Raw genomic sequence first — 72,089 nt, forward strand, 5'->3', positions numbered from 1 at the left:
GTGTTTGGTTGTTTGGTCGTGCCTAGTGATGGGATATCACAACTATACGGCAAGCTTCAAACTGCCTGTCAGTGCCTTATCATGGCGCGGAGCGGCGAAGCCAGCGAGAATAACTGCGTGCACACAAGTTTGCCCATAGACGACAATCGTTGTGTCGGAAAACTTGTGCGCACGTGGCTATTCTTGCTGGCTTCTCAGCTCCGCGCTGTGATAAGGCGCCAACAAGCAGTTTAGTCAATGCTCATGCGGTACTGTTAAAGAAATGTGTGGTGTGATATTTGATTTATTGATTCGCGATTGCTTTCCCAGATGAAGTTGCGAAAGCAAACTTACGGAATCCGGAACTACCGAACAATAGGCTGGGCCGCAAGCGATGACGCTGTTTTAGCGTCTTATTCATCTTCGTGCATGCACTTTCATGCCATCCTGCAGGGGGGGGGGGTGCGCGGCCTTTCATTTAGAGTGAACTTTTTTTCGGGGCCTGGCTAGCGTAGGGTGCGGGTCCGGGTGCTGATGTATACGGAGCAACATACACTATACACTATACCTATATTGCACGTTATGACCTTTGCGGAGTTTTTTAAGTCGCGCTCGCGAAATCCCCGCGTAATTTGCGCACTCCCTTCTTAGAGCCCTAATTTCTGAATAAAAAGTGCTCAAATTATGCATGTAAATACGGTAATATTGGAGAACTTGCAGCAGTGCCATGCAATTGAGAACCTGGAGTTCAAGAAGCAGTAAAAGCTTTTATTCTTGTGCAGCACACGTTTGCACTGGCGACAAATTTACATGGTTCCAGAAATTTGAAACATAAAAAGCTGGCTTCAGTATCTTCACACAGTAAATATTTTTAGCCAATATCGCCTCCACAGCCATTCTGAATTCCTCTCCTTTGTGCTTTGTACTTTAGAAATCTGACCAAGTTTGTTTTGGTTGTGGCGATCACTGGATAATGGTACGCCAATGTCTTCTTTGCTTGATTCACCTAGAAAGTAAAACAGGCAGTCATTGGCTTTCATGCACAGTAACAATATGAGTGCAAAATAACTTGTATCACACCAGCAAAAGCTAATTATTTACTGTTTCACCAATGTGATGTCAGATGCACATGATTTGTGACACAGCAGCTTTTACAAGCCAAGACATTACTGGAACTGGCTGTTGAAATATGCCTGCTCACATCAGCTAAGCAAATACCTTGCTAGTGGTAGTACTTGTCCCTGCATTGTTGGCTGCCTTGGCATTAGCAAGTAAGTTTTGGAAAATCCTATCCAGGCAAACACTGCAATTGACTACTTGTGTTACTTCAATTACTTGTTCCCAAATGTTCACCTTTGTTTTCGACATGACCATATTAAAGGGACACCAAGGTCAAACTTACGTTAGCCTGTGTTGATAGATTAGATAGGAGACCGCATTCTAATGACAAAGAGGCTACTTTCACTGGAAATGAAGCTAGGAAAGGTAAAAAAACAATAAAATACATATATTGCCACAACCAGCCATTTCAGAAAAATTGAACTGTGGCGACGTCAAGGCAGTGCTTCGAGGCTAGGCTATATTCCTATTAACATCCAAAAGGAGATCACGGTGTCCTTTTCAGTCTTGACATTAGAAGTTTGAATAAGTGACATGAAAAAATAAATGTTGCGTTTTTCAACCCAATCTTCTCAGAAATAAATGTGTTTTTGTTTTTTGTTACCAAAAAACATCAGCATAGCCAGAAAGACTCACGATTTTTACTACAAACAAAAATTGGGTGGAATTGTGCTCGACGTCCCTTTACAATATGGTTATTACAGCCAACCACATACGCAATGCATTTACCAAATGAGTAAATGGTGGTGGCATGTGAGGGTTAATGTGCACCCACATCACACAGCATACTACAGGCATTTTTTTCACATTCTGGCTCCACTGAAATGCAGCCACAAAGGCTGAGATTCGATCCCACAACCTTGGGCCCTGCAGGCAAGCGCCATAGCCACCAAGCCATCGCAGCAGTAGATGAGCCCATGATTCATTTCCCAGAGCAATACAGTAAAACCTCGTTATTCGGACTTCAAGGGAGTGCACGTCTGAATTATCTTATTGAATAGCTCCCCAAAACTGCCAAAACCGTTCATGTGAAAGCGAAATTTATTTGGTGGGAACCTGGACAATTGTTACCTACTTTTAAGATGAAAACTATGTGACAACAGCGACTTCTCAGAGCTCCGTGAAATGTTTTATTTGTGCACACTACTGGCAGTCAGAAACAGAACTGCTCCACTATAGTAAGAGTATCCGCGGTTTCTTTTAATGTGTGACAAGGTAGCGCAAGAGCTTCTTCACATGTCAGGATGCTTCAGCACACAGTGAACAGGATGTGACGAGCGTGGAGTTTCAGCATGCTAGAAGAACGAAAATACCACTAGGATGGAAGCGAGGGAAGCGCGCATTGGCACAAGAGCGCATTGAAAATATAGCCAGCCAACCAATATTTTGAAATTTGTTCGAATTGACTGAAAGTTCGAATTATCAGAATTTGAAATATCGTGAGTCTGGTGTACTGAAATTTTCGAAGACAGGATATTGTCAGAAGAGCCTGCAGCATAACAGAACAATAATTTCATTCATCTTCCCACTAACCTTGCTTTTAAAGGCAGGTAGCATTTGGCGCAACTTTGTCACCAACTCAATTTCTGCAGCAATGGTATCAGTTGTGTCTTCTCCAAAGACGTCGAACAAGGCATCCAGTGCTTCCGTTACCACTACAATGTCGGGGTCCTTGAGGGATATCTCCAAAAGGCACTGGCCTACCTTCTGCATACAAGCATACAAGGCACATTAGTATTTTGAACCAAGCAATTAGAAGCATAATGATTAAAGATGAGCCCAAACTATGTAGTTCAGTTGTGTAGTAGAAGAGTGAAATGCACAAAAACATTAGATAAAAACTTCTATTCCTCAGTACTTTCAGCAAGCAGCACGGAGAACAATGATAGAATTTAAATGAGAGTTACATACCTTGAGCACATTTGTTTGGTGTGGACCCAGTAGACAACCCAAAGTAGCCATAATACGGGTCACATTAGTCCTAACAGCTGGCTCGGAACACTGCAACCCCACTTGAGCAAGGACTTTGAGTTCCTCGTCAGAGATGCTGGGCAGGGGTGGTGTGTCACTTGTTCCACCATGGGCGGCAGCAGAAGCCAGAGCCTGCAGCACCGAACGACATGCGCTGGTGCTTGCCTCCAGTAGCTCAAGATCTTTGTAATCTAGAACAAAATTTTCCCCACCCACTTGATTACACTTCTTTTTGTGAGAAAAAAAAAATGGTGGTGCAAAAATAAACTACATAACTGGCAAAAAAGCCTAAAAATCATTCCTTTACAGATAATGCTGCATGACAAAGCTGTTTTGTAGCTCAATGGTTCAATTCAGCACTTTTTCTATGTAAACCTAATGGGACCAAATAATCTGTTAAATGCCTATACACACTGAATTTTGGCAGTGTTTTCTTCCTTATAATAGTGCACAAGACATAGATCACCATGTAATAATTCACCTATGCCTGCTAAACAATCTATAATGAAATTTATTTTATCATATTGTTTAGGTTTTCACTGCTGAATTGGTGGTTATGATGATGATAGTGATTTTTTATGGCGCAAGGGCATCTATGGAATTGGCGGTTATGATGCCAAAGTTGACTGTAGGTCATGCGGGGCACAAAAAACCTATGATGTAATTGCTGCTTTTGTCATTTTACTGTTACACCAGCTTGACCCAAGAGCCGGAGTGACAAATGAACAAGCAGCTATAATATAGGTGTTATTTTTTTTTTTTTAGGCCTCGGGTGACCTTAAATATATTTTGAAGTCACAGCCACCACTCAGCTGTTGAAATCTAAACAAAACAATAGAAGAAAAGTGCCATAGAACGGCCCATAGCATTCCATAGATTCCCTGGCAGCGCTACAGCACGCTGTCGCGTTCCACCAGGCGAAGCTTAAGTGTCCTCCAATTTTTATTTTACACAGAATCAAACTGGTGTTATAATCGTAGCCGCACTGCATTTGTGCAAATGCAGTACTTCCACAAGATGTAAACAAAATTGGAAACGTGATAACGCAAAATGTGATAACTGAAAACAAATAACTATCATATAAATGGTCGATAAGAGCAGGATGAAAAATATTTCTGAGCGTTTCTTCTATAGACCAACACTTTGTATTTAGTAAGTAGCCAAAGAGCATCCTCAGAACCATGCCATCACCAACAACTGATATAGTAAAGACCCTGATATAGTAAAGATTTTTGTTGGTCCAAGTGACTTTACTATAGAGAAGTTCTGCTTATCTGCCAGTGGCTCAACACTACACCCGCGGAGGTGAAAGCTGGACTTGCCATCTTTAATGTCTGGTAGTGACAGCACATGATCGTTGCCGCACATAGCACCTATACGCCTGGATCACTTTTCGCATGTCCTGAAAACGTTCCTCCTCGGCAGTACAGCAGTGTACCATTACACAATAGCCTCACCTGTACACTTCACAAATGTATTATCGGCAGAAAAAGTAAACAGACCATGGAAGCAAATTTTCTTGAAACCTGGCATAGCAGCAACTGTTAAATCTGCTGGTAGATACTAAGCACGGTAGACTATGCTCATCACACTCGTTTTTGAACTGCAGTGTTCAGCTGTACAAATCTAAAAGTCGTTTCCATAGTACATTTACTTTTTCTTGTGATAGTACCTATCTGAACTTGTCCATATGCAATAATCTCATCTGTACACTTTCCACTAGCAACCACTTTTTGGAATATTAATAAAAAAAAAAGATCTCAAGGCAGAGCAACAGTGACAAGTAGGCAGAAGGACAGTTGCAAATATTACCAAATGAGGTTCAAAGGTAGAGAATGGGGAGCTAGTACTGCATACTGCAGATATTTTAGGGTCTTCAGCTTGATAAAGTGGACAGATATTTTGTATATACGTGTGCAACGGCCGCATTCATGTGAGGCCCATGTATGAGGCCACAAGTCATCATCACCATCAGTCAACTTTTTTGTCCTCTGCGAACTCCTGCTATCCATATCGGCATCAGTATCACCAGCTCCAACTTTTTGTGGCTGTCAACTACACACGAGTTATGGCTTTCGTGTGCTGCTTGCATTTTTCTTTTCATGAACTGCCACCGAGCATTGTAATTTCAGCTTGATGGGCAAGCATCTTAATATAGCTACATAGCTAGCTTTAAATTGAAAGCCGTAGAGTTTGTTCTCAAATATGACAAGCATGCTGCGGGCAGGAAATTCGACATGGACAAGAAGTGCGTTCGACGATGCTGCAACCAAAAGGATGCACTAGGGACCACAAGCTGAAAAAAGCACACTTTCCGAGGCAAGCCGTGCTAGTTTCCCGCAATGGAAGAAGAGCTGCTGGAAGATGACTTTTTGTGGGATGAGCATGCATCAGAGCACAGCACCAGCTCAAAATCAGAATTTTGACTCAGCGAGCAATGACTGAGCATAGAATAAATATGCTCTACCCTAATGGGTGCATTTTTTCTACTTAAAAAAAAAAAAACGCACATTGCGTAAATGGACTGTACTCTGCAAATTGGCACTTGAGTCTGGAAAAAAAAGTGCGGCCCTTACACGTGTTTATACGGTACTTCACAGATAAGTATACTAACGAAAGCCAGACTTCACTGAAACAAAACTGTATGTTTATATATTTAGTTTCAATGCACTAATAATTTTCTGAAAGAATTCTAGAAATCAGACATCAAATGTTAAACTTTCTCCACGCTATCACTATTAAGCACAGATCTGCTACATGTTACTTGTAACACGCATGTTGACATGCACGCAAAACAATGCTGCAACCAGCTACACGCTCAGAGATACCAAGTAAATTCCAGTGTGGCTGCATGTTGTAGAATAAGCTATATGCTGTTAAACCTCTATGCTCTCCAGTAGTCTTACCTGTTTATAAAATGAGCAATCAGGAAAATGCCTGGCAATGCCAACAGCTATCATACAAAGTACTCGCATGACATAATCGGCTGCTGACCCGAAAGACGCGGGTTCGATCCCGGCCGCGGCGATCGAATTTCGATGGAGGCGAAATTCTAGAGATCCATGTACTGTGCGATGTCAGTGCGTGTTAAAGAACCCCAGGTGGTCGAAATTTCTCGAGCTCTTCACTACGGCGTCCCTCATAGCCTGAGTCGCTTTGGGACATTAAACCCCCATAAACCATAATATAACAGATTACAAGACATTTCTGTCATACAGGCTAGGTTAGCAGCCCATGCCAGCTAAGCCAATCAGGCCAGGTTGATGTGAGACGATGCCTTCTGTCACAACAAAAACCAATCAGGATCTGCCAATCAAGTTGCACACATGGAAAATCAAATCTTCATTGAACTTATTTCTCAAGAGCATGCATAAAATGCTGCAACTGCAATCTAACGAGTTCACTTTCTAGAAGCACTAAACAAATGCACAAAATTGTCATTACCATACTTTTTAACATAACCTGGTGAGTTCTGCTAAATTCAAGAGTAAACATGTTAAAGGAAGGGGAAGAAAGAGCTTGTGCAAAAGATGCATTTTTGCGTTAACAAATGCCTGCTTCCTGACCAGTCTGTCGACAAGGCAACCTTCAATGTGAGCTCACAACTGCCCCGTTGAGACCATTCTAACAAATGAGTAACGCTTACCCATGTGCACAAACGCCAACTGTGCCAAGCAGGTCCATGTGCTAACTAAACCAGAGATGCCTCCAAGATCATCAGGATCCAGTGCTGCAGCCAGATTACCAATGCAAAGCAGGGCACGACACCTCACAGCATGAACTCTGAAAAGATGACATTTCAACTTCTTCACGCATTTTGCTGACTAGGTCAGCTTGCTTAGTTGAGCACCATCAGAGCTCTATAGCAGTTCAACATGAAACAATTTGAATTCTTCCAAATATCTAAAGATTGCACAAATTTTTTAAAATGTCATATACAAAGTCTAATATTTTACTGCTTGAATGACACTAAAGACGGGGCTTGAGACAATTCCTTTCCAAGTACAGTAGTCGACAGGTAATTCGGACTCCAATAATTTGACTTGTAGGATATTTCGGACCTCGATGAGGCGCCATCAGTCACCCCATAGAAGCACATACAATTTGTGACGAATATTTCGGACATCAAAAGTCCGAAAGTTCGATTTTTCGGACTAATTTCAGTCGCCTGCGGGCCAAAATCGGCCAGCTTATCGGCTTTTCGCCAGTGCAAAAGGTGCCATCTTGGATTGAGGTGGATTTACGCGGCAGTTAGATTGGCGTGACATACTTTCGGTTCCTCATTGTTGCCAGTAGAGGTCCCTGCGATCTCTGACACTTCGAAGTGGCAGCCGGATTGTCATCGCCGTCAACTTGTTTTTGTCGCCGACGTTGTCACGGGCAGTTATTGCTCGTCCCATACGTTGAAAATTGGTTGTTGGGGGAAGGAAATTGTGCAGGAGCTATCTCGCATCTCAGCCGGAAGGAATAAAGGAGGGACTAAGAGAAGGAAGGAAGAAAGAGGTGCCGTAATGGAGGGCTCCGGAATAATTTCGACCACCTGGGGATCTTTTAACATCGCACAGCACACGGGCACCTTAGCGTTTTGCCTCCATCGAAACGCGGCCACCGCAGTCGGGATCCAACCCGGGTACTCCGGATCAGTAGCCGAGCGCCCTAACCACTGAGCCATCGCGGCGGGTCTCATACGTTTGCCATTCGTCATTTCGTCACTTGGGTTCCTCTGACCGCATCGACCGAGTGGCGCTCAGTCTTCACGAAGTTACATCCGTTCGCCGTTTTGTGATTGCGTCCGGCGGTTCCACCGCTTTGAACAAAAAGTGCCTTATCTTTGCGTGTGTTTGACAAGCGGTGTGGTACACACTCGGGTTGTGGACAACATGGCCCCGCCGGGTCTGTCAAAGAAGCGTGGGAAGTATTCCAACTAAATGTGGTGACCTTGCTGTCAGGCGTGTACAGTGAAAGCACAGCTTTGGCGCAAATACAGGCGCAAATCGTCGCCAGCAAGAGCAATTTGTCGCGAGGTAAAATCAGTGACATTTTTAAGCCGATTTTATCTCAATAAAGTGGTTTTTTGTACGTCACGGATTTTTCGGGCTGTTCGATAATTCGGACCATTTTCCGGGTCCATTCGAGTCCGAAAAATCAGTCAGTGACTGTATTAGGCCAGCACTAGACTGCTCATACTATGGTAGGATACAACTTAAAAAAAACAGCAGCTGTTAACACTGGGCCACGGTCCGCGGCAAAATGTACTGCTCCGCTCCCCAGTCACAAAAGTAAACGAAATCAGGTTTTTAATGTTCGACTTTATTAAACAAGCCAGGTGTCAAAATTTTAGAGCTTATAACTTTTTTCTTGTGATTAGCTTCTTGTTTAGGTGACAAGAGAAGTTTGAACAACGGACTACTTTTTTGTCGTGGAGGAATCCTGTTCGCTGGTCCTGAATGTGGGCGGAACTTCATTGCAGACTTAAGTTGTATCCAACTATAGACCCCAGTGATGATAAATACAACCTTAAAACTTCTCAAAACTATGTGCTTTGTACAAAGTGACACACCTAAATACTTTTCACCTGTGAACACTTGTAGAGCAGTGCTGCTTGAACAATACTGCTGCATAGTGACTCTGAACAATAACCTGAAGAAGTTTTTGTTTCCTAATTCATGTCTTTACTTGTACTCTCTCCTTGAGTCCCTAGTACAGAATAAATAAAATTGAAACTTTCAAATTGACCGCAAGCTCTAGGCTCTAACAAGTTAGAGAAATTGTTGCCTGAATATCTAATTTACATGCACTCCATGCCCTTGTGAGCGATTGATGAAAAGTGACGCTGGTTTCTACAGAGGCATTTCAAAACACAATTGAAAAAAAAAGGGGGCCTCGTGAAGAATGCAGACAATGTACAACGTGTAATAATGTGTGGCACAGAGTTTGAAAGATGTAACGAAATGTCTGACTGCCATCTCAACAGAGAGAGTAGTGAGCAGTTAACAGATAATCAGGGCCAGAAGGAGTCAACGCTTGTACCTATTGGCAATGTGAACACTCCTGTATTAATAAAAAAACAGAACTAGAGAGACACCTTTATAAGGAAAGCTGCACAGCTCAGAAAGCAGCATGTTTTTCACGCCTTTCTGCTTGGACATGTTCAATCATATAATGTGCAGTACAAACATTTGTTGTAATACTGTTTAGCTGCTTGCAATTCATCAACTGTAAACGAATACAGTGCCTATACTAGACTCACCGATGGCAGTGTGCTCCAATTAACTGAGGCAGCGTAAGTGGTAATTGTTGGAGCACCCACTAATGTAATGTAATGGCCCCTTGAGGGCCTTTGTGGTACAAATAAATAAATAACTCTTTCCTTCCCACGCCATTCAAATCATTCAATTTGAAAAATGGCACCAAAATGGCCCATTATGCGTGACCAGGACCATTCCTGGATGAGTAACAATATGCAGTAGTTTTCATAAGGACTGTACTTCAGTTTCGGATTCAGTTTTTTCATCAGCCTCATGAGGGAGAATTTTTCAACTTCCCGTAGAACCTGTCAACATAAAGCAATCAAGGAGCGCGTGGTGTCCAAGGTTGTGTACTCATCTCACACCGACCCTGCTCAGAAACGGCAGTGGTCTTGCGATTCCGCAGCATCGACACTTTGTATATATAAGCGACAGCTTTGTGTGAAAAGATGGCGCCCGTTCGCCTGATTTTAGTTTTGACAGAGATGACTGCTTCATCCAACTCGGACTGTCAACACACCACTGCCGAGGAGATACAGTGCTCTTTCCAAGCCTCTCTGAACGTACCAGGGACAGTTTTCTCCAAGATGCCCCTAGGTTGGCCTTGGTGCTACACAGCAAAGTAGCCCAAAGCACTTTTCATCAGTAATTGATTTCTTTTTTTACTGATTGGGGAGTTTAGCATGAAGACCTGTAACTTTGAATATTTGTTTCTGACAGTGACGTATAAAACATATATTGCAGTTTGTTACTCTCACGTTTTTTGATTGAATAATTAAGATTTTGTGAATTTTTGTGAGTCTAAAAATTATGTCAAAGATTTTTTTTTTGTAAGCAATATGTAGGTATCCCATTTTTTTGTCATTAAAAAGCCACAGTGTCATTAAAAAGCCACAGTAAGGAACAGAGGTGAGCATGGTACTATCTGAGAGTACTACAGACCACAGAAGACTTGGCTGAAATATTCACCACGACATATCCTACTACTCACAGAATAGGTTAACTTACCACGCTCAAGGAGCAGTTCAGGACCCTTTAACAACAATGACAGATTTCAACACGATGAAAATGCTGAGGAGTCTCTCATAAATTGGCAAAGAGTAATTAATTCTCCTATACCTTTCAATACACTAGTTACTGCTACTGTCTTCATAAGATCCATCAGTGATAGTTTTATGACCGATGTAAAATATCCATCAACATTATCTATTTCGTGAAACAAGGTGCAGTACCTTCTTAGCACTACTGATGAAGGCTTGTGTTCAAGAAGAATGCTGGCAATTGCTTCATCCATTTGGCTCACGTGATCCAAGACTTTGGGGACAATGTTTTGCCCCACCAGAGCTTCATGAAACTCGCACGATATATTCAAGGGAAACTGGAAAACAAACAAACAAATAATAAAAATAATAAGAAAAAGAAATCTCTTCCCTCATGATTTCACGGTAAAATATGCGAACAGGCTTAAGTTGGTTCTTACTATGGCAGAGGTTTCCTCGGTCTCCATATCACCATCGGAAACATCAGAGCTATCATCTGAAACATCTTCGGAATCATCGTCTCCATTGCCACCATCTGAATTCAAATTGTATGAACAAATGTGGCCATTAGGTCATTATGAAGCACAAACTTTCTTCAGTGCAGCGGACATCATGCACATTGTCCCGGGCCAATTAAAAAAAATAAAAGAGCGAAAGCACCATGATGCACCACACCAGCAAACTTTTGCAGCCTCCAACAAGATCACAAAACTCTTTATGCTGTCACACAGCAAATATTGGCAGACTGCACATGAAATGCACCAAACCAAAAGCAGCTTTAAAGACCTTTCTTTACATCTCGCACTGTGTCAAAAAATTGAAATAATTACCATCATCACTAGCCCAATTCATTTTACTGTAGCATAAAAGCCTCTTCCAATGATCTCCAATTATCCCTGTCCTACACCCGCTGCAACTGCCCTAACCCAGCAAACTTCCTGATCGCATCCACCGACCTGAAACTACATCACACACTGCTGCAGCAGTATAAAGGCTGCTCCAGTTTTCATACCAAAACAAAAAAAGAAAGCGCCCGACAGCACTCCACCAAATAAGTTAGTTGCTAGTATTTTGATTACTCACTAAGGGTTCCAAAATAAAAAGCACTGATAATTTGCCAGTTTTCTTAGTACTATAACAATATTTCCAGAGGTTCTTAGTTATCCATACAGGGCAATAAATGGCATCAGGCTTCCCTAAAACACATATTCCAGTGTGGAGCAATGGAAGCAAAAGCTGATAGCAGGTGAAGCTCAGGGCTACTGACAATGTTGTTAATTCGATTCCCAGATGATGCAGCTCAACTCCAATGCAAACAAAACAAAGCTATGTTTTACAACTCACCTTATGGTGCATGGTCAATAAACTAAGCCCGCTGACAAAACAGTACACAGCCAAACCACCTCCTAACTCACAGACTACATGTACATGTGCACTCTATTGTTGGGTGGGACGAAACTACATCTGCTTTCTCTGCCAGCACGCGCTGCCATAAGCAAAAACACGCATTCTGCTCACGTCAAAGTACCTTCTCCACAGCAGAGATTGGAAAGAATCTCCAGGGCTGTCTGCTTGGCCATCAAACCGTCCAAGATCGATGCAAGAATTTTCTCATGGTCCTTCTCCTGTTCCAAAGTAGAGGCTATAAGAATATGCTCTAGATAGCATTCAGCCGGAGTTTCCACAAGTCTAAAAAATTTACCTTCTCTTCAACCACGTGCGTGTCCATGTTTTTCTTCTCAGCAGGTTCCTGTGCACAAGACAACAATTTCATGCTAAGCATTTTTTACTCATTGGCATTAACCATCTGATGCAGTTTTTTCAATAAAATACTTCTGCTTCATCGTTTCAGACTGCACAAAGTAGGCAACATTCGACAGGATCACCTTGCCACCATTCCAATGGCACAGAGAAATGCATGCTAAGTTGCACTCATTTTAACGTTGAAAATGCTGATAAGTTCCACTAAGCAGAACTATAGGGTTACTCATCTACAACAAACTATTTTCTATGGCAACCGTACCTTGTATTGTTCAGCTATATTGTCAGTGTATGAAACCTGACATTATAAATATACAATAGTCCCCAGCTGTCTACAAAAATATTACATACAACATGGTAGCCAGCCAACCTTGTAGCGGCTCACTGCCATTTAGTAGCAGCCTTGATGTATACAGCATGCAAATGAAAGATTTACAGTGTCGACCACATACACAACCACAAAATGCTTCATTCAATTCTAGCCCAAGTACCCGGGACTGGGTAAAAATAGCTTTTTTTTATGTGACTTCAGTGTTCTTTTTCAGGGCTGACTTTCAGCTACCTTATGAATAATACTTGATGACAGTCAGTACTTAAAAGACAGCACACTTCCTCCCCTTTTCTTGCCGCCTTGCATATGCCCAAGCTATGTGTAGAATGAAAAACACAAAATGTTGAAACAGAGTGCATCACTACGCTGCTGATTCACACACCTAATACAACAGCCTCATACAAGTGCAACTTTCATACACTTTGTGACTGTAGCATGAAGCAGAATCAAGAACGGAAACTTTGCAGCGGTATGAAGTCTACTAGAGCACAGTCATCAACTGTTGCAGCCCCTTAAGCATCTAGAAATTTTAGAGAGCAACAGAGAAAATTTATGGATCTGTGACAATTTTTGTTTGATTTGTAAAGAGATTAAGCAACAATACATTTGAAAAATAACTTACTTCAAGCTCAGCCACCTTTGCTGCCAACATTTTGATGTTGTCAAGCACTGGCAGAGAGAGTGCATTTGCTAGAACAGAGATAATTGACAACAAAGCAGGTGCCAAGGGTACTTTCTGAGCTTCTGTGATGTTTATCAGGATCCCTGCAATGCATAAAGCCAGAAATGAAGGACGTCTACACCAAAGGCAGCTTGAAGCTGTCACAACTACGGTAATTGTTCATCACCTTTAAAGGCCCCATGAAATGGTTTAGAAGATGGCTACAAAATGCATAAATTTATGGTAAATGCTATTGTGTGTTCATACCATGTACGAGTTCAATAAGTGAGCCATTAAATTACAATTTTTATTCCCATGGCTCGCCAGCAACGTCTGCTGCCAGTGTCTCGCATGAATCCTGCCTTAAACATATGGCTCGATCGAGTGACCTCAGGAGTGAGGGAGCTGGCATTTGTTCTCTATGAACCGTCACACCCTGCAATAGTGACTATATTCATAGAAAAAGTAGGCAAAGCAGGGACGTGGGGGCCCAGCCAGACTGGAGGTGGCAATCTAGTCCAGCTCTAGCCAAGGAGTCAGCATGACAGTCAGAACTAAACAACCAAGCCGGGTGACAGATTTGTGTGTGGAGCACAGTTCTAGCCTGTAATCTATTATTTTTTTTTCTGGCTCTCTCCAATGTCTGAGTTGCCAATGAAAAGGGATTTAACTGTTGATGTCTATGGTGTTACATAACCTACACTGATTTTTATTTTTTTTATTTTATTTTTTTTTTTTTGCAGGAGGATGATGGATAATTCAGTATCTATCAGTCTCGCTTTTCTTACCCTCGATGCAATGGTGCAAAGCGTTTCAGGGGCCCTCTAAACTGCTTTTTGAAGTGGGTGGCTTATTATAACACCTTCTCAGTCGCAACAAAACGTACATTTCAAGAGAACACAAAATGTTTTGGTGGCCTCCTTATTGCACTATGCAGAACACAGCAGCAACAGCCAACAAACCTGGAAACATCAGTACAAGTAGCAGCCTGGGCTTAATTGTCGCGTCTTCTGGCAAGGCAAATGAACAGTAGTAACTGTCTCTTGTGGCTTTCTAGCCGAGTGACTTGCACAGGCACCACCACAAGCTGCTATAGTAGGATGCAACTTAAAGGGGCTCTGAAAGGGGGCTCTAATAAATTTGCATTGCACTATGCCCGTGATGTTGGGGGGGGGGGCAGTGGTCTTTGAGAGCAAAAAATGACCAAGAAATTGATGTTTTAAAAATGACATTTGTGGAATCTACAGCTATAATTCCCCAACTCTACCCATTTTTTCCTTCAGGAAATGATTATTTTGACCAATTCAGAACAATGTGTGGGCTAAATTTGTGCAGGAGCAGATAATTTCGCGGCATGAAAATTTCGGACACCTGGTTGTCTTAGTATGTCGATAAATCAACATCTAGGACAGACAGAGATGTCATATTGTTTGCTAAGGGAAGCTGATGGCACAGTGTGTGCAATAATCGAAGCCAAGATGTTCAATCATGATTAAAAAATTTATAATTTTGCAAAGTTTATCGATGCAAGATATTCACACCTTAAATGTTGTTATTCCAAGTGCTGTAGACTTACTAATGAGGGTAAAATGAAAAATTTTACCTTGAAAAATGACTTTGATTATTAGCCATTCTTTTTGCACTGAGGTACCAACGAATGACTAACATCACAAGAATTATCTAAAAGTTGTGAATAAGTTAATTTCAGAGTTGAAATCAGTATAAAAACTTAACAAAGTGATACAGTTTCATTATTGGACTAAAAATAAGGAAAATAGGAAACCCCTTAAAGGACACCGCTTCATGAATATCCTCCAGCAGGAATTTTTTTGATGTGCTTTGTTGAAGCTGAGTTACCTGTAGTCAAAATTTTCATTTCAACATCTTCACGCCTTTCCCAGTCCTCTTGCCACTTTTTCCTGCACGCTGAAAAGTCGGCACTCCCCCGCCAGGGGTGGAGCTGCCTGACCGGCAGGAGCTACACCACTTATTGGCCTCGACCATGGTAGGTGCCTGACATCTAAAAGAATCTAACCAATAGCCATCTCTGAACTGATATATGCTAGAGCGGAGGGATTGAGGAGGGTACGAGCATGAAAAAGTCATTGGAAAGGGCTCGCCACCTTTCGCATGCGATTGTGGGTTCGATGCTCCGTGTAGAAGTGTATTATTTGGCTCAGGTGTTCATGGCAAAACAACGCAGTGATTGAGCGAGTAGGTAAGCTCTCCTCAGAAGGTGTTTCAGAGCCCTTTTAATGAAATAGCAGTTGGAACAATAGCTCACTGCCCACAGCGTTTCATTACTCCGCTAATCAATTACAGCAGTCAGAGAAATCAACATTTTAATGCTTCACTCCATTAAGCAAGTTAGAGGCAAAAAAATCCTCACCTCTGTAATTTCATCTTTCGATAAACTTTTGTTTAGGTAGCAATAAAAGTTTTAACAACAGACTACCTCCTAGTCACAGGGGAACATTGTATGGCAGTAATAAATGTCACTGGAATTCAATTGCAGACTTAAATTGTATCTAGCCATAGTGTTAGCAGTGGTACCATCAGGATAAGCCTGAATTTGCGACTCTCACACAGAAACTCATGCTTCTGTGGCTATTCAAAGCTCTGTCCCACTCCCACTCATTTAAAATCATGTTTCTTGCCTTATTAAATGTATTGCTCTTGTTGTGGTAGTGTGTAGGCGAGATTAGCATTGCAGGATGGTGCCAGTTTACTCTGCCCAGAGTAGATCCTAATAGAGGCTTACAATACTTATACTCCTTTTCATACTCAGTTTCAGCAGTCAACACTGCGGAGGTTTCGGGAGTAGTGCGCCCGCAAAACCGCACTACTCCACCACATATCATTCGTTCTTCTTGAAGCCTTGGTGAGTGTTTGGACGAAAACAAAGAGCAGTATAAAACGAAGTACTAGCACTGGCAATTACGGTTGGAGCTGTGAGGCGATCAGTGTTCAGGCCCTCTGGCTATAATTTTCCCTGAGTGTGAACTACTTTCAGGCATGGATGGAGTCTGAGCGATTTTCCCAGCAGCCGCCATTCTTATTTCTTGATGTCTCAATGAGCCGCAGGATGATATTGTGGCAAGAGGAAAAATGAGGTACAGTCAGGGCACTTGGTATTTGTTGCTACGAAATTTACCTGTGTCCGCTTAGGTTGTATGGTGAACTACGTTTTGGGCACGGACTTAGCCTGAGCAAACAGGCGTGCTAGCTTTGGCAGCGTTGCCTTCTCTGTATGAAACAGAATATAATTGCTAAGAAGAAAAAAAATTTAAAAAAAAACAGAGTGCAGGCCAATTTCAAAAGAATGAGCACTGGAAGTTACCTGCTGAAAGCACCTGAAATAGTGCTATGCCTGGCTCCTGAGACAGAGTTTGGAAAATGCCAGATGATGCCTTGAAGCCACTCATGCTTTCAGCCAACTCTGCATTGTCCTCAGACACGGTGTGCAAGCAGTGACCTGTAAATGAGACCGCAGAAGCAACCTTTCAAATGATCACACGAAAAAGAGACTTCACAGCACAACAAACACAAAATGAGCATTATTCAGCTGCAAACACTTCGTTCTGTGATTAATGCATTTAATGCAAATAAGTTCAAAACCAGAATGTGCAGCTGAAAATTGTTTTTAAGTCTCGGACCTTTCTTGTGGTCTTGCTGTAACATTAGGTACACACTAGACATCAAATCGGGCCAAATACCAAGCACCTTCATGCTTGGTTGGTTATGTATGCCTACCAACTTCTGACAAACTTTCTACACTCTTTTTGCTCTGTACGGCAGTGCATGATGTTGAGAATGCCTGCAGTTCATCAACTGTGGTTCAACTGTGTATGGTCTCGGACATTAGCGACCTTGGGAATAACAGTTCAAGCACTCACCGACAGCAGTTGCTATCTTTGTCCCATACTTTTCCACATTCAGACAGGGAAGTAACACAGTCCATAACCTCTCGTGGTTGAATATAGACACAGAAGTTTCATTGCTTTCACTGCAAGTAAAATTAAAATAAAATCGAAAAAGGAAAACTTTGCACTAGACATAAGATCATGAATAGATACCAGTGCACTCAACTCACCATAGGTTCCATAACAAATTAACGGCCTCGAAAAAAACTTCGGTCTTTGAGTCTATTTTCTCTTGTGATTCAGCAGGCTGCCAAGGAGAGTTGTACTGAAATGTGATGGAAAAGATTACGTGTCACATGGATATAAGTGTTTATCATAATATTACAAGTCCAAATCCTCTGGTATACAAATGTCCCAAGCAGAAACGAATAAAATAGTGTTTCTTGCAGTCTTGCATCTTTGGACTACTCAAGAGACAGCAACAGAATTTTGGAGTAAAACAACAAGGGACACTGATGCGCAATCAGTGTCCTGTGTTTTTTAACCCCAAAATCCTGTCGTCTCTTGAATAGCACAAAGATGCAAGCCCATCTTTGGGTTTGAGTTTCCGACATCAAATACAGGGCATGTACAAGGTGTGGTGAGGGAGACTTAGCTTCGTCTCCCCGTACAATATGGCAGCAAAAACAACAGTTAGCAGGCATGGTGCATATATATAAAGGAATGAATATTCAAGAGCAATAATATGGGAAACAATGAACAATACATTCATGGGATTGCAGTCAGGCCATACAGTATCCGTCAAGAATTTCCAATATTTTTTTGGTTCGTAAGAACACGCAGCTGTTCTTGGGTTAGCTGGCATTTGTTTAGAGTACTTGGCAGGCTATTTTTCAGCATTTGAAAACCGTAGTCGGTATGCGCTCGTGGAATGTGCTAATTTTCATGATGGCGGGTAGAACGAGATGACATGTTGATCTGTAAGTTGGCAGCAGCCCGTTATGTTGTTCTATTTTTCTGGATTTCTGATTTCAGGGATGCCATAATATGATGCTCATAGAGGGTGGAGAATTTTCAAACCTTGAAATTGAAGAATAGATCAGAAGTGTGAGCATTGTAAAGGGAGCTCGCAACAGCTCGTATTGTGGTTTTTTTTTGTAGCGTAACCAACCTGCTGACTGGCATTTTGGTACCATTACTCCAAACCATATGACAGTAATGCAAATGAGATGAGATGCAAAAAGTGTGTTGTAGAGTATAAGTTTTTGTGGGACAGGCAAAAAGTGCTGTAGTTTTCTCGATACACCTAGTGCTTTGCATAGTTTGTATGAAATCCGTGTGAAAATCCCATAGCATATTTTCATGAAAAATGACAGCCAGAGTTTTAGCTGTAGAAGAAAATTCTGTTAAGGTATTATTGCATTTCAGGGGATTGGTGCAAACATTTGTTTGCTTAGTCTGAAAGAGAACCGCCTTTGATTTCGAGCAGTTTGTAGACTATTTACGCTTGACCATTTTTCCAATTTGTCCAAAAGTATGTTGGCAGTTTCGATAAGGTCATTTGCATTTCTTCCTGTAAAGAATGTGCTCGTCTCGTAGGCATAAATAATATAATTTAAGGTGCTGTCTTGAGATACAGGGTCACTGATGTAAACATTGAAAAAGAGTGGGCCCAGAATACTCTCCCGAGGCATGCCATGCTTAATGTTTTGTAGCGAGTACATTTCATTGTTAATACATGTGGTTTGATGTCGATTTGTCACGTAGCTTTCAACCAGATTAAAAGCAACTACACGAACACTAGCAAGACAATTTTTCTAGTAAGATATCATGAGTGAGTCTGTCAAACGCCTTGAAAAAATCACCAAAGACGCCTAACGTTTGTTTTCTCGCTTTCATATTATCTAAAATTAACTCTTTTTGATGAAGTAGAGCTGTTTCAGTAGATTGACCTGTCTGGAAGCCATATTGCTATTTTACAATAATATAATTTGCATCAAAGGAAGAAGTAAGTCTTTAGGAGATTTTTTCTACAGGTTTTGAAAGTATTGGTAATATTGAGATAGGCCTATAATTTCTTACGTTATCTGTCTCTCCGCCTTTGTACACAATTGTCACTTTAGCATTCTTTAATTGCTCAGGAAATACGACTATAGGCAAGATCAGATTGTATATGTATGTGAAATAGGGCACGACAAGATCAATAATGAAGCTAACCGGCTGCATTTTTATTCCGTCTATATCCTCCCATTTGCTTCTCTTCAAAAAATAGATGGAGGACTTCGCACTCATATGTAGGATGCAAAAATACTGAGTGTTCTTTGGGGGCAGGCAGATACTGCAAAGCTTCGGTGTTATAAGCACTGCTGACTAACGATAAAAATAATCATTGAATTTTTCTGCGAGTTCTTTTCCCTTATACTGCTGACCATCTATTTTTATTTCTAGAGTGCTTGCCTGAGCCTTCGAGGGCAGAAGTGATCTAAGCAAGTTTCTTCCAAGTTTGTTCAGAATCTGTAATTCTGTCAAATATATGAGCATAATAATCACGCTTTGCCTGTTTCAAACACTTATTTAGCATGTTTCTATATTTTCTAAAGACATTTAGAACTTCAGGGTCTCGACTGTCAAAGAAATTTTGATACAACCTGGCTTTTGTCTTAATCATTTTAAGTAATTTTGTCATCATATAGGGCTTCCGTGCAAGTTTCGATTTTTTTAATACTTTAAATGGAAAATTCTTTCTGTATATTGATCAAAACCGAGAAATAAAATGGTCATATGCCTCACTGAGTGAAGAGCAATATAACACGTCATCCCAGTGTGTGACGGCTACTTCATTCTGAAAGAACTCAAGTGTTTTTTGCGTAATATCCTGGATAATAAGACTTATATAGAGCTCAGACAAACATTAACCTAAACAACAGGACACTTAAGTACAGAATTGGTAGCTTAGAAAACACATGACTCTTGAAACTGTAGTGACAAAACAGTAGTTTTGGGCTTGATGCTCTTGTTGCACAGTATCACTTGGCCAAATTATGTAATAGCACCAGAGATGAAGGAAAAAAAGCAATTGTGTTAGCAGTCTTGTACTGCTATACTCAAAAGCACTTCCTTGAATTTTTTGAGAAGCCATTTGTTTTACTGAGTGCATATTTATTACCACCAGCTCCTTTATTTGAATTTCAATTTAATGAAGCTGGTTGCATAAAAGAGCAGAACAGGTTCTCAATGGGAGTTTAACGTCCCAAAGCGACCCAGGCTATGAGGGACGCCGTAAATTTCCGGAAATTTCGACCACCTGGGGTACTTTAACGTGCACTAACACCGCACAGTACATGGGCCTCTAGAATTTCACCTTCATCAAAATTTGACCGCCGCAGCCCGGATCGAACATGCGTCTTTCGGGTCAGCAGCCGAGCGCCATAACCACTGAGCCACCGCGGCGGCCGTACCTTTTGTTGCATGGGTGTCTTACAGTCACATAATGCAAACAAAAAGTTGAACAACATAAATACATCCAATCTTGTATGCCTGCTTGGCAACACCATGCAAGAAACACCATCAAAATTGTTCAGTTATGTAGAACAAAAGCTGCGTTTTTACAGAAATCGTGAAATTAATCAACTAGAGATTAATTTCAGTCCTTCAGTCCACTGCCTCCAGGCCTCTATAAGGCTTGGCAAATGAGCAAATGTCATGCCAGTATTTTCTCAACCTCAAAGTGAATATATTGCAGGAAGTTGTCCTTCAGGGACACGAAATAAATGCAGACTACTACAATGGAATGCCAAAGCATAAGTGGAACAGTGTCAGAAAAAGGTACCCAGATTTGCAGGCTTCTAAATGAAGAGCCAATTTTTGGTCAAAAATGGCACAGTTGTTATTCCTCCCCCTTGCATTTCCATGACCGAACTAGTTGCAAGACTGAAACATTTTGTGAATTTTGTGAAACATTCCAACAGGTCTGACTTGGTGAACAATGAAATAAACCACTATGAGGCATTTATTTTTATAACGATGAATATGAGTAAATAATCATGCTATTGTGTAACTTTTTACAGAGGAAGTTTAAAAACTTAGTGCACCAGCTCATATCTAACCATTCGTATATTTATAATTGTGTTTGTTTTGCCACAGCGCATGGGTATACCGCATTCCATGCGATTGATGACTTACTCCCATTCAAAATACAGTGCTGGCCATGCATACACCTGCTTAAACAGAGCACATGACATTCTGTGCGCTGTAGTCACACGGCCTAATGCCACACGCTTACTGGGATGCTTTAACCAAGTTATGGTTAAACAGATTATAGGTAGTGGAAGTGAAGTTTCCAAGATGAATACAATAAAGAACAAATAACCAGCAAAAACCTTGATGCTGCATGGAGGAGCTGGAACAACAATCCTTGGCTTTTTATTTTTGACACTAAAAAAGGCCAAAGTGCTGCAGAAGTCATGCTGTCAAACTATGCCAGTTACTTTAACCATTTCTACCTTATCACATGGTACTAAAAGGGGAAAAAGGGAACATAAAAGTGGGAAGAAAACCATTCCAATCAATCAAATGCCACCAGCTCATGGGTGTCACCAAGACTTCATCAGCTGAAACTAGGACGCACTGGTAAAACCCCAGGAATAAAGAAGAGGTTGAGGGGAATTACCAAATGGCAAATGAAAATTACGGGGAATTGAAGGCAAATATGGACAGTGAGGCAGTCTGAAATGATAAAAGGGAGAGTGGAAATGTCCTTTTTGCCATGCCTGCTGGTACTTATGCTTTTGCTGCACTCACACACCCTGACATCAATCAGCACAAGTGCAAAAAATGCAAGTAGAGTAACATACCAGCAATGAATATTACCTCATTATCTCAGGACGAGTGTCAAATCAGTGGGAGAGACAATGAACTCTAGCCTGGCAGAAACCATCCATGAGATGCTGATTACTGTTATTCCAAATAAACACAATTTCTTTTTATCAAATACTGTTGGCTGTGCTTTTGTAGCCACAGCAGGAGAGGCTATTAACACAAGCCAAACAAACACTAGCATCATTCAAATAAAAACTGTAAAATGAAGGCCCTTCAAGAAACAAAAATAAAGGCATAAAGAAGCTCAACAACATATGGGCTATGAAAATTTCTTGCTAAGGACTTATATTCCAAAATACTTTACTTATATGTTGTATCAAACACCTATTTTCTTTTGTGCATTTTCAAGCACTTACATTATACTTAAATGCAAGGTCTGCCCAGTTTCAGGGAAAGATTCCCTAATATAAAATCATATTTTCCATCCAAATAACTCTTAGAGTAAGGGTTCAGTTCATATAAAATGCACAAAAATAGTGAGATGCAGCTTAGTTGAACAGGAAATAACACTGAACAACTGCAAAACAAAAGAAATGTAGAATTTAGAATTAAAGATTAAAAATTTACTCAAGTTACAGAAAAAAAGCAAGGACAGGACTTTTATCTCATTCTAGTATATTTCTAGCTAAAATTGAGGTGAATTCGAAATTTACCTTTTTTTTTTTGCAATGACTCACAAGTCAAATTAAAAGTCAATTCAACCTATTCATAAATTCCACAATGTTTTTTTTTTCTGAGTACTGCCACCCACATTAGCAAATAGCAAAAGACATAGACATAAGAAATTATACATTAATTACTGACATACAATTGAAATTTAATAAAGGAAATTTCTAAACAAATAAGAAAAGATGAAGTATATATACATGTTAGTTTGTAATTCAAAGAGGAAAGCAATAAAATGTGCATGTGGGCTATGCAAGACGGCATAATGGAGGGCTCTGGATTCATTTCGACCACAAGGGGCTCTTAAAACATGCAATGATACCACGCAGCACATGGGTGTTTTAAGAGCGAAAGCTCTACTGCGCCCATTCTTCAAAGTCATGTCAGTGCGCAAGACAACCTTGAGAGGCAGCAGAGTGCAAAACAAAAACAATAAAATAAAAATAAATGAAATAAAAAACATGAAATAAAAGCAAACAAAAACAAACATAAAACGAGACAAATCCAAAACAAAACTAGTAAAAAAAATATTGAAGTAAAAGTAAAATAAAAAACAACATAAATGAATGTAAAGAATTGCAGAAAGAATTCCAAAAAAGAAATGTGTAAAGAACTGCAGAAAGAACTGCAGGAAAGCAGCTTTAGCTCTGTATTAAAGGGGCTCTGAAACACCTTCCGAGAAGACCACATCAGCTCGCTCAATTACTACACTGTTGTCATGAAAACCCGAGCCAAATACTCTTCTACACGCAGCAGAGGACCCACAATCAAGCGCGAAAGTTGGCGAGCCCTTCCCGGCGACATTTTCATGCTCGCACCCTCCTCCGTCGCTCGCATCTGCGTATACAAGTTGAGAGGTGACTATTGGTTAGACTTGTTCATACGTCGGGCCGCGGCCAATAATGCGCGTAGCTTCGGCAGGTGAGGAGGATCCGCTCCCGGAGGAGGGGCCGGCGGAGGACCGCCGACCTTCCAGCGTGCAAAAAGTGACGAGAGGAAAGGGAAAGGCGCAAAGACGCTGAAATTCAAATTTTGACTACAGATAACTCAGCTTCTAGAAAGCCATTAAAAAAATTCTTGCTGGACAATATTCATAAAGCGGCGTGCTTTTAACATCCCCGGCATACCGCAACTTTATTAGTGCCCCTTTAAGGTTCAGCAGAATTGCGACGAGCCTGCGCCAATTTTTTGCATTTCGCCTACATTAAAATTTGTCCGCATTTCGATGGAGGCGAAATGCAAAAAAAAAAAAAAAACCTGTGCTCTGCGATGTCAGTCCATACAACTGAGCAAACTGCGAATTAAGGATACTAGGAAAAACAACATGAAAAAAAACTTTTTAACTGCAGTTGCAAATGTTACAGATATAAGTAATCTGGCAAAACTAATAGTCATTTAGTAGAACTGAAACTGGCTTTATGTTAACTGACCTTGCAAAATCAAAGATCTCATTTTTGTGTATGAACAACAATAAAATCCCACTTGTTCTTTTTTTTCTTGAAGATTAACAGTGCAAAGAAGATGAACAGAGGAAAGACAAAGGACAAACACAGAGTTGCATTTGTTTGTCCTTTGTCTTTCCCCAGCCCATGTCTTCAACACTGAGAATCACTTCCATCCACCTTCACCATTTCCTGATAACACATAAAATTTGAGGTAAACTTGCTTTCAAACTTATTTTTCATCAATTCATTAATGTGCAACAGGCAATGATAGACAATATGTTGCTGTTGATCTCCCTACATAAAAATGGGTGTGCACATGTGTTCTATATATATATATATATATATATATATATATATATATATATATATATATATATATATATATATATATATATATATATATATATATATATATATATATATATATATATATATATATATATATATATATATATATATATATATAATGCGTGCATTGTATTTGTTAAGCATCGAAAGCAAAAAGTCAAATGACATGCGTCCCGACTCAGAGGGTAATCAGTCTAAACACCGCGGCGTAACGAAAGAGCCCGGTGCGGTTAGGCAGAGCTTCCGAAGCTCGCACTGCCACAGTGCTGGACCGCCGGAGCGGTCAGGCGCAACCGACCATGTCCGCTGGCCCAACCAAGACGGACGCCCTCCGGCTGCGGTCGCGGGCGCAACCGGCAGCCGTGCCAGAGCGCACGTAAAGCAAGCGCACGTCGCTCGACGCGTCCTCGTGGGGCCGGCGCGGCACGGCCGTGCGCGGCATGCAAATCTTTCATGGAACTCCCACGGGGGCCTTTTTCATTTGCAGCGTACTCGCTCCGGGCACGGCCGCTTTTTGGCGCCTAATAGGGCAAAGGAAGCTACGCCCCCACGGCACAGTTCCCTAATCCGGCGGAGAGGCAATCCTCAGGTGAACGCGCTCCGCAGGGAAGTCTCGCGGGGAAAGCGCGCCGCCTGCGTGCCGTCTGTCGCAAGGCGCACTAATTTATGCAAACTAATGCCTGGTGCGGTTCCTCCCGACGGACACGCGGTCGCGGGCGGCCGCCACACGCGATGACGAAGGGCCCTGGAGCAACGCACAAGACAGGCGCGCGGGTATGGAACTATGAAAGCTGGGTCGATGCAGTACGGCCGCCGGGAATGCGCCGTCAAAACAAGTCAGCTGGTGCGGTGGCAACGCCAAGATTACGCTTCGCATGCCGCCTACTACGACGGCGAACTACAGATAGATTTTTTCCCCTTTTTTGTCGCTTTCATACAAGCGCTCATGAAGTTAACGTTGTTGAATAATGCATCGAAATTGTCCACTAGTTCAAGGGTAAAACGGGCGTAATGTCGGATCCATATCCGTATACAACCGTCACCTTTAGTGTACCCGTACGGGCCACGTGCGCGTACACCCTCCTTTTGTTGTTTCTTGAAGTACAGTAAGGGATCACAGCTGAAAGTTTCACGTCGCTACATCGCTCCAGTAAAACGCGTGGGTAAGCGTTTTTATTGTTATTTTTAAACACGATGGGCAGCGCTGAAAAATGCACACATCAAAACCGACGTGCCACTCTACAAATAGCCAAAGCTGTCGAAAGCTTCGGCACACGAATGACGGCCATGAGATATACATAGCTCGGCAAGCACGCTGCGAAGACCGAAGAAATGCCACGCCACGCGACAGCGCTAATCCCAGGCAGCGGACAGCGGCGGACCCACGGGACGGCTGGCGCCGCGCAAACTGCGCGCCGTCTCCCCAGGGGCCATGCACGCCTTCCCGGACACGCTTCATATTTCACGTCATTGTGGCGCGTGCGTGGCCCCATCCATACTTAACGAGTCCCCCGCGGTAGTCAACATGCCCTTTGTGCCAGAGGGGCATTTCAAAACGGCAAGTAGCCATCGGCGCGCCGCTGCATATTTCAGCCAGGCGCCCCAGGTCAGTGATGGACACCCAGCGCATCGCCTTCCACGCTACAAGAGGTCTCGGCCACGGGGCAATCCACGACTTCTCGCAGGTGCGGCAAACGCAAGACCGAGAGGACGGGTCTTCCTCTAATCTTTGGTGCAAGTCTTACAACATCGCAAGATGCATGCTAAACTAGACAGAAATAGCCTCTGGGGGTGCCGCTTGCTTCAACTTCGAAGCTCGCAAATAATTCTTGGAAACGAACACCAGATGCCAGTTACAGACTGAATCGATGCAGCACGGGACCATTAGACACCAGCTGTAGCCAAAACCGGTGGTGGCGTGGGGGATTAGGTGGTGAATGCTAGCAGCAGAACCAACACGAGCTTCAGGAACAAGTTTGCATTCGGCATACTGAACACGTCCGTCACACAAATGGCCTTAATTACTGCCGACCTCTTATACTTGTGCCACACGTGCACAAAAAATGACAGTAAATGCTTAATGCCTTAGGTCTGTTAATGCCATTGCTTTCGAAGCGGGCGCTACATTTCGAGATATAATGCTATTAATGTACACCATGACGATAATGCCTGAAAGTCAGTCAGAAATTTTACCTGATTGTAAATAGAGCTCATTAGAACAAAATATCGTCAATGTTACCCAAATGTAATGTTCAACTTCAAACTCAACTTAAAATACTCTTTTCTTGCTTTAAACAGAAATTACCTCGTTAAAAATCGCAGAAATGAAAGGCAATAAACTGTTCTATGTAACCCTCTATTGTTTGTATTTTTACTTGGACCACTTCAGGGTTAAATTTAACGCACTCTTTGAAACTTGAGTATTTTTTTTTACTTCGATGTATGCAGAGAAGCAAACCGGCTATTTCCGAATTCCCGAGAGAAAGTTGATATTTAAAACAAAATACGAGAAAAATGGTAGATTTTCATATTTTCTTTCGATTTTTAAAAATATTTATGCCGTATAAAGCTGCATGCTCCGAATTACATCGAAAGACAGAATCTGTGCAAATGTCAATGAAAAACAATTGTAAAGCGTGTTCTAAAAATGTGAATTTTTTATTAATTATTAAGCAGTGCCTGCTTTCTCGCCTTTTCTAGACAGACAGAAAAGCTTTACTTCTGCTAGTGAGTTTTAGACCCTGCTGGGTCCCTGGGCCAACGCGCGGTCCCACACTATATCATGTTGGTCATGCCGGGACATGACGTCGGCAGCCCGAGTCATTGCGGCAAGCTGTGGTGTCGGGTCTCAGACATGAGCAGGACCTCCCAGTCCTCCCAGCTCGAGATGGCGTGCTGTCTCTGCGGGGGAGGGTCAGCAGGGCAGCCGAAAAGGATGTGGGAGAGTGTGGCGTGAGGGTCACCACATAGGGAGCATGCAAGGGACGTGCCACAATAGTGGGATAACATCTCAGGGGATGACAGAGAGCGGGTCTGGAGGCGTCTGAAGAGGATCTGTTGGTAGTGCGTAAGAAAGGGGTGGGGATGGAGGTAAGTCCAATTGTCCAAACGGGGTATTTGCGCGAGCTCTGCAAAGGTGTGCGCCCGCTCCCTCGAGAATCCTGGATCGAGACTGTCCTGAGCCCGGAAGATCAAACCATGGGCCTATTTATCGGCAGCTTCATTTCCAGGGTTCCCAGAGTAAGCCGGCACCCACTGGAGCTCTACCCTGCACGGTAAATTTTGGGTAGGGGTGTTCAGCAATTGCCAGGCAAGGGTGTGAATCCTGCCTCTGGCAAAGTTGGACAGAGCCATTTTGGAGTCGCTGAAAATGTATTGGGCGTCCGAATGTGCAAGGGCTAGGGTGATGGCGGTCTCCTCTGCCTCCTCGGGTGCAGAGCCCGAGGCAAGACTGAGTTATTGGGTGGGGTAGGGTATGATTGTAGGCAACTGCTACTGCTTCATGCGCTGTACATGCGGCGCCTAGCCAAATGGCATCGTGGGCTTGCCCGCAATACTTATGGAGGGAATTAGCACGAGCTACACGGCAAGGGATATGATATTGGGGATAGACGTTTCGAGGGATGGCTATAAGGATTGACTGGTTAGTGGGTATGTTGATGTGAAGGGAGGAGAGTATATGGTGACCAGTGGCGCTCACGGCAAGTACTGTGTCTGAAGGTGCGCGTCAACAATTAGTTACTGAATGGTGTTATGCATGCCTAGTGCAAGGAGTTTTGGTGTGCTAGTGCTACGGGGTAGGTCTAGGGCTGCCTTAGTCGTTAGTTGCAAGGCGGATCATGGCGTTCACGCGTTCGGTTTCCATGCGGTTCAATTTGAGATATGGGGTCACGCATAGAATGCGGCTAAGCGTAAATGCTTGCGCTACTTTCATGTCCGCTTCGTCTAAACCCTTGTTAAGGGAGGATACTCGGCATAAAAGGTGCCTTTTCTAAATATTCAAATTGCCGTCGCCTCACGAATAAATTTTTTTCGGCAAAAATATTTCAGGCTTTGATTACGCACATTAGGATAGGTTTCCATGAACTTTTTAAACAAATTGGAGACTGTGGAGCATAACGTCTGAGACGTTTGGCGTGGAATGACCCACCTACCTTGTTTAATATAATCAAACATTAAAAAGTTGATTTCGTGTACTATTGTGATTGGCTAGCGGAGTAACACAGTACGCCGCGGACTGTGACCGATTGTTAGCAACTGCTGTATTTTTAAGTTGAATCATGCTATAAATTTTAAAATTTTTTTTCACAATCCGGCTTTCAGCTCTCCTCTTTCCAGCTTGAGTAAATAAATGCTTGGCTGCCATTAAAGTCATTAAAGTCTTGATGCTTCATCCTGGTACAGCAGAACCCCTTTATAGCAGAAATCTTTACTCATCACATCACAACTCGCATCACAAAAAAAGCGATAAAGCTGCATGCTGACGGCTTTGAACATCAACAAAGAAACATTACAAACGGTAATGGCATTATCAGTGTCTTTACTACTATATCAGTAGTTGGTGATGACATATGCTCTGAGGATGCTGCCTGGCAATTTGGCTACTTATGGAGTCTTCGACTGGTCGTCTTAGAGCGCTCTAGAGCGCTCTGAGAGGCGACCGCACATTCGGCTGGTCGAAAGTGGACGCTCTGACTACATTCGGCTGGTTCTTTCTGAGTGCTCACCTCCAGCTCAGAGCGCTCTGACGCGCTCCGAGAAAAAGTTCGGAGTGGCTCCGAGATGAGTTCACATGACAGAGTTACTTCCGCCATTTCGCGAAAGCGGTGCGAGGCCTCGGCGTCCCCTACGCGTAGGCAGAAGCAAGTGTAGGCTTTTGACGCAGTCACGCAGCTGTAGCGTCCTTGCTGTGTTGTGTTTTGCGGGTGCCTCACTGTGTGAAGAAAAATGTCCAAGAGACGTGGATATCTACGCTAGGAACGCAGTCTGTGTTGCTGTCACATAACAACAGCGATTCCAGCAGCAGCTCAGACGAGGACGACAGTGCTATCTACAAGGCGGTGTTCGAAAAATGAGCGTCCCGTGGGACGGAGGGCCGTGGTAGCGATTAATACAGGCTAAGCGGCGACAGCGATGCAGACTGTGTGCAACCACGTACGGCTAAAGCTAATCAAGGGACTTTGCGTGCGGCTACTGTTGACATCAACAGCGGTGCTGTGTTGTGGTTCCGAAAGGTATGTCCTCCTTCTGCTTCCTGCTCTAAAAACTCGCTAACCATTTGGCTTGACTAGTCTCGCTAAGTACTCAGAGCAAGAGCGGCTCCCACTCAGCCAAATCCTAACCGGATCACGGGAGGGACCAGTTGAAGACACCATTCCTAAACGCATAGTAGTGTTGGTTTAGAAAAGAAGCACTAGTGCCATACTTGCACAAATATAACATGTTTTTCAGCAGCGCAAGGGACAAAGGACGAGACAAGTGCACAGACACGGCGCTGAATTAGTGTTGGCTTGAAGCTGTAGCAGCGCACACAGCCATAAGAATTATATTATGCATCAGCGCCATGTCTGTGCACTTGTCTCGTCCTTTGTCCCTTGCGCTGCTGAAAAACAATGTCACACCAACTTTCCCAAGCTTTTACAGTATCTGCATTCAAATATAACACGGTCACAAATATAACGCGAGGTGGGAGTTTGAGTCCATATGAAAACGAAAGCCTTGTGTGGACATGGTAGCGGCTTCCACAGCCTCAGTGTCAGCTTTTTCCTCCCCTACTCCTCAGTGCCATTTCTTTTCTCACTGGCACATGCTGCCTTCTTTCCATGTTCGTAACTAGTTTTATTTTTTGTTTTTCATGCACACCGCACTCTTTGCGTCACAGTCAAAAGGCCTTTTAAAATTCGGCTTCGCCTCGCAGTTATCATGCCCAGTGGTAAAGTCATCTATAAGCATGCTGTTTCATCGTCTTTGATACTTATTTACTTCACACTGCTGGCCTTATGATTACTCCGTTACGTGTCATTGGTCGCAGATTTTCTAGACCGCGCATGCAACAATGTCATCATTCTGCAGTAAGTGCGGCGCCATGGCTAAATGCACTTTACCATCACTGTTTCTTTGTTAATTTACTAAAAAAAAAAAACGCCCAGTCTATGGAAGGCGAAATCACTCTGCAGTTTCACTTCACTACAGACGTGTTTTTTACTATAAGTGAGTTTACTATAGCAAGTTCTACACTAATAACTATTATGCACTTTTTGGAGATTAGCACTCTGCCTCCAACTGCCTCTGCGCTCTCTACAATGCCTCAGTGAATAAAGCATTCAGCTATTGAGCACAATTAGCAGTTTCAGTGCTTGCTACATTTCGATGAAGGCAGAACGTGAATTCCATGTGCACAGATTTCGATGCTTGCTTAGGAACTCCAGAAGCCCTTCACTACGACCTGCCTCATAGCCCTAAGTGGTGACTGAGCACATAAAAATTGATTTTATTGTTATCAACTACCACCTTTTTATTGGTGATATCATTTTCAGTGCATGTGTTATTTACAAATAAGGGCACAAACTAAGATGAAAGGGAAAGTAGCAAGGAAGGAAGTGTATGCATGTGGCTATGAGGAAAGGAAAGGTGCAGCACCTGTCTCATTCAGGGTGGGCACCTAACTGCACCATGAGGGAAGTATGAAGGAGAGGGTAAAAGGAGTGAGGGAGAAAGATGTGGCGTAGTGCACGGCTCCAGACTAATTTCGCCTACTAGTACACTGCATAACAGATGACCAGTTTTGCACTTCGCCTCAATCAGAATTCAACAACCTTGGGCTCAGCAGCTGAAACCATATTCCACTGAGCCATCATGGCAAGTAGAAGCACCAGATATCACGGAAGTGCCACTAATGCACTGCTTTGTTTAGCACACTTAGCCATAAGATTTGAGATCAAGCATGGAAAGTAATTTCTACCATTCTACCACAAAAGCTAAGCTGGTTCTCCTTCACTTGTATCCCGTGATGGAAACACGTCTTGTGTATACATGTTATAAGCATGGGGCTCCAGCTTCAAAAACAGTCGAAAGATCCTCTTCGTGGCAGCCAGCCAGTGATGATAGACCGCAATAAAGCATTTGTCTGTTTAAGCAAAGTCAAGTGATGTTCCACTAATAAAGCAAGCTAAGCAGCTCCAAGCAAAATTTCCACAAATAGGATTGAAACGAAAGAAATAATGCATTGTTGAAATGCAGTTAAGCACAAGCTTACCTCTTTCAGCAGGCCTACCAACGGCGTCATGACGTCGAAATCGATAAGTGCATTACATGCTTCATGGTTTATGGCACTGATGTTCCTATGCACAGAGAAATAATGGAAGCATTAACTACAAATCAAGAATTTCAAGAGAGACATGCAAGGTTGCTGAATCCCATTCCATGATGCCTTTTTTAACACCCAGAAGAATAGACTTTTTTTGTTGGCGCCACAACAAGGTAAAACTGTTTGATAGACAACCCTTTTGAAATAAGCCAATAAGCAAGAGCCGACACTGAATAAATCTCCTGCTACAGGCATATATATAGTGTGAAGCAGACGTGCACTAGATGTTAGTGCAGAAAGACAGGCTAGTTGGCCACTGCAGCTTGCGTACATCTTGATGTAGTGGGGTTTATAGCGCAAACAAAGAAAAGGACAAGAGAGGCGACACACACAGGCACTTGGTGCATACATAATGTCAGCACATTAAAAATTACATGCAGGACAGGGCCAGGAACAGGCACACAGAACAAATGTTAGCTGCATTCACAAAGAGACCACTTTCACCAAAAATGGAGCTTTTATACGCCAGAAAAGACCAAAAAACGAAATACAGGTGTTGCCATCACTGGCCAATTTCGCAAGTAAAATGCGTGTGTCAACACCAATTTTTGGGCCTGGATCCCAGAAGCTACCACCACCATTAACTTCAAAACGGTGGCAACCTGTCCTTTCAGTGCAGACGTCATGAGCTTAGATTACTGGCAAAATATTTTTAAATTCAATTTTCTCGCTGATAAATGTGTCTTCTGCTTCTGGAAAAATGTCACAAAGACAAAAAGAGTCAGAGCATGAATTTTTACAGAGAACAATAATTGGATAGAGTTGCGCTCAGTCAGAGAGAAAAAAAAAATGGCGGTCGTTTAGCTCTGGTTAAACCTGGAGTGACGCGATAGCTACAGCTGGCTGAGTGGAACTTGGTCACGTGACCAACCACGTGACAAACCACGTGATCAGCCGCGCCGCCGGCAGCTGCTCCGCACCACGTGACCAACCATGTGATAGCGTGACGGAGAAGCCACAGGGTGGCGGCACAGCCACAGCGCAGCACGCCGCCATGCTGAAGGCTCGAAATGCTACCGTAATGTAGCTATCGCTACAAAAGTGAGGATTGCCATAGGAATAGATTACCACATTCAAATGACAAGGCACTACATTCACTGGAAACAAAACCTTCATACGCTAGAAAAGACCAAAAGTGAAATGCAGCTGCCGCCATCAGCTGTCGATTTCGCGAGTAGGCTGCGGTGCGACCAAAACAAGTTATTTCTGGGTGTCCAACACCAAGCATGCACGTATCTTTCCGTTGTTGTGTCTGCGCGACTGGATTGGATTGGCAATACCTGATACATTTGCAAAACTGAAGGTTGCCAACACAGCTCTTACTTTCCGTTAAAATGAGTGTGACTGAAAACTTTTGGGGCTAGTCGTGGCATTTTGACGCAGTGTGGCGCAGAAATGCACAATTGTATTAAAATGATGCAATTGGTGCAGCTGTTGCACCACTGTTAATTACTATCAGCAAGCAAAAACAAAGCACAGCCCCATTTCCACTGAGGCTGCAGTGTAATTTGCAAGAACAGGTCTTCAATCAAACCAGTGCCTGTACTCCATCCCAGTAGTTCCTCGCAGCACTACAAACGCTGCGATGAGTGCAGAGGCAATGTTCTGACACTGCGGAATGTAGTGCCAGTATAAAATAGGCATACTGGCATAGGAGACAGCGTGCTTTAAAGTGCACATGCGTCAAGCGCTATTTCATATCGAACCTTAACGTACGCTCGCTGTAAGTACGCTATTCCTGGAATGTAATATGCAGGACTTTTGCTTGCTCTAAAATATGTTTTCCAAAATGGTGGCGCCCTTAGAAGCAGGACCTCTTGCCTCGGACTGAATTCATTGTAGTTACTGCCATTTTCAGTGCGTTCACTGCCATTAATGGGGTACTGGGCTTTTGCTTCATCTCATCTCGCCTATAACAAAATGTATGAGCGATAAATTTGTTTAATTTTTTCATTTCGAATGACAATTCTGACGTTTCTAGTCCTAAAGAGGAGCGTCGATTTTTTGTCAGAAATGCTTCCCGTTCTAACGAAGAGACGGCACCACTACACCAAACTTATCGATAAGGTACAGTGTTCTAATCCCAAAGAGACCACTCTCACCAAAATGGAGCTTTTATACGCCAGAACAGAGAAAAAAACGAAATACAGGTGTTGCCATCACTGGCCAATTTCACAAATAAAATGAGTGCGTTAACACTGACTTTTGGGCCTGGATCCCGGAAGCATAGCATAGAACTATATCGATACTGGAAAAGGCAGATCAGGAAGGAAGCATTTTATGATAACTCAAGAGGCAGTGCCCTACTCTTTGAAGCTAGGACAGGATGTCTTAGAACGCGCAGCTGTAAAAAAATTTAACGAAGAAGATGACACATGTGCTGTGTGTGGTAAATCTGTAGAAACAATAGAACACCTCATACTAAAATGTGATGGTATCCATCCCAACGTCGATGCAGGCACAGTCACTCTTCCTGAGGCCCTAGGGCTTAGAGATAACAATAGTCACGCAAATAAATCTGCGGTGGAAATTAGCAAAAAGCGATTGGAAGATTGGTGGCTCAAAAGCAGAGAGGTGACGTAAGGTTATAAGTGCAAGAAGACATACCCAAAGAAAATGGCAAATTTTAATAACTTACAACACAGCTAAACACAAATAAATGGAAAAAAACTGAGCACGGTGGCAACTGCCATCACCCCATTTCAAAGGGGACGCTCCTACCTTCATCCATCCATCTACCGTTGTGTCTCAGTTTGTGTATGCTTAACTAAAAGTGCGAACGGCATAACGCCCCGCAACATGCTTGCGTTTAGCATACATATGCATGCATACGGTTAGGGTACATAGACAGCGTCGATTTATACTCTTTTCTAACTATATCTGTGTACGCCATGAGCAGACAACACACAAACGATTAGGCGCAGATAAACACGTTTAAGGCGCTCTCCTGACTGGTTGAAGATGTCTCTGCCTTTGGTAGTGCTGCAAGTTAGTTATGGGATGCAGTACAGAATAGTCTGTTTTTTCTTTACACTGGATACTAATGGCTAAATTATCTAGCAATGTCAAAAAAGAAAAACAGTACACAGTGCAACCACACCAACCATGCAGTAGTAAACGAGATTCTCCCAGCCCATGCAGGTTAATTTTATACAACAGTTCCTAACATCGAAAACAGAAAACAATAAATATCACATCACATCTATTTGCCACAGAAACACTTCACCTCTTAAATAACATTCATTTGAATACAGAGAATCTGACATGATTCACAGACAGTCTGAGCACATTAAACACACTGAATTCAATTTGGAAATCCCGTCCATTTCGGCACAATGTATTTTCAAAGCATAAAAGTACCAAAGGATCAGAAGTTGCAGATTCCATCAATACGACATACAGTTGTGTACACATCAACTGGAAGTGGTACCTAGAAATGCAATATACCATATTTAAAGGGACACTAAAGGAAAATGTCAAACTAGGCAAGATGGATAGGTTATTCCTCGGGAACAGTACCGACGTTTTTCCTACGCGGAAAGATGGCTGCGTTGTTGCTAAAAGAACTGCAAATGAAAGTCCCAAAACGTTTTCAGGTTCAAAGCGCCAGCAAAAAATGAAGTGCTGTGTTAAGTCTTTGTAACCTGACCAACAAGAGGAGCAACCGAAAACCGAAGGCCAACAGATCAGTGGTCACGGCAGCGACGTGCAAGTGCAGGCCGCCTCTGCTCCTCACTATTTCGATGGGGGCTCTCCGTTGCTTCGCATGTGTCTGTATGTCGTGGCAAGCACCATGGGTGCGAAAGAAACTACATGAAATTATCAAGCGCAGCTGCAGACAGCAGAACAAACTGCTGATCACGTTCACACACGTATACATCAGCGACGTAAACGTAAACATGTAGCCTTCGGTGCATTGTGTGCCACTGTGGAATGTACACGTATGCTTCGAGGGACCCTCAAAAGCATGCGAGCAGCAGTTGCGCCCTAACGTGTTCATTCAACACCACATGAGAGTGAAAAACTGCACGGATATATCTCACTAAACGGTGCACTGTGCTGCGAATTACATCACGTTTGTTAACTATACAGTATGATCGAAGACAACCCTTGTACCTGACTCTGCTGTGGTCATAATTTTTACATTCTAGAATTGCTTCCTGTGGGTTGTAAGCGGAAACGAATCAGGCTAAGTTGCGCCCAGCTATAGCTGTTGGCAAGGGATGCATGCATAATCTTGATGAATACGCATCAGCTGGATCTATGTTTTTTTTGCGAAAAACCCTGCCTTGCACGCTGGCACCTCACATACTGCGTGCATAATGAGCTGCACTGTGAAGCCCTTTTCTATAATGAGCCGAATGAGAGGTGACGGTGCATACATATGGTACTTCTAAGATATTTTTGAGCACATCTAAAAGCTTATTCACTGTTCCACTGCACAGAAAACATGGAAGACCACGCGCTCACACAGTGCTTCATACGTTGATGTCATGCATGCATGCACGTGTTTGCATGAGCGCATAATAGAAATAAAGAAACAAGCACATTGCGATTTCATAACGCCAGCAGCCTGCACAAAGTAGCTGATTTGACGGATGAAGTGAGAACGAAACCACTTCGCTAGACATGTAGCAAGCACACACAACACGAATGGTTTATGGGGTTTAATGTCCCAAAGTGACTCAGGCTATGAAGGATGCTAAAGTGGAGGGTTCCGGATAATTGTGACCATCCAGGGCTCTTCAACATCCCCCAATATTGTACAGTACACGGGTCTCTAGCATTTCGACTCCATCGAAATGTGACCGCCGCAGCCGAGATCTAACCCACGTCTCTTGTGTCAGTAGCCGAGCACCATAACCACCGAGCCACCGTGGCGGGTCACATACCGCGAATCCCGTTAAGAGCTTGCGGTTCTGAACTTGCTATGCACAATGGCTACACACAGCCTGAGTGCACAGAATGCGAGGCGAAAAGTTCAGTGCTCGCGTTTGCGAGTGACCTTTCTCTGAGTCATCTGTTTTGCGTTGTTTTAATTATGAGGCCCTTCACAACATTGGCTATGCTCGTCACAGTCACACTGCTTTCCTAGTATTTCGATGGTAACTGCCCATAGGGATGGCGAAATAGTGTTTGTTCATGAATAGTCACGCGCTGCCACTGCACGAATCTTAAAAGTGGCAGCGCCACATGTACCTCGCTTTTACGCTATTTTCTGGCTTACAAGTGTTGTTTTCAGTAAAAATGACATTTGCTACCAGGTAAGCCTATCCTATCAGTCTAGCCTGACTTAGTGTTCTCCTTTAGTGTCCCTTTAGAGTAAAGCCTGCAGGTTTCTTACCGGAGAGCTCCAGCAATAGAGTGCCGTACGGCATGGTTCTTATCCAGGAGAAGGGGCGCTGCCGTTCGGACAATGGACGCTGTCAGGAGTGACTCGCAGGTGGCTGGATCTTTTGCGAAATTCGCCATGATGCAGGCCGCACATTCCCGCTCCTCCGCATTACCACCTTGCAGCTGCAATCAAAGAATGGTACATGAACAATATAACATATGTCAAGCCCTTGCATTAGGGACTATCTGCAAAGTTCTATGCATGGCAAGCTCTCCTCTGATATGGCAGCGTGTGCACACCTGGGGACAAATCAGTTTCAGTGCCAGAGTCTTCTAGCGCATGAGTGGGGCACACATGGCCCCTGCATGCAGTAGCCGTGCTCCTGGGGTCGCGCAAAGATTTGTCCGCAATTAACTTCGCAGTGCTGACTGGCTACTGCACAGCAGGTGTGTTCGAATGTTCACGTCTGCCTAGCCACAGAATCTAGCACTGCCATTGTGCAGATATTTTTGCTGCGCACAGAAGGTGACTCGCGCTTTTTTTTTTTTGCAATGTGTACGCTATGCTCAAACAACGCAAGCTTAATGGGTTAAGCTACGTGCATAAAAAAAAGCCTGCGATGCCACTGCAACGCATTTATAGTGAGTGGTCTGCATCGCCAACCACATGAAACTTGAACAGTAACGCAGAAATTTGAGCTAGTTGGTTCATGTTCGAAACTTCTATCAGCGCTGCGACAGGGGGCAGGGAACAAGAGGCGGAAGGACAAGCGCTTGTCCTTACGTCTCTTCTTTTTCCCTGTCTCCTGTCGCAGCGCTGATAAAGTTTCGAAGTTTGAACACGACACAACGCAGATGACACAAAAAATAAGTGCGAAAGTTTAACGACGCGCCTGTCACAGGAAGGTGCTGTGCACCACGCCACGTGCGAGTATGAAACAGACGCTGGCCATGCGCGATTGCGCAAAACGACGAGTGCCTGTAGAGTATGGAACCATGTTAGCACTTGTAACACTTGAAGATGCAAAAACTGTGAATAATAAGAATAACTTGTTGGCCGCTTTCTTTTGATGCCAAGAGATGATTACAAATATCGCAAAACGATATCGGAGGCCAGAGGCTCTTGCCCAATGGTTAGCAAAGTACATGCAGGCATAGCTTTAGTACCAATTTTGACTCAACAATTTACCCAGTGCGCGCTTCATCACGGAAGAAGGAAGTACGCGACTCCAATATAGCTACTGAGACAACATAAGCGAATTTAGCGCGCCTCTTACCATGTCGGGAAGATCGTCGACAGAGCTGCTAGTGGCATTTCCATCTTGAAGTTCGCCGTCTTCTTCTATGTCATGAGTCGACGGCATTCCGGTAGGATTGTTTCTTCGGGATATGTGCTTCTTAGTTTTAGCTTTTCCCATTTGGATCAAAGAATTTTGAGCAACTTGGCTTTCACAACTTGGCAAGATCAGTCACGTCGGTGAGCACGAGTGCTGGCCGCGGCCATTATTAACAACACAAAAATATAGTTCTTGCCCGTGGTTGCTAACATAGGAGCCACTTGTGCTAAACGCGCAAAACCCGCTGCAAAACAACGCATTTATAAACAACTAAAAACATTGCAATTGAAAAAAAAAATGCTTTACTGCTGTTTATAAATATTTTAGCATTTGATGAAGCTCAAACAGTAAACGTACACGGTGACACGGCATTTGGAGTTTAATAAAGGCCAACTCCGGCATTTTTGTTTTTCTATGGTTACGTACTCCGCAGTTTTCTAATCCTTTGTAGGTTATCCTCTGTGCCAAATTTTGCAGCGGGCTGGTATTTTTTTGCAGCTAAAATGAATGCTAAAATTTCCCATATCGTGGCCTCAACCTCAATGGAAGATTGGAGATTTCTACGCGTGACCTTGCGTGTGTGACGTCACACTACGCGCGGTCGTCGATTCACTTTGCGTCTGCTGATAGTTAAAATTTCGAGCTTGCTTTTAGTCATTTCTGAGCATGGGGGAAGGAAAGAAGTGAGGAGGGGCTGTTACGTCACATTTTTTGAAGCCGGCTCCCCCTACACTCTCCCTACTTGGTCTCCGTCTCAGCGCTCTTGCGCATGCGCAGCAGGCGTTGCAGCAGACGACGTCGCTGCGCCCAGCATTACTATTGGTTGCGCCGTCGGCCAAAGACTCCCAGTAGTCTTTGCGAAAGCGCGGGACCGAAAAGCACGCTTGGTTTTCATGTCGTTTCCGGCCTGAGCCGAGCTTGTACAGTTCAAGAGCCGGGCCAAGTTGATCGGGTTCTCGTCGTGGGTCTGGTCCAATAAAAAATTTAAGCCCAGAGCAGAGCTCTACAATGCGCACACCCGGGCACAGGAAAACCCTAAGTGTCCATTTCAGTACGCTAGTTATAGCAGCAAGCGTCGAAACTCAGCGTATATGAGCTCGGGCCGTGTAAAAAGTGTGACGAGCGACATCTACATTTCTAGCAGTTGGAATTAAAAATTCAGTCAAAGGGTCTGACTACTCGTAAAGGCTTATGGCTCCCGCAAAGGGCCTGTGCGCATGCCAATGGTAAACTTGTAAGGCAAACAGAAACTAAAGATTGCGCCAGCGGAACCCTCTGCTTCGGTCATTCAAAGACATCGGCATGATGTCTCATGCTGCCTCAAGCACACTCAGCAGTGAATATTTGCTTCCCTCATCTGTCAGCAACATTAAAGTAGTAAAGTATGTTTTGGTATGTCTTGTGGTTCTTCACATCTATGCGTTCTGCGTGCCCGCAAGATTTCGTTAATTATGCTCTTCGACTTACAAGGGCGGAGCAGCAGAGGACCTCCGAGTGCCTCTCTAAGTGCTCCTCGGACGAAGTTCGTGCAGCGGCACGCAATTGAGACAAGGAAATATAACTGTGTATAGCCAATGTTCAATGCGCCTCCACGTTAGCAAACGCACCGCTCGGCGTGTTCGCTTCGTCAACGTACCAAGACACCTGGCTGCATAACCAGCCCTGCGAGGACTATTATTGCAGAATTTAAATATGCCCGCACGTGCCAGTCGCTACGCATCAGTCTTGACGGTGGCTGGGCGGTGACAGCGGCGCTGCCGACACCTTGGCGCTAAGACTTCCTTGCTAGACCCGCCGCCTCAGCCCTCAAAAGCATTGCACGATGTGTGGGGTGGAGGTCGCTTAATGCAGGCCGCAGTTCTTTGCGAGAACTTCGTTGTCGGAATCGGGAACGGGATCCACCCCTAACGTTTGTGCAAACGTAAACAAAGCGACGACGGATGGTAGAGGCCTTCAACGTCCGGCCGGCAGTAGCTTTCATTTCGACTGATGCTAGGCGGGAGCACAGCACTCGCGCCAGCAATCACGGAGTCCTCGTTTCCGTTTCCGCCGGTTTACGTCACTCTTCTCCTATTTCTTCATCAGAGAGTCCCGAGTTTGAATCGTAGCCGCGGGAAAAAGTTTTTCAACTTCGAATCCAAATCTCTTAGCAATAAATGCACCTTCCGCTGCCGGACAAGCGGAAACAAAGCCACAAAATTCCGAACTATTGGATTTTAATAACAAAAAGAAATTTGATAGCGTTGTCCTCAGTGTCCCTTTAACAATAAATAACGCCATGTGTTGAACCAAAGACATTAGCTTATTAAAAGTAAGCCTTCTGTAGTCGAAACATCTGCCGCGCTGGTGGTTTCGCTTGGTTCCCAGACGCAATGCTCAAAGATTGTGCTAATGCTGCGTTCTAAATGTTATTATAATGTTAAAAATTAACAACAATGTTATATGTTGCACCATAACCATTATTTCAGCATTCAAACTTAACATTGTTTTAAAGGAACACTAAAGGGTAACACTAGTCAGGCTAGACTGATAGGTTAGGGTCACGTGATAGCAAACGTCCTTTTTACCGCAAACAGCAGTTTTATAAGCAAGACAATTACGTAAAAGCGAGGTACACGTGGCGCTTCCACTTGAAGGTAGTGCAGCGGCGACGAGTGACGTGTTTGTGAGCTTTCTGGAGCATAGGGTGTCGAACCAGAATCTTTTCGGGTTTTGGCCCGGGCTCGGCTCCGGAGCGGCACTCCGTTCTAGCTCGAACCGGTTCAAACTGGTTTGACACAATAGACAAAAAAGTGTTCAGTAACACTTAAGACAATATAACTGCATATCATCAGTAATAGGAAGATTGAGTACATGACGTTAAGGACTATGATTATAGCAAAAAGTACTACGCGCATAGCAGGACCTCCAAGGACACTAAAATCCTTATGAGGCATAAGATGCTTACTTTATTATATTGAGCCGTACGTGGATAAAACGCCCTGCTCGTGCAGCATCGAAAAGCACACAAACAATGTGCAGGCGCAGCATTTCGTCGTCATTATTTTTTACTGCGAAAGCGGTGTTAACGTACAACTCCCGGAAATCTGGTGTCTGTTGAAGTAAAGCCTCCAGCCCAAGCGAGGACCCTCCACCCTCTGGAGGTACCACCGACCAGCCACCTCCCCACCGCACGCCCCAGCTATAGGGGGCTGCCCACCCACACACACCGCCGCCATTGATCCACCGTCCCACCCCACCCCCAACCTATCCTCCAGAAGCGCCATTCACCACCCATCGGCCCAACTGTTACCCCCGGGAGCTCCACCCACCACCAACCTACCTATCTCCACTCTCCACAAAGACTGCACCCACTAGAAGCCCATTCAGCAGCGGAACGGTAAAGCGACAGCGTAATCAAAATCAAAGACGCAGTGGCAAAGCCAGCTGCCCTCCAGAAGCACCAGCCACCTCCCCACCTCACCCCATCCCCTAGCTACGAGGCCCTCCACCCACCCAACGCCGCCTTCGACCCACCTTCATCCTCCGAAAAAATTCGGTCGCGTGTGTGAACCCTATAGGATTGGAGAAGGGAAGGGTCCAACAGAGTAAAAACACCAAAGTATCCATCGAGGGTAATCCAACTGCTTTCGCAGAACTGTCTCAACAGATGTCTGATTGCCCCGTAATTTTTGTCCTATTTTAATACCTTCGACCAACGTTAAATAAAACAACGAGTAACAAGGGGCATGAACAATGGCTCATATCTTTTTTTCATTTTTAGAGCGTTAGGCGCCCGTTCCTGCGTTCCGCGTCGTCGTCATCGGCGTAGTCGGCGTAACCGGTCGTCCGAGTAACAGAGAGAAACGCAACCTGGAAGGCGGCTGCCACGAGAAAATCTTGGAGGGTGGCTAGCATCGTAATACGCCGCCTGCCAGCGGTGGCGCAGGTGGCGTGTAAAGAGCTGAGCTAAATTTTCGCATTACCGACTATCGTAATCGTCTGCCAATTTTTTCTTCTCATTCTGAACCTGCATGAACCTAACCGCAAACGGAATGTTGCGCGGGGGATGAACCTGAACCGAACCTCAAAAAATATCAGCTTGGTATCCTGCCGAGATGACCCATACAGATCTGCTGGAAAGGTCTAGCTGGCGGTAAAAATTACTTTAGAACGCTTGCTGGTACTGTCGGCGTTGTTTCCGGTTGTTCATTTTGGACAGATCTTGATGTAGTGCGGTGTCAGCGGAAGACGAGGCCAGTTTTCGGAGCGTGCTCGGGGGGTAGCCCGAAGTCGATTCGTCGTTAAAAGCTGGTAGAATTTCGCCTCAAAGCTGGTAGCAATGACGGAGAACAAGTAATTAGTGCCCTTATTAGGTGCGAAGTTATTCGTCACAAGGGTGTCGTTGAGGAAGCAGAACGAAAAGAAGTAATGGCTGAACGTTGCCTTCAGAGGGACGCTCTTGCCTTCCAAATGTGAGATGAAGCTTGCTTAACTTCGAGTAAGAGCGTTATTGCATGGTGAATGTACTGACGCTGATAATTTTTAGAACGACATCGCCGTCTCTCCTCGGTGATGACTCGACAATAACTCGTGGAATTATGATCCTTATCTAATGGGGCTTCCTGGCGGGTCTTCCTGGCGGGGCAAGCCAGCGCAGTGTGTGGCGGTTGCTGAAACCTTCAACAGCCTTCTGTATGGGTAAGGGCAGAATTTCTGTCTAATCTGGATGATCCAGAGACACTCTGTACGTAGTTAAATAGATCGCTTCTGCCTTCGACTGAGAAAAAGGCTAGCGCAGGTGACGACTGCCTTTCGCGCTTGAAAAGCAAGAGTTACAATTCCTTGTGCGGGAGTAAACTCTGTCCCACATTTCATTCCTTTTTCAAAACTTGCCGCACTCCAGCCGACTCATAGTGAGTCGGGGAGTATGCTCCTGCAGCAGAAGTAGTGCTCACCGAATACGAAAATTCAGTAACTAAAAATAACAATTGCGGTCGAGCGGGGAATCCACAGAGCTCTCGGTCGGGAGCTCTCGGTCGGGAGCCGGAATTCGTTTTAAATTCGCCCCATCGTTGCGCGCCTTCTTTCTCGTGTGATATTCATTCCGTGCATTAAAGCATATGTGCAGGAATAAGATAGGCTCTTTAGAACGAAGTCAACTATAGCATAAAAGAATGCATAGCACACAGGCGACGCAGTCAACGTCTGAGAGAGGATCTTCACTATATGCACAACTAAACGGGGGCGAAAATAAATGAGCAAGCAAACATAATTTTGCGCTGCTGTGGCACTGCTCCACATTGTACACCGTGTATACCGATAACGCACGCAGAAACTGCATGCTGCATAGCTCAAGAAACAAGCGGTGACTCCTGGTTACACACTTCAAATTCCGTGTCAGACCAGTAGTCAAAGGTCAAAAAATGAGACAGCAAAAGAAATAATACAAGAAGGCAAGGGGGGGGAAAGAATCTACGCGCTGCGTTACATAATAAGGCCGCTGAATGTTTGTCCAATGATATTCATTTGCGGGAAAAAACATATTAGCAGCAGCTGGCATTGGCAGTAGTAGGACAGCAAACAATATTACGAGGTCAAAGGACAGGATTCTGAACTGAAAGGACATAGACTGTCAGGTGTCCGCGTACCACGATCCTTCAATCTCGGGTCTCGTCGCGCGCCTGCTTTCGAGTAGCTTTTACATCAGAGCATGCATCATAACATAAATTTGCGCAAGCACCAAACCTTTACGTCTTCACACGTCTCGTCGCGCACTGTCTGTTACCGTAAGGATGGTGCAAACATCACTTCGGTGCTGAAATCAGCAGTTCACAAATGCATGTGTTCTGAAACAGCATTCACTGTAAACGTTGGCGTTCTACGCATATGAATTATTATCTATTTGTATTCTAGTAATCCTGATTCACTTGTGATCTTCAATACAATGTGTAATCAAAACTGTTAAACTATATGTTATGTCTGATTATTTCTCGCATAACCCCCTCTAACTTTCCACCCAGGAAATCGTAATTCGTAGTCCTCCGCTTCGGCCTGCTTCACCCCCGCACCCCCCGGACTCAGAGTTCATAAATTCATAAATTATAAATTTTTAAAACTTCACTGCCTACTCGAAACAAAGCCTCCGCTCAGTAAAAGATGCAGGGCCTGAGCTGTGCGCAGGTTGCTGAGCACAATTCATGCGCGAATGAGGGTGACGACAAGCGTGGTGCGAGAGTGATGAATATCGCAACTCCGGAGAATTGAATTGAATTGAATTGAAAATTTATTTCTCCACACACATTTACAGTGGAAAAAGGGGATGCAGCTTGAAGTAGCACCCAGTGCCCCATGAATACAACGACAGCAGTGTGTTTCGCGAACATCAGGCTGAAGTTGAGCTGAATATCCCCATCAAAACAAACAATGAAAAAGGACAACAATAGTGTAACCCTGACCGCGTACACAACGGAGATGCACATAAACAATAGGAACAATAGACAATATAATACACCAAACCTATTTACATTGATGCCACAATAGATTCGAAAATGCACATGACAGACAATAACTGTTTCTTTGAGATGTCTTCTATACAAACATTATTATCTGCCAATGTGTTGAGGTAATTTCCTAGGTTATAGGATAAGGACTGTTTGCGGTATAAAGTACGGCAAAAGGGTAGAAGCCAAGGTAAAAGACATCGGGTATTGTACACTGGTGTGTATTGATGTAGATTAAAGGCTGCAAGGAACAGTTGATTCTTTGTTTTAACTGCCTTTTTGTATGCACATAACAATATGAACGGGTGCAATATATCAACAGACAAAATACCATATTGTTTAAAGTAAGGAAACGCATGGGAATGCCATGGTACATTTGCAATCAATCTGACAGCTCGCTTCTGTGCAACTAAGATCTTGTGTTTGTTATGTTTCGTTGTGGTACCCCAGACACTTATACAGTAGGTAATGATTGGAAGTAAGTATGCATTATATATAAGAATCTTTATCTTTGTTGGAAGTGTGTATCTATGTCGACGCAGGGCACCATTGACTCGGTTCATTTTCTTGCGGATAGTGTTTATATGTTTGTCCCAACTCAGGGTTTCCGTGAGCACCACACCAAGGCATTTTATAGTGTCTACAATTTCAATTCTAGTGTCACCCAGCATGAGGTCAAAACTCATTGAGATAGGCTTGTTCTTTGGATGGAAGATAATGGCATTAGTTTTCTTAGTATGTACTCTTAAGCAATTCTTTCTCGACCATTCGCACAAATATTCTAAAAATTGGTTTCCATACAGTAATAGATTTCTTTCATTATCACCGGGCAAAAGCATTGTGAGATCATCGGCGTAAGCTATTAAAGTCACAGGTAAGGGCATGTAAAATATATCATTAATATAGATATTGAAGAGTAAGGGGCCTAAAATGCTGCCCTGTGGGACTCCAGAAAAAATAGGTTTTAATGTTGACGATGTGCGGTCATTGACAACCATTTGCATGCGGTTTTCTAGGTAGGATTCCATTAAGGATAAACCTATTCCTCTGATTCCATAATGGAGTAGCTTATGCAGTAGTAGACGATGGTGGACTAAGTCAAACGCCTTTGTAAAATCAATATAAATTCCAAGAACGATTTTTCGGTCCTCAAAAGAATCTATGATCAGTTCCTGTCTGTCGACACACGAAGATGGCAGCCCTATTCGAGTCGGCAGGGAGCGGATTACAGCGTCCAGCCACCTCATCCTAACCGGACTGAAGAACCACATCGATGAACACGTCGAAATAGTCGCCCCGTGAATAGAGACGTCCGGACAGCAGCGTAGGCCGCACCAGATCTCTCTCGAGATCAGATGCTCTTTAAGAGAGTTTGACGTGGTGGGAGGCCAGTGTGCCAGTGCACACGTGCTACCAGCCTTTTCGAAAGGCGCAAAGGCCTATGTGCAGGCCACAGGCTCCACTGCTACAGGCGAATCGCTTTCCGCTTTTCACCAAACTGACTCTGCATAGATAAGAAATTGAGCACGGTATGTTGCTGGGCTAGTTGGTTTTTGTCAGACATCAAGGGATCACAGCGCTTGCAGACGAGGACACAGAGAGGCCACACACAATTGTGTCTGTGTCCTCTCTGTGTCCTCGTCTGCGAGCGCTGTGATTCCATTATGTCTGAGGTCATTATTTGGATTTCTATTGATGGGGTTTAACGTCCCAAAGCGACTCCGGCTATGAGGGACGCCGTGGTGGACATGCTGCACTGACATCGCACAGTACACGGGACTCTAGCATTTCGCCTCCATCGAAATTCTACCGCCGCGGCCGTGATCAAACCTGCGTCTTTCGGGTCAGCAGCCGAGCACCTTAGCACTGAGCCACCGCGGCGGCGCATATATTCCCTTTCAACTTATCTCTATCGTTTGATTGGTGAAACGCTGCATTTTTCTGCAGCCGGCCACAGTTGTCTCACAAGAGCAGCTTCAAATGATGGCTTGAGAAACACTGAACTGGCTGCTCTTGCTGAGAGCTGCAGCACCGCAAACCACGCTTTGACGTCTTCTGCGCGTGCCCGGCCGCATAGGCAATGAATCACACAGCATTCCGTAGAGCGAGCGGTTCTCATACAGTTTCTTTTTTAGAAAACATGAGGCAGCAAAATAAGGTAAACTATTGTTCATCGCGGGGAACGTATGCAGGAGTCGTTTTGCGCTCATACGGATTTACGCGGACCAACTGCAGCCTTCGCACTAAAGAAGAATCTGAACTCGTATTTTTACCACGGGAACTCTATCTACATGTTCCGGGCATTCTTAGAAACTTCGAATTATTGTCATGTGTGGCCGACTGCCCTAATTAAATGAGATTAAACATCCCGGCTCCCGCCTTAATTTTTAACTGAACGCGGTAGGTAGGAGTCAGCCAACGCGTCAGCCAGTCCCGCGGCGGCTTGCCGCTTTGCCATCGGCGGAGTGATACGTAAGTGAAAGAGTCCACGTGTATTTTTATTTCCGTGGGCCTAATTTGCGGCTATATTGTCTGTGACTGAAACTTTTTACTCACAGAAACCTAAAAAAACAAAATAAAAGCTAAAGCGAAGCCGCCACTGGACTGGCTGAAAGGCACTCGATCCACGCGTCGGTCGACTCCGCCTACCTGCCGCGTTCAGTTAAAAAAAGAGGGGGGGGGGACGTTTAATCCGAGTTAATTAGGAAAATCGGCCGCACAGGATAATAATTGGAAGTTTCTAAGAATTCCCGGAACGTGTAGATAAAGTTCCCGCGGTAAAAAGACGAGTTCAGATTCCTCTTTTAGTGCACCTTTAACCACACAGGATTAACCACACAGGGAGCACTGGACGGTCCTGCTTCAGGTGTGTTCCTCGGACAGCAACTGGAGCCTTGCTACGGAATCACACTTAGGGCACTGGCACTGCACTGGAGAGTAAAAAGAAAGGCTGCGTCGGCCGGGTAAAGAAACGGGAGGACCAAAACACGGCCGGGCGCGCCCTCCTCGAGACCGGCCGCGACCAGAATCGGCGGCTTCTCGCGCAAGCCGCTAGGTAGCAAGGAATGATCTAGAATTGCGAATAAGAATTATTTTCCTTCGATTATTTCCTATTGTTACTGTGGAACAGAATGGGTACACTATTTAGGCGTATGCCTGGCGTGTTATTGGAAGCGACATGATTGTGCGCGCAAGAGTGATGGCGGTGGCGATGCTGTGAGCCGCACCGGCGGCCCATAGCAGAGTTATGTGCAGGTACTGCACGAGCGCGGTTAATAACCCTATTAGGTTTCTGTTTCCGCCCGCCTGGGGTCGGAGGTCGAGGCAGGTCTTGGGGCGTGCATCCGTAGTGCATCCCGAGGAGGAATACGAAGGCGTTCAAGTATGCGCCTCACAATATGCGCCTCGCACTTGAGGAAGAAAGGAGACCTGCATTCGCCTGCAGTTGCGCACATTTTCTGTTTGCGGCCAAAATAAACCGATTTTTTTTCTGCCTTTCCGATTGCAGACGCATTTCTTCAGACGAGTTTGGACTCTCGAGTTTAAATCCTAAATGCATGATTTTCAATGTTCATGTGAGGCAAAACGTACTTTACGAACAATATAGATATGCCTCGCCTGCATGCGTGCTGCTTCTTCTCAGTAACAACTTGACAAATGACTAAAGTTTGTGTCATTGCTGAGAGAAGCGGCCTGATCATTCATTAAAGAAGATAAATATATCAGTAATACCGACGAGCGCTGGCTTCATGCAAAAGATCAGAAACCAGCACAGGTTATACCAAGGCCACACAGTTTTGGGGCTGTAGTTACAAATCAATCTGAGAGCAGATTATACAGTCAAAACTCTCAAGGCTGTGGTAAACCAAATATCAAGAATGATTAGAAGGGTAAAATGACATCGGAAAGAGATGAGGGAGGAACAGTAGCTTGGTTTGGGCTAGTTGGTAACAGTTCTTAGAAAACATAGCGCAAAAAGGACACGGACGACACAGAAGTGGACAGAACAGCGCCTGTCCTGTCCACTTCTGTGTCGTCCGTGTCCTTTTTGCGCTATTTTTTCTAAGAGGGAGGAAGACACCCTCCGCCTAGTCCAAGCCTTAGTCGTAAGCAGGATTACCTACGGGCTCCCATATCAAGAGATTAGAATCGTTGATAGACGGGGCATTGACATCATCATTAGGGGAAGCTTATCAAACTGCCCTAAACATCCCACCAAAGACATCAACGGAACTCTTTTGGCACTCGTAGTACGCAACACCTTCGAGGAGCTCAGGGAGGCGGTTCTGGAGGGTAAAAAAAAACGCCTAACCACAACACGAGCGGGTAGAGATATTCTGACGAGACTGGGGCTGTTGCAGGCACTACGAACTAGTGAGAGCATGTCCTAAATTCCGACACCTGCAAGAGAGAAGATCTATATGACCCCAATACCCAGCCGCATGCAACACGAGCGGCAGAAGGGTAGAAGAAGAGCCAGAGTCAAAACACTGGCAAAAAACCATCAAAAGACCCGGAAGCAGTATACGTGAACATCGGGGCCTATGCCGAGCCAGGCAGGTTCGCGATTGCTGCGGTCGACAACGAGAAGAGGCCAATCATTAGGGCTTCAATGTATGCCAAGAACCCTGCGGAAGCGGAATCACTGGACATAGCCATCATCATCAGGACTCAAGACCGACAGGGCAAGTCATCGCACGTCGTGACGGACTCCCAACAAGCCTGCAGGGACTACCTTGCGGAAAACCTCATGGAAGGGCGAGCACACTCTTAAGTACACTCTCACACTCACGCAGAATAACATGGACACCTGCTCACGAATGCCTAGCCGGAAACGAGGTAGCGAATGACCTAGCCCGAGCTCTCACAAACCGGGCGGATCCCCATCCTTACCCCACCCCTCTCCTAGGACCGTGTGATGACAGGCTAGAACACCTTAGGCTAGAAAGACATTTCTCACCGCCACACAAACAACTGTCCTCCTCAGATGCCATTGATTGGAGGAAAATACAAACACATATCCAAGTCTTCACACTTTACACAAGGTCACACCAACACAATATACAGGTTATTGTCCTTGGTGCGGAGCAAGCCCCACGCTCTACCATACATCTTGGGAATGCCAGGACAAACCGGAGAAAAGATTAATAGTGCCACACACGGACACACGAGCAGTGGGAGGAAACCCTGACCAGCGACAACCTGGACCAGCAAGCCTGGATCATCCAGCTGGTCCGCAAGTCAGCTGCCGCCAGCGCAGCCCTGGACTAGGGGCAGCGACCACCCGGCTCCTGCGAATTAATCACCTAAATAAAAGTTTCTTCTCTCTCTCTCTTAACGTTTGAATACTATTTTTTCTTTGGGCAATTAAAATAAATAAGCATACGCGCAGAATAATTATTTGTTAACGCATGGACTTTTCCGGCTGTTGGCGATCTAAGAGCTACGTTGGCAGCTACCGCTCCGTACCAGTCCACCGTAGTCCAGCGAGATGGGGCCGATTCCAAGCAGCGTGTTTCAGGCTTCCTCGCGAGAGTATGAAAATTTTGTTTATAACACTATTTAAAAAGTGAAACGTCGCGATGGAATTAAATAAGAGCCATGCGACGGAAAGTTAGGCGTCCTGTTTGCTTATGGGTTACTACCGCACTTCGAATTGAAACGTTTTTCACTTTGTCTGAGTAACTGACTTCGCGTCATTTTCAGCTTTCCGGCTTTCTATAAAACATTAACATTTACCATATTGATTTGGTTAGTGGATCTTCAGATTTCTTTCTTCACAGCCTGGAAGCAAGTTTCTGCTTACTGTTAACGTCTGAAAAAAATTATAAAATAACAAAAATTTGCTGGCTGTTTAGCATTGCTAGGCACGAAATACTGGCCAAAGCACGGTTTTTTGCAGGTGAACGCCATCGCCTCCACGTACGGGAAAGTGCGATTGAGGTGCCCGCTTACCCAGGGGGCCAGTTATGCGCGTCTTGAACTTTTTCATCAATGCCAGTTTACCCAATGTACACCGACGGTCTATGCTTTATTGCCACGTTTCTGCGGCAATGTTTTCAACGCCAACGCGTATTGCTCTAGTGCCGTGTTTCTACCGCGACGTTGTCCAAGCCAACGCATGCAGCGCACGTCTCTCTGTCACTACCGCCACATAGCTGAAGACGCGAATAATGATATAGTATTATTGGTTGATGAAGAAGCCGATGTGCAATGCACAGAGCGAGAGTGTGTTAAAGTTTAACACGAGGCGTCAACTACTGCGGCGATAGCTCTCGTGCTGTGGAGAGCGAAGCTGATCTGTTCGCGTTGCCGTGGGTTCGAATCCCAGCCACGGCATTGTTTATTTTAATTATTTATTTATGGTGTGCCCAAGGTCACCTTCAAGGTCAAGCTTCACACAAACCGGTGAGCCGGTTTGACCTCGTGAAGTAGTGCTGTCGCACTAAAAAAAAAAAAGCGGTTCTGATCAGAGCGAACACACAGTGCCCTCGCTATGGGCTGCAGGACTCCCGGTGAGACGCTGGCTCTTTTCAAAGCTAGCATGTCGAGCTTTACCCTCAAAAATATTTCTAGACATTCAATGGACTATTTATGTACTGTCTAAAGAATTTTTTTTTAAGTGTAGAACGCAACCCAGTGTGCAGAAGGTGTAACCATGGGGCTCCCAAGGTGTACACTTGCGATATATAGAGAATATGGAGTGCCTGTATGGAGGCCCTATATATTCTCGTGAAAGGGGCACACAATTAGGCATGCATTCCAAGTATCGTTCCATCATAAGACCTGCAGAGTAGGAATATGCTTAACATGGTGATAAACTAAGCATTCACGAGTGCGTTGGACCACATCAGTGCCACCGATAACGTGTAGCAGCTGACGAAGCGCAAGCCGTTGTTGTCGATAGTGTGTGGTGCCGTGGGCTTGCGACCTCCCTTCCAGGGAGCGTCCGTTCGTCGATCGGTGGGGTTCAAAGCGTGCGAACGGTGTTGGGTTTGCCGAACTTCAGTGCCGGCGTAAGCCGGGTACTGCTCGCGATGCTCCTACACTGAGACGTGAAGTGGAAGCAGCAGTAGTAGCAGAACGCACAGTATGCCTGCTCCTGCAGTTGGCAAAGATACCATTGTTTTCATAACACATATTCGTGAGATAAGCAGGAATTCCGCGGTGTACATCAGCTGGAATGAACAAATCAGTGCCTTCAATTATCTGTCACTCTATCTTCTACTTGGAAAAGGAGATATGTTTACATATATTTTCAACTAAATAATCATCAAAACTCTGGAGAAGTCTTCGACTAAAGGGTTTATCGACGCATATATGAAACAGCTATGATGGCAGTTTTTGAAAACCTGTTGGAGCCGGGAAAATTTCGTCCGCGCTCTCAACGGACAGCATGACGCCAACAGCGGGCGCTTCCGAGAGCGACACACTGAGACGCTGTTCTGGTGCCACAGAATATTGCGTAAACCTCTCTTCCGAATCGTTCATTTAGCTTACCTGCATAATGTAGATATACGAACATAACTGTAGCAAAGCCAATTTTTTTTTTAAGTGGGGCATGTCTGGCCACATCGTGCGTCTCATTAGGTAAATAAAAGCTTCCATGTGGTCCCTCGAGGGTATTATGCACTTTAAACGGTAAAATCACATTGCGTGCATGTTAAGCCCTTCGTTCAACTTTGCACTATAATGTATGTCGTCATCGATTGCGCCATGCAGCGGTGCTTACAGCACTAAATATTTCTAGTAAGAAATTCCATCGATTGAGTCAATTTATGGTGATTACATCATTTCATTTAAATGCAGACCGCAAGAAATACTTCCGCTTGCGTCACTTTCTTCCCTTCGGTGCATCTGTCGGCACCGAAGGCTCTCGTTTCTGCTCTAACCATTTTCATCTGGTTGCGAAATACGCGTGCCCCCAGCTGTCGATTAGTCGCAGATCACCTAGGACGGTGGTGATGCTAGTGAGGAAATTACTTGCTCACCCGTGGCTTGTATTCCTTCCATTCGATTTTTTTAGTCACGAAGCTCGACTCTCTAGTGTACGCTTCTGATGTCGTTCTTATCCCTCCTCCGGGGCTTCTTTTTTGGCCTAAGGTGCATTCCATGTTGCTCCCTTATTCGTTCAGCTTTATTCTTGTCTTCCTTTGCCGCAAGTCGTCAGATATCGCCCCCTCGCGGGCGATATACTACGGCCATTTCTCTTCCCTCGCGTCTTCTCCTTTGAGCACGTGAGCTGCACAAGAAAGCCAACGTACCGCCGCACTTCTTGAAGACGAAATGCCGTCTATTTGTACGGAGACTTAGATAAAGCGGTAAACAGTGACGTCACTAGGGGGTGCGGAAGGTGGTGATCGCACTGGGTGCAGCCATGGGGGAAAAGAGGGACACAGTGGGAAAAGAGGGAGTGACGAGAGTTGCTATGGTGCGCTTTCCACTGGAGAACTCGTGTTTCAAATGCGACAAAAAACGTGCTTGTCTTCCATTTTCCTGCGATTTGCAAGAAGAATATGGCCACCCATATTGAAAAGCGCTTTTTTACATGCTGCGACAAAGTTCGCTTTCTTGCCGATTAATTAGCTCTGTTAACTTTCACACTGTCAATAAAGACGTTCGTTCAAGTCGCAAAAAAATGTTCATGTTTTCTATTAATTCCTTTATAAGCGGTCCTTTTGAAATAAAAAAATTTCAAGCGCCTTTTCTTTGTCACGATAATAGCTGGGATTTAATCTATCGATCTGCGCGGTGCTTTCTGGCAGATCTCTGTGGTAGGCATGGTCTGGGATAAACGAAATACATTACACTTACGGCACATCCGTTTAAAGTCATGCCTTGCCTTTGAGCCTGTGTTTTCCTCAGTCTACTTTCGAGCTGTGGACGGACTGCCTGCTTTGAGGCTTCAAGTGGACCGCTTGTCTACGCCACCTCTACGACGCTGTATTCTTCTCACCTACGTTTTTTACACACTTCTAACGACTTTCCACTTTTATTGCCCTTTCTTAAATCCGCGAAGTGTTAATTCGGCCGGCGCCAGAACTTCAGTATTTGCCGCCTGGTCGACTCCTTTGGAATACGATCGGACCGGATGGAACCCGAGCCGTGAAAAACTTCCCTGTTCCCCAGCAAACGACGGATACCCGGAGATTTGCCGGCTTTTGTTCGTATTTCCGCCATCTCGTTAAAAAATTCGGCTATCTTAAACGTCTAACAGAACTGCACGGGAAATATGCAGTGGCGTCATTGCTGCACCCGGTGCGGTTGCTAGCGCGTCCCCTCCTCCCCCTCCTATCCCCCTACTTCCATCCAGGGCACTGCTCTATCACCGCCCCTACGCTTCAACACGGAGCTCACTTCAGTAAGCAATGACATGGTAAACCTCCCCAGTGAAACTATTAGCATTTTCATATTAGAAGAAACAGAAAAACAGACGCATGGAATTTTCTCTTCAACAAATGAGCATCAATGAGAAGATAAACAGAACAACGTTCTATGGCATGAACAAATGTGGGGACTGATAGTGTGAAAATTAGCAGGGAACATAAAAGTTAAGAATGGTAATATTATTTGAGCATTCAAAAGTTTACAGCGCTATGAGTAGGAATAGCTAAAAGGGGTTAAAACGGCAACTGGCCAAGCACTATACTTGAAGATATACATAAAAACTGAATTGTTCACCGCCGGAATCACTAGGAACAAACCAATAATCAAGTTATGTTAACACTGTCACAGCATGTGAAACGCGTGTACTGACTGCGCAAGAATAATAAAGGAGAATTAAAGTGGCGCATTGCGCAAGGCCCACTCGAACATACAGAAAATAATTGAACTTATACCCATAGGGGTGACCCAAAACCAATAAGCAACCAATCAAGACGTAAACAGATGCCGGTATACAGCTCAAAAATCTGCAAAAATCACAAAATAGAAATATTTAATAATACAAAGCAAACACATTCAGAAGGTAACTTGATACGCATACGAGGGGTGTCAGTAAGTATACATCAGTATGTCCTGCCAGTGTTAGAGAGCTGAACTTGCCTGTGCAGATTGACACATGTCCGGACATACACACACAGTAGCAGTTCAGTCAGATTAAAAAAAACACTGTAAGCGACGGGATTGCAGATCCGGTATAGCGTGGGCTAGAAAGATAGAAAGCGATTTCGAATTCCTTTCGTGATTAATTGCATGAAAGGATGATTGCCGTGCATGGTCATGATGCGCGTCCCTACCACCAAGTAAAGTTTTGCGTCAAGCACTTTAAACGTGGCCGGTAATTAACTGCATGAAGATGACCCCCGTCCACGGCAACCTGTCAGAACGTCTTCAAAGGAAATGTGCCGCGATGTAGGCGCATGATTTTGGAAGATCATAGACGTTATTGCTAATGAATAAGGCATTTCAGTGGGCACAGTTTCCAGTAACATTCTTCATGTTTTTATGTTGTCAAAGTCAGTTCTAGCAGAATAACGGCCTGAGGGTCGAGTTGGTGCACGATGAAATGAACGGCAAATGAGCGGCAGCGCAAACAAGGACGCTAACAAGAAATAAAGAGAGCGCGTGTGGTGGCTCTTTCTCTCTTGTTTATGTCCTTGTTTGCGTCGCCGTTCATTTCATCAGTTCCAGCAGGGTGCAACAAATTTTGACGCCAGAGAAGAAAGCACGTCGCCAGCATTACAGCCATAAAAACTGAGAGGTGCATAGAAAAAATTCAGGAGACCTCGATTCTCCAATTATTACGGGGGCTGAAATATCGGTCCACCGCCAGCATCCGCAGTCAAAACAAGAGTCCATGAAATTTTATAGTTCAACGCGATGTAATGCAACACTTTTTTCTTGATATAGAATTACCAGGCAGTGAATCTCTTCCAGGAAAACTTTAAATAAAATAGTAGAGGTCACATTTTGCGAACCTCCGTCAAAGTTCGCAGTCTTGGAATTTTTTTAATTATAGGGGATTTCAACGCGTAGTTAAAAGTTATCTGCCGGTTCCAGAAGTACATTTTTTTTTCTAGGACAGCAAAAAGAACGGATTAATGTTGAGAAAAAAATTTCGCATCTTGTTCTTGCTCCTTGTCCCATTATTGTCCCCAAAACTGCCCTTATTGGAATGCCTAACTTTTTCTGCAATATTCGGGATTTTTTTTTTGCTGCAAAATTATAGGAGCCAAAAAATACTTTTGCTGCTTCCGACAGAAAAGTTTGCGAACAATCACTGAAAAAGTAATCAGGTTCCACAAAATTTTATTTTACTTTCTTCAGGGATCCGAGCTAGTGATTTTGCGAAATCACAAAATCGACATTTTCCACATAGTCTGATATACGATTTATTTAAAAAAACTACAGCGTTTCTTGCAAACCTAAGTGCGATTCCTTTCTGTCGACACATTTACCCATCACATATAAAAATTTAATTGAAAACAAGAACTGGTCATGATTGGTTACCGTTCCTCCTGTTATGTTTTTCAATTTCTGGTCTGTGTGTGTGTGTGTGTGTGTGTGTGTGTGTGTGTGTGTGTGTGTGTGTGTGTGTGTGTGTGTGTGTGTGTGTGTGTGTGTGTGTGTGTGTGTGTGTGTGTGTGTGTGTGTGTGTGTGTGTGTGTGTGTGTGTGTGTGTGTGTGTGTGTGTGTGTGTGTGTGTGTGTGTGTGTGTGTGTGTGTGTGTGTGTGTGTGTGTGTGTGTGTGTGTGTGTGTGTGTGTGTGTGTGTGTGTGTGTGTGTGTGTGTGTGTGTGTGTGTGTGTGTGTGTGTGTGTGTGTGTGTGTGTGTGTGTGTGTGTGTGTGTGTGTGTGTGTGTGTGTGTGTGTGTGTGTGTGTGTGTGTGTGTGTGTGTGTGTGTGTGTGTGTGTGTGTGTGTGTGTGTGTGTGTGTGTGTGTGTGTGTGTGTGTGTGTGTGTGTGTGTGTGTGTGTGTGTGTGTGTGTGTGTGTGTGTGTGTGTGTGTGTGTGTGTGTGTGTGTGTGTGTGTGTGTGTGTGTGTGTGTGTGTGTGTGTGTGTGTGTGTGTGTGTGTGTGTGTGTGTGTGTGTGTGTGTGTGTGTGTGTGTGTGTGTGTGTGTGTGTGTGTGTGTGTGTGTGTGTGTGTGTGTGTGTGTGTGTGTGTGTGTGTGTGTGTGTGTGTGTGTGTGTGTGTGTGTGTGTGTGTGTGTGTGTGTGTGTGTGTGTGTGTGTGTGTGTGTGTGTGTGTGTGTGTGTGTGTGTGTGTGTGTGTGTGTGTGTGTGTGTGTGTGTGTGTGTGTGTGTGTGTGTGTGTGTGTGTGTGTGTGTGTGTGTGTGTGTGTGTGTGTGTGTGTGTGTGTGTGTGTGTGTGTGTGTGTGTGTGTGTGTGTGTGTGTGTGTGTGTGTGTGTGTGTGTGTGTGTGTGTGTGTGTGTGTGTGTGTGTGTGTGTGTGTGTGTGTGTGTGTGTGTGTGTGTGTGTGTGTGTGTGTGTGTGTGTGTGTGTGTGTGTGTGTGTGTGTGTTAAATTAATGAAGGTGGCAGTTAAATTAATTATTGGTCGCTAGAGGTTGCTCCGGAAGAGCAACCTGAGCCTCACAAGCCCCACCTGAACCAGAATCATATGAGGATTCCAAGGGATCTATGAATGTAACGTAGAGAATGACAAATTCCATGTAAATGGGTGTTAGCCCATTGTCGCTATCAGAGCAACTTCCATTCGTGAACAATGGATCCGAACACCGGAACTGAACTGAAAATCTAAGTGCTACCGCACCTAACTACGCAAATCGACTGTCAATTTTGTTTACTTTCTTTCGCTAGAGATGACTCATACACACTCGTTGGACGAACAAAACGGTTATTGATTCACCATCAACACTGTTTCATCTCTCTGATCATTCCCTGAAATTAGTAATGCGTGATGTGCGTGTGTGTGCGTGCGTGCGTGCAATTTGAGGTAACGGAAATGGCCGTGCCGGTTGGTTACCATTGATAGGTGTGCGTGTATAATAACCGCGTCGGCGCCCAGGCGACAAATGTCTCTGTTGTGTGCAGTGCACGAGTGCTTCTGGACCCACGATTTCGTTAACCCCCGCAAGGCCTTTCGATGCTCGAAAGCCTCAGCTCCGCACTGCGCGGCCTTCGCTCGCCTTCACTGGCTGGCGACAAGCCCTGCTCGATCGTACGGTACTCCTCGTAGAGAGCTGCACTCAGAGCACGCACTCAGCCAGCAGGTCAGCTCACTGAAGAAAAAGGAAGGAGAAAAAAGGGGGAGGTATAAAAAGAAGAAGACCTAGGAGAAGGATATTAACGTCGGCAGGACCGTCCGTGCGCGCAATTAAATGCGCATCGAGTTGACGCCTTTGCGGCGCCGCGTTCGTTGGGCGCGCGCTCGGCGTGTGGCCGTCCAGCGGGCCGCATCAGGAGAGGCCTCTCGTAATCTTTAAGGCCCATTAAAGGCACTTGGGCCGGCATCGGCGGCGAAAGGTGGACTTTTTCCGGCGGCCGAATAGGTGGGGGGCACCCCGGGAAGGCAGGTGCAAAGGAAGCCGGCTCGTGAGTGATTAGGTCGCCGGCCGCCGGAGACACGCGCACGTAAAAAGTGGAGCTATAAAATGGGCGTAAAAGGCGACCGGGATGGGCTTCCGGAAACTAAGATAAATTCCTCTTAATCCGGCACTTTTAAGTGAAAAAAGGAGAGAGGCAGGAGATTCGCGCCCTGGTGTCGAGGGTGTGATTTCGCGGCACCCCGGCCGAGCAGCTCGTGAGGAAGGGGCGAGGGAGCCGCTCTTCCCATTTACGGACGAAGAAGCTCGTTTCGCGAAAGCCCGTCACTGTTTTTGGAGAGGGGGCTCGGCGGCGGTGGCACCCGCGAGGGAGGAGGAGGAGAGGGCGGCGCAAGGGGAGCGGCGCGATTTACGTCGCGCCTGGTGCTCCGAAGAGAGAACGATCCATACATCTTTGTTTCTGATTAAGCCGGCAAAGTTACAAAACAGCCGGCGCTCGCCTAAAAGCGAGCGACCGTGTGAGGTGTATAAATGCGTAGTGGCGCGTGTACTTGCCGCTGGGTGTACCTCTGCGTCGCTGATTATGGCCCTTGCTTCGTCCTCTTCTTTCTCCTCTTCTGTTTTTCGCTGAGGCTACCCTCGAGACATTTGTTTACTGCAGCGAGGAACGGAGGCAAAGTTGGGGGCGATGAGCAGGTGGACAAGGGTAATAAAAGCTTGAGGCGGCTTCGCGATGCTCACGTCTCTCGGCTATGTTCCCAACGATGGGACTTCGATAAATTTGAATTAACGCCAGGCGTGGCAAGGAAATGAGTGAGGATGCATGAGCGGGCTGGGGGAGAGGGAATACTCGTAAGCAAGCTGGCGAGGAATGGCACGCTTTGAAGAGACATTTAAATTGAAAAATGCAGGCAGTATATTAATTAATACATGGGCGCGCTGAGAAATGTGATGATGCGCCCTGGTAACGTGCTCGTAAGCTTGTTAATAGAAGCGTATTACCCTCGGCATGCTGTGGCGCTTGAGCTCTGGTGATTTCTCCTATTCTAATCTAGCGCGTAATGCTCTTTCACTATAGGTGTCTGGCTTCTGAACAAGTGAAGGTTAAAGCTTTGCGATTGCAATAGTGTAACCTGATGGCGACAAACGACTTGTAGAGAAGGAAACGGAGACTGCTGTTACGACCCCCGCTTAACTACAACACTATCTTATCCCGTAAGAAGCAACACGTGGCATCCAAACGGACAAAACAACCTCGGCGCAAAAGTCGGGCCAACGTCGCTACCCCGAAAAAAAGTGCTTGCCCCGTCCTTGGAGAACGAGGTGTGCCTTACGTGGCCCAAAGTCGGCCCCCAATCTCGGATATACATTGAATGTCGACCTTATCCACGTTGGCCCCAACTTGTTGCCAGATTATAGCCAAGGTATAGAAAAAAAAAGATGCAACTTAAGAGAAAAACGGTTAAGATATAACGCTCAGCAGTAGTTCTGTGCAATATACTTCCTGAAATAACGACTGGTGCGAATTACAAGAAAAACACGGACTCACCGGGATTCAAACTCACGACCTTCGGATTAGAGATAAGATGCATTACAGACAAGATGCACAGGGCTATTTTTTCCTGACACGGTATTTACTTCGCACATTTATATACAGGAAGGGATGATGAAGATGGTGGTGATAAACTTTGGCAAAAGGGCACCGTGGCACAAAGTGTTTCAGGTCTACACAAGGTGAGGCCAGACCCAAATTTAGAGGAACAGGCTATGTACAGAGACTATTTACAAAGCAGCCAGATAATGGCACGAATGCGCCACACTGGCCTAATAGAGAACACAAATAAACAACTCAACCAAGAGTATGGCAAGGAGAGATAGCACAGCAACAATCAAAACCTGTCCAGTGGAGCGTCACTCTCTTCATGAATGTCCTTCAGTTAGAGCATCAATTGACTAAAATGTGTTTTAGGGGAAACAACAAGTTCAGCATTCCGGTCCAGGATAGGTGCTTTCCACAGGCTGCGCAAAGTGGAAACACCATGTCGTAGAGTTCGTGGTCGTGTTGAGTGGCCATAAAATATCGCAGGCTGTGGGAATATAAAACGGAATTTTTCTTTAGTGTCCTTTGTAGCATGACCCAAGACAAAACTGCATCTGTGCAGTTAAAAAATTGCTGGCAGTTTAGCATTGCTAAACACGAAACATTGTGCTAAAGCAAAGTTTTTCGCAGGTGGACACCACAGCCACGTACCTGAAAGCGCGATTGAGGTGTCCACTGACCCAGTGGGCCAGTTGTGCACGTCTTCAACTTTTTCATCATCATGGCCAATTTACCCAATGTACGCCGGCGGCCTATCCTCCAGTGCCGTGTTTCTGCCACAACGTTGTCCAGGCCAACGCATGCCGCGCACACATACCCAGCAATTCTCGACCAAAGCATTTTTTTTCGGGAAACAGTTTGTGAGCGCAATTTTTTCATATAATGTAATATTGCACTATTACAATCAATATATCCGCAGATCGCCCGACGTCATCTTTTTTTTTTATTTTCACGTTTTCGCTATCGTCAAAAGCGCTCCCCATTGGTTTTCTATGGTATAGTCTTAACTGTTCCATGAGATCGATGGAAACACTTTAAAAGAAAGATTCTGCTACATGTCAGAATAATGAACGATTACTTACAATATTTCCATAACAGTGTCTTACAATTTTTCAATTTACAAAATATTTTCCCGAGAAAGCTGGACTTGCTCTCTGTCACTACCGCCACATAGCCCAAAGCGCGAATATTAGTTTGATAATAGTGTTAGTTCATGAAGAAGACGATGTGCAATGTGCAGCGTGAGAGAGTGTTGCAGTTTAACACGAGGCGTGTTCGGCTGCGGCGATGGCCTCTGGTGTGTTCGGTGCCCCGTCGGCTGTCAGCGTGGTTGCGAGCGACGTGGTCCACTCGGCCTCATGGTCCGAAGCCTTGGCTGTCTCAGAAGAGGCGATGGACAACAGCGCACCTTTGAAGCGTCCTGCAGATGATGAGGTGTGCGTCGATGGCGATGAGCAGAAGGCGCCTGGCGTGGTGGCACAGGGAAGGAAACCTCAAAACAAAAGGCGATGTCTGCCCTACAGGCCGCCGATTTGCAGGCCAGCCACCCCAGTACAGGGGATGGCGTTCAGTACGACAAGCACCAAAAATGGTGGGCGCCGCAGCATTTCAGGTCACTACCCTTAACATTAGGGGTTTGCGTAATCGTCGAAGGCAACGTCAGTTACGGCATCTTTTAAACAAATGGGGTGTGAGTGTGGCAGCCATCCAGGAAACCAAGCTGTCCTCTGATGAGGAGACTGAAGCTGCTCTCGAGCCTTTTTTGTCAGAATTCAGTGTTATCGTTTGTCACTCGAGAGGCTTATCAGGAGGATGTATGCTATTCCAGGACAACACACTGGGAATTGCTGCCGTGTCGTATCGCACAGTTGATGACGGGCGACTTATCTGCTGTAACCTCGCAATTTCGGATGTACAGTGGCGAATTATTTGTGTTTATGCCCCTGCTAAGCAGCGTGATAGAAGGCTATTTTTCCTGTCACTAGTCGACCATTTTTGCACGGGTCGTAAAATTATGCTGTTGGGTGATTTCAATTCTGTTTGTAGGGATGAAGACCGAGCAGTGTTAAGTAAGCGATATGACCCTAGTGCTGCTTTACTCACTGATTTGGCATGCGAATACAACCGGGTGGATGTTGGGCAAGATAAGGGACATGAAATCCATCTCACTCATTTTCAGAGCTCCTCTAGTGCTCGGCTTGACTGGATTTACATTTCAGCAGACGCGTTATCCAGCGTTTTTGGTTACTGGGTGCGGCCCATATTCTTCAGTGATCACTGCATGGTGTCTCTTCAGATAGGGAGGTACAGTCGGCGCATACTCCATCCTCGATGGGAGCTGTGGAATTTGAATAGCTGTCTGCTCTCAGATGAAATCTTAAAACGTGCTCTCTCTACTAGCTTGAAGAACACATGGTGACGTTGTGCTCTCTCAGTTTTGCAAAAATGGGACTTATTTAAACAAGAAACAAAAACTTGGCTATTGAAGCCTCAGCAAGAATCGCGTTTTTGAAGAGACATCACCTTCGAGAGCTCGGCCTTACATTGGTTGAGCTACATGAGTTAGAGGCGATAGCCCAGGTGCCTACGTGGAACATATCACTGCCGTAAAAGCAGAGCTTCAGCAGTTTTAAACCGAAAGATACAAGGCGGCCTTGATAAGGTCTAGGTCCCGTAGGCTTCTTGATGAGCAACCATCTCGTCGGGCCCTGAGTGATAAAGGGCTGACTGCTCTTGCTAAAGAAGTATTGGAAATTCAATATGGTGGTTGCACATACAGCGATGGTCCTGGTATCATTGATGCTTTCTTTGACTATTATCGGAAGCTGTTTGGAGCATGTGCGGGCATAAATGTGGGATCAGATTACAGTTGCTTATTCGAAACCTTTCATCGACTTGATGATGAGCAGCGTGCTGTAGTGGAATGGCCTATCACTTTGGACGAAATTAAATCTGCCGTTCCTGACCTGATGGCTCAGAAATCACCTGGGTCAGCTGGTATTACTAGCGAGTTCTATAAAACGTTTTCCAATTGCCTAGCGCCTGTTTTGATGGAGGTTTTCCAAGCTTCTTATGATGTTGGTTTTTTTGCCTCCCCCCCCCCCCCACCCCCACCCACCACTTTTTATTCTGGACATACTATATTAATTCCAAAAAGCACAGATACAAATCTGTTGAATAAAGTTGAGGTATATCGTCCAATTTCCCTCTGCAATGTAGATTACAACTTTTTGCAAAGATTCCTTGCAATCGTCTGCAGCTAGTTGTCGCTCCCTTAATAGGCACACATCAGATCTGTGGTATCAGAGGCCGCAGCATCCAAACCCATATTCACATTGCACATTCAGTATTGGAGACAGTACCAGATGAGACCGGACAAGTAGCTCTAATTCAGATTGACCTTGCCTAGGCATTTGATAAAGTTCGTCACGATTTCTTGTTTGGGGTCTTAGAGCATGCAGATATTGGAGATGTTTTGCTTGGGGGCATAAGACTGTGCTATAAGGAGTCCTATACAAGACTAATTGTTAACAAAGAGCGAACCAAACCTGTTCCATTGAAATTATCTGTTCGCCAAGGCTGTCCATTATCGCCTTTGTTGTCTGCCCTATATCTTGAACCCCTTTGCCTCAGTATTATTAACAGCGCAACTATCCGTGGTTTTCCCTGGCGCATTGTGAAATTAAGATTTTAGCCTATGCAGATGATGTCGCCCTCTTTTGTTCTGACAAAAAGAGTGCGCTTGAGGCATTACATTTTACTGAACAGCTTTGCAAGGTATCAGGTGCGGCTCTTAACTGAGATAAATCCAAGGGGTTTTGATTAGGTCATTGGAGTACTACCCCAAGTCATTATGGTGGCATAAGCTGGGAATGAGGCATCCTTCACTACCTAGGCGTTCCTCTTCACCAAATTCGCAACAGTGTCACCTACTGGGATTCACAGATAGGCTCCATGAGGCGACAAACCCAGGCTTGGATGGGTAGGGACCTGTCAGTGTTTGCTCTGGCTCAAGTCTGCAACATTTTTTTATTCGCAAAACTTGCCTATGTGCTGCAGGTTCCCCACTGTGCGAGGAAGAAAGTGCAGCTGATGCACAGAATATTTGCTACCTTCGTATAGCGTTCCCAATGGGAACCCATGCGTCGCGATAACTTATTTCTTTCTCTAGAGTCTGGTGGTATAGTCCTTGTTCACTTATTCGTGCATCAGCTTGTTTCGAGTTTTTTTTTTTTCATCTCGTCAAACCACCCTTTTTTAGCAGCTGTGCTTATTAGGTGCCTCAGTGCTCATTTGACTTTCCTATTCGCACCGACGGGACGGGACACACTCGTGAGGGGCCTTTATGGGGATTCCTTAAGGAAGTTGCTGACACCTTCAATTTCCTCACTGTGCGCTTTTCTTTAGACTAGCTGTATAGCCTCTCTAGAAGGCAGATGACTCAGTCATTTACAGAGTATTTGTTCCCTGTACCGTTGTATCGGCAACCTTTTCTGGGGTAACTTGTCACCAGTGTTTTAAAACGTGGTAGGTGAATGTGCATGTCTTCTGGTGCAAAAACATTGTTCTTTAAACTGCATGCACACATCCACGCTGCCGGTGAAGGCATGGCTTCATTCTAAGGAGATGCTTGGCCATCCACGGTGAATTGTCGCCTGTGCAATACACCAGAGACAATTGGCCATTGTTTTATTCTGTGCATTGATGCTATGTTCTTCTGGGACATTTTGTAACGAACAGTTAAGAAGGTCATTGACATCACACCCTACAGTATCCGTTTTTTGCCTGTGGAGAAAAACTGTGCTGTGCCATATGGTCTCTTTATGTTACTGGGACTATTTAGCGTATGGAAGAGCCGCATGATGGACCGCCACGCCGAATCACCACGGTCGTCGAAATCTTTGCTTCGTTAGCAATGCGCTTTGGTGCGGGGAGTATATGCCACTCTGCAAGAGCCGCCTAGCTGGCTCCCCTATCTGGGTGCATGTGCGTGCCTCCCAGACTTTTGATGTTTTGGAGGATGGGGTCAGCAGGGGTATGGTGGCCTGGTGTTTTGTGGCGTAAGCATGCTTAGATTTTCCTTTTCGGCACTATTTCCCTGCAATAAAGAAAACAAAACTGTGGCGATAGCCTAGTGCTCTTGCGCAGTGGCCGCCGAAGCTGGCCTGTTCTCGCCGCCGCAAGTTCGAATCCCAGTCGGGGTTATTTATTTGATTTATTTTTATTTGTTTCACTTGGCACAAACCCAAAAACATCGCAAATCCACACACATCGCAATATCTTGCTTGGGGTTTACCTATTGGAATAGTGATTTCACAATAAAAAGCAGTGCCCAATGCTTTCGAGTACAACACACAGGCGGCAGTTAACAGAAGAGACAAATGGTTTTTCTGTGCAGCCACGTTTTAAGAAGTACGGCTTCGTTGATAGTTTGAAGAAAAATATTTTAACGAAAGGGGAAATCGGCATTTCAGTGTCTCGCGTTTCGTTTAAAAGCTATGAACACCAAAACAGAGAGAGCGACTCAGAATGGAGGCGGAACCGACATCGATATCGATTCCGTGTATAGATTTCTGCGCCAAACAGAATATAAGCGCTAATTAGAGAAGGGAACCTTCAAAAAATGCGTTGAAGCTTAAACTTCCTGCATAAATCCCAGTATAGAGGGGCGTTCGGTAAAATTTGAAGACACCACTAAGTTGGGAAGCAGGTTCATGAAGTTAAGCTGCAGAATGCTCTAATAATTAGATGGGAACTGTCGCGAAAAAAAAAAGAAGTCAGCAACCAAGTTCCTCACACATAGCCTATAGGTGCACCAAACACAGTCCAACTGCAGAGACAAGCCTGTAAAGGTTATCCCGACGCACCGGCTCTAAACTCGTATAAACTTCGCAAATGTACGGGGAAAGCGCTGGGTGTAATGCATAGAGCAGTGAAGGGCCTGCAGGACACAATATATTTTCGTTACCAAAAACAGGTTGCATGCCTGGCTTGAGCGAAAAATAGAAAAGTGATGCGAAACAAGAGCATAACAATGAACGGCCGGTACCCGCTCTCTCCGGTTTGATATTCGCTCGACTTGAATGTTTACCCGCCGCGGTGGCTCAGTGGTTAAGGCGTTCGTCTACTGAGCCGGAGTACCCGGGTTTGAACCCGACCGCGGCGGCCGCGTTTCAATGGAGGCGAAACGCAAAAGGCGCCCGTCTGCTGTGCGATGTGAGTGCACGTAAAAGATCCCCAGGTGGTCGAAAAGTTATTCCGGGGACCTCCACTAAGCCCCGCCGCGATGGCTCAGTGGTTAGCGCGCTCGGCTACTGATCCGCAGTTCCCGGGTTCGAACCCGACCGCGGCGGCTGCGTTTTTATGGAGGAAAAACGCTAAGACGCCCGTGTGCTGTGCGATGTCAGTGCACGTTAAAGATACCCTGGTGATCGAAATTATCCCGGAGCCCTCCACTACGGAATCTCTTTCTTCCTTTCTTCTTTCACTCCCTCCTTTCCCTCTTCCCTTACGGCGCGGTTCAGGTGTCCAACGATATGAGACAGATACTGCGTCATTTCCTTTCCCCCAAAACCAATTATTATTATTACCTCCACTACAGCACCTATTTCTTCCTTTTTTCCTCCACCCCCTCCTTTACCCCTTCCCTTGCGGCTTGGTGCGGGTGTCCACCGAGATATGTGAGGCAGTTGCTGCGTCATTTCCTTTCCTCAAAAACGAATTTTTCAATTTTGACTTGAATGCATTATGTGGAAGGACAAGATATTTAGGGGGTGCAGAAAACCACTCTATTCCATCATATTGGGAATGTGTTGTGCGCCTTGAACTAAACCACAGACCCTAACTTTTAAAGGAGTTCACCTGAGTGTCACAGACGATGCCAAACTGATATGTCGTCTATACGGTTGTGTCAGTGTTGGGCTTATCAATGCAGAATAAACCAAGATCGTCAGCATATACGGCAAGCACTTTGACTTCTTCTCCCAAAATAGTGAAACCATGGATATTACTGTTATGTAGGGCACTCAAACAACGATTAGTACCTTTGTGTGGGCCAGTCGGGGAGGCATCATGGAGAAGTGTAGCGAAAAAAAAGTCAAGAACGACATAGACACAAAGGAAACAGGACGAGCGCTCGTCCAGTTTTTAGAATTTCGAAAGCGCGATTACCCTTGGCGCTGTGGCTCGACAAAATCTGGCCTTTTTGACTAGTTACGTGCACTGCAAAGGTTGTTTTGCCTGCATGCTTTTCGAAAGCGCATGTAATTTGGCACGATGTGCCAAATTTCGCCGAGCTACAGCGCCGAGGATAGCCGAGTTCTTGATATTCTAAAAACTGGCATGGCTATTACCAACGACCGGCTACAAGATCTCTAATTGCAGCCAGTTGCCTACCTGTGATAGTTAAAAAGTTAATTATCAGAAATTAGTGAACCAGCCTACTATTTAAGACAATTCATAGGCTTTCCGGTGTCTGACAACATTTATAGCACTATCCCTCAAAAGCCACGTTTTTTCCCAAAAAAAGCCTGTTTTTGATAATTACCTCTTCCCTTAAAGTTTCCCTGAAATACCTGGTATGATCTCTTCTTGCATGGCTCCAATAAGAGAACAACTTTTTCCTGATAAGGGGGTTGCTGGAGCCGTGAAATGCGTTAGACGGTCCGAATTATGAATAGCAGAGGCATATCTGAACAACGCCGTGTAATATACACAGACACGGAGATTGCTTCAGTCTTACTGGTCACTAGTGTGCCGCTGGTCATTATCTCCGGCATCTGCTCAGCAGTCGCGTGACCGTGCTCATCGAGTGATGCTTGTCGTGTCGGACGCGGACAGTGCAAAGCACGCTTGGTACGAAACCGAACCCGGGGGCCCCATTAAAGTTCTGCATCGTGACTTTGTAATTTGCACTTCCATCCATACACAGTCCCGGTGTTTCACTTTCTATTTCATAGAAGCTTTTCAATCTCTTGTGAAGCGTCCCCTCCTGGTACTTCCTGTGAAATCAGCTAAAAGAACCAATTTAAATACCTACAGCACGTATGTACCTCCTGCTTGAACATCTCCTAAATAGCAAACAGTGAAATATTTCAGTAAAAAATGACTGTGTTTGCGAGCGCACACGAACGATGAATTCCTGATCATTCACAGGCGATGAGTTTAACTTCCCAAGCTCGCACTGTGGCCTAAAATTTAAACGATTGGATTCCCCGAGCCGAGCAGCCACAAAATGGTGCTGGCAAACTTTCGGATAACAGCCCGCGGGAAACGAGCGCCAAAAAAATACATAAATCCGATCTAGGCTGGCGTGAAAACGGCCCTGAATGCGTGTTAAGGAGCGGAGAGAACGGCACGATGCCCCTTTATCGATAAGTTCTGCATCGTTTGTAACACATGACACCTCAGCGATCCTGTCCTATATATGCGCATGAGGATCGTCTCAGTCATTCGGATCATTAAAGTCTCACATTAGCACAACATGTCGATCGCAGTCGATTAAGCTAGTCATGCTTTCAAACAGATAGTCGCGCTCAGCTACATTATTCAGCGTATAAGCAATGATTAGTCGCCATGGCTTCCAGCAGAGTATAAAATCGCAGCTTATTAACCGCCCTAAGTCAGCAAGCTCTAAGTCAGTCCAGAACGAGTAAGAGCCCTTGGCAGAAATTAAACGTGAACCGCCGACAAGCCCACGGCATGCGTCACGAGAACATTGCAATCGAACAAAAAGGGCTGTAGTGCTTTCTCAGACTCCTCTTCACTGTCAACTGCGTCTCTTGGACGGTCACAAAACCAAGACGCCTGCTGTGGAAAAGTCGGAGGAGTTGTACGTGTTTCCGCCGAGACAGACGGCAGCGCAAATTCAGTGCTGCGAATACTCAACTCTTTAGAGGTAGGTCGCCATTATGACCGCACATAAGTTTGCTCAGAGTTGCATGTGACTCTCAGGAGACGGCGGACCCGCCTCTGAACTAATGCTAGGACTCCTGGACCGCGAACATCGGCATTTGCGAGAGTGCTTTCAAGCTCGCTGTCCACAGCGATGCTTGTTGTTCGCTGGGTGACCGTCACCACTTGAATCGGAAGCGCACGACACGCTACACTTCTGAAGCGATTCTTCCGCAGCAGCGAGGGTGTCGGTCACAGGAACAGAGAACTGGCCTGGAAGTTGCCGCTCAGCAATGGCCACATGAGCCAAGGTGTCCGCAGTGGTACCCGCAGGGTTTTTAGGGACGGCGACAGGTTTCTTCCTGGCAGCTGGATTCGGCATCTCGCACGAAGGCCACGCCGCAATGCTGCCTTTTCCTCGGATTCTGCGGCAATACATCATCAGCCGATATACTGGGACTGGAAGACTCGGCCATGGTGGCGGCTGGAAGAACACCAGTTAATTTTAGTACTTCCATGGCATCCACGATGTGTTCGTGCAAATCGCCGTCAGGAGGCCATACGTTATACCGCATATTGCCGGCGTATGTTATACCACGAACTCCTCCACTGTGTTCACCAAGCGCCGGTGATTCTCGCAGCGCGTCGTTCGACAGTGCCGGCGGATGTGCCCAACATGGTTGCATCGAGGTGGTGTGCCAGGGATGAGGGCAAGACTCTGCACGCCGCACGCGGATAAATCTGGCAGTCGCTAACGCCAATTCCTTCAGCAAGTGACAGAGCCACATCTGGACTCACCGTTCTCGTTTCTTCCAATTAAGTCGATGACCTTTCAGTTTTCCTTTGAAATCGGTGTGGCCCATTCCATACGCTTGGAGTGCCTCACGTATAACGACGTCATCCAGGCGTTCGGGAAGCCACACATGCTTCAGCTTGACCTCTTTTAGTTCCGGGTCCATGACAACACAGCGACGGTTCTTAGCCAGAAGATCTCCACATGAGGCGAGCTTCGCCTTCGGTTGCGCCAATTTACAGGTCGCCGTCCAGACATGCAACATAGGGAATTGTCCGATAGGGCTAATATCGTTCAGGTATACAACACTGCGCAGGGCATTTCAGGAGTCTTGTGCATGATACGGGCACACGGCAAGGCCTGCATGCAGGAAAACAAAGTCAGCGACCAGCTTAGCGATTGGAGGACGAGGTAGAACGATTCGATATTCATTACTGCTGGCGCTCGCCTGAGCAGTACCACAGCCAGTCGCCGATTGATCGTTTGAAGCGAAGAACATCGTTCAGGATGGCGTCTTCGGTTTGGTTTAATCTGGTTTGATTTATGGGGCTTAACGTCCCAAAGCGACTCAGACTATGAGGGACGCAGTAGTGCTGGGCTCCGGAAATTTCGACCACCTGAGGCTCTTTAACGTGCACTTACATCGCACAGTACATGGGCCTCTAGAATTTCGCCTTCATCGAAATGCAACCACTGTGGCCGGGATTGAACCCGCGTCTTTCGGGGCGGAAGCCGAGCGCCATAACCACTGAGCCACCGTGGTGGTAATGGCGTCTTCGTCTTTCTTCAGACCATTATAGGCTACGCGCTCTGAAGCGGAAAGGACAGCGTTGTGTGTGCGAAGTGCCTATGTGGTTCCAGCATATCGCTCGCATTTTTATCACAGGTATTGGGGTTCAAAGCAAAGCATGGTGATCTTGTTTTTAAGTGCTTCTGCGCAACCAGCTGTGGCATGCCTTAAAACATAAGCACAACGTTCGCAATGGCAACTTTAGCCATACAAGAAGGGTCGAACCACGAGTGTACTCGACGCCCAGTATTTCTCAACCGCGAGCGAGTTTATGCCAACCGAGCGGGGCACACTTACTCTACTCTCTACCCCCTCTCAACCCATTTTTCAACTCGCCTAGAGACCCTCCGCCTAAATAGGCGTCTCTACCCCCCGCCACGTAAGAAACTTTCCCCGGCGGACTCCTACTGCCTAAGACGCATTGAAACACTCACTTTCCCCAATCTCCACCACCTACACCGCAATCACGCAACTTTACACCCAGATAGATGTCCTTGGTGTGGCGATGTTCCCACATTCACGCACATTGCATGAACATGCTCAGCTAAATCGAACCACTCAAAGCCGCACAACGTGGCGCTGGAGCAGCGGGAGGTTGCGCTAGCCAGCGGCACCATGGAAGACCAGGAGGCACTCGTCGCCATCGCCAAAGCGTCGGCGGAAGCCTCTGGAGTCTTGGACTGAAGACCCCACCCACAATCCGCTCCGGTCTCCTTTTTACAAATAAATGCTTATTCTCTCTCGCGCAACCACGAGTCGATCTTACCTTCATTTCTGTGCATAATCAGCAATATTATATTATTTTGTTCTAAGTGTGTGCTATATGGTCCGAAATATTCGGCCACATATTCTAATCACCCGCCTCAATAGTTAGGGTGCTCGGATACTGATTCGGAGGACCTGGGTTCAATCCCAACTGCGGCGGCGGTGTTTCGATGAAGGCGAAACGCAAAAGACGGCCATGTGCTGTGCGATGTCAGAACATATTAAATCCATAGGTGATCTAAATTAATATGAAGCCCTATCTCATGCGTCACTTCGAGACGTTGAACCTCACAATTTACAATTTTTATAAATTTTGGCCACGTGTTGATCGGCCCAAGAATGGCTTGACGTGGGGGCGGTGATCTTTAAAATCCGATCGGCAACTTGTCACTGCACGTCGTTGTCCCAACCTGCTTTGCCAGCCTTTCACGAACCAATTCCCTTCGTAACACTGGCTCAGCATCGGTCTAAGGTTTACCTGCCTATCGCGTTGGTTGCCGATGTATACGACTGATGGTCGTCCTATAAACGTTAGTCGGCAATTTCTGCTTGGGACGGCTACAATCCTGGCTGTTGGAAAGATTTTATGACAGGGGATACAACAAAAAGAACTAAGTATCAAATGCTTCGCAAAGGAGGCTCTTCAGACAATGGCCTCGACTATTGTCCTGACTGCGCGGTAAACCACCTTCTCTATGCTACAGTGGCATCACAAGTGGCTTGCAGATGCAAGGCCATCGCGCAATGCCTTGAGCATAAGTTGACACCGTTGTTCGGATGGCTTCCTATGAGGAGCATTTTCCACATCGTTCTTCGGTTGTACCTGAAGCCTGAAGGCTGCATGCGGCCCACCTCGCATTGAAGTGCAACACGCCAGCTCTAAAGACTTCAGCCTTTGCGACCCTTTGGTAACCTGCAGCCGTAAATTTTCGATGTCCTGTTATCCCTGCCTATATACGCCAATAGTTAG

General features: G+C 45.1%; 1 protein-coding gene across 1 annotated transcript; it reads right to left on the reverse strand.

Moving 5' to 3' along the window:
* Positions 1-726: 726 nt before the first annotated feature.
* Positions 727-38,532, reverse strand: LOC144113666 (HEAT repeat-containing protein 3). Its single transcript, XM_077646881.1, has 15 exons — positions 38,288-38,532; positions 37,021-37,193; positions 31,566-31,650; positions 17,204-17,298; positions 17,007-17,116; positions 16,451-16,585; positions 13,072-13,214; positions 12,060-12,107; positions 11,886-11,982; positions 10,798-10,892; positions 10,550-10,695; positions 6,716-6,852; positions 3,010-3,260; positions 2,632-2,805; positions 727-985 (listed from the first exon to the last, which is right to left on the reverse strand). Exons 1-15 carry the CDS (start codon positions 38,426-38,428, stop codon positions 851-853), a joined length of 1,965 nt encoding a protein of 654 aa, XP_077503007.1. The 5' UTR covers positions 38,429-38,532; the 3' UTR covers positions 727-850.
* Between the last annotated feature and the right edge of the window lie 33,557 nt (positions 38,533-72,089).

The sequence above is a fragment of the Amblyomma americanum genome, chromosome 1, assembly GCF_052857255.1.
Source record: "Amblyomma americanum isolate KBUSLIRL-KWMA chromosome 1, ASM5285725v1, whole genome shotgun sequence".
NCBI lineage: Eukaryota > Metazoa > Arthropoda > Arachnida > Ixodida > Ixodidae > Amblyomma > Amblyomma americanum.

Bases quoted from the DNA above. Each gene is read 5' to 3' on its own strand.
- LOC144113666 (XM_077646881.1), bottom strand. From the start codon at position 38,428: ATGGGAAAAGCTAAAACTAAGAAGCACATATCCCGAAGAAACAATCCT. The intron at 31,651-37,020 runs GTAAGAAACCTG...CTCTGTGCATAG, and splicing joins TCTATTGCTGGAGCTCTCCG to GAACATCAGTGCCATAAACC. The intron at 3,261-6,715 runs GTAAGCGTTACT...ATTTTGTTCTAG, and splicing joins GTTGGCGTTTGTGCACATGG to ATTACAAAGATCTTGAGCTA.